Source organism: Centroberyx affinis, unplaced genomic scaffold, assembly GCF_046629955.1.
Source record: "Centroberyx affinis isolate AG114_WGS23_722 - 3 ecotype Tasmania unplaced genomic scaffold, CSIRO-AGI_Caff_v1 ptg003348l_1, whole genome shotgun sequence".
Lineage (NCBI taxonomy): Eukaryota > Metazoa > Chordata > Actinopteri > Beryciformes > Berycidae > Centroberyx > Centroberyx affinis.
This window is the reverse complement of record NW_027281344.1, coordinates 1-65,905: the sequence shown is the minus strand read 5'-3', so window position 1 is coordinate 65,905 and position 65,905 is coordinate 1. Positions and strand designations below refer to the sequence as shown.

The 65,905-nt window shown below is 43.1% G+C and overlaps 1 protein-coding gene across 1 annotated transcript; it reads left to right on the top strand.

Annotated features, from left to right (window-relative positions):
• The first annotated feature begins 18,241 nt into the window (after positions 1 to 18,241).
• On the top strand, positions 18,242 to 41,196 carry mrtfab (myocardin related transcription factor Ab). Its single transcript, XM_071538762.1, has 17 exons — positions 18,242 to 18,307; positions 25,876 to 25,931; positions 26,921 to 26,996; positions 27,799 to 27,960; positions 29,736 to 29,899; positions 30,877 to 31,014; positions 31,680 to 31,748; positions 32,776 to 32,960; positions 33,817 to 33,991; positions 34,392 to 34,790; positions 34,927 to 35,997; positions 36,312 to 36,518; positions 36,650 to 36,766; positions 38,031 to 38,171; positions 38,347 to 38,436; positions 39,474 to 39,534; positions 39,632 to 41,196. Exons 1-17 carry the CDS (start codon positions 18,301 to 18,303, stop codon positions 40,234 to 40,236), a joined length of 3,723 nt encoding a protein of 1,240 aa, XP_071394863.1. The 5' UTR covers positions 18,242 to 18,300; the 3' UTR covers positions 40,237 to 41,196.
• The last annotated feature ends 24,709 nt before the right edge of the window (positions 41,197 to 65,905 follow it).

The following is a 65,905-nucleotide window of genomic DNA, read 5'->3' as shown; positions in this document are numbered from 1 at the left end:
TTTACACTGGAAGAAATTCCTCTCTATTGACATTTTTCAAAATGTATAAAGGTCCATTGAGATACTAAACCGCATGTGCGCATACACACACACACACACACATAATGACACACTCCAGGACACCGTGCACAACCCACAAACAAGACATCACACACACAGTGTCCTGGCATTTCCTGTCATCTGATAGGTGGAGTTGACTTTCTGGCCAGCCAGTCATATCTGAGTCCCCACACTCTCACACCACGCACACACACACCCACGGCTACACATGACTCACCAGGACACGGACAACACACACACACACACACACGCATGCACACTGACAGTCTTCACAAGTCATGTCACTGTTGAGACTTCGACATGCACTCACAGGCATTGGTAACCTTCCAGTTCCACGGTGAGCCCTGACAGCACGGTATTTCACCATGCACGCACACCGCTTTGATTTGTTATCCAGTAAAGTCCCTTCGGATAATGAGAAGCGAGAGTGCAGCCAGGCTGTCTTGCTGAAATCTGTAGCCTAAAGCTAAAGAAAACGCTTTATCAGCTAAACGCACACATAGCGATTCGTAGGTCTGCTCGTAGCAACAGGAACGTACTGCAAGGACACCTACAAGCCCACTCTTGTAGGGGTATGATCTTTAAACACACACACACACACACACACACACACATTCACACACATTCACAAGTACACTGATCTTACACCATTCACGTGGGGGCATGCAAGCACGCACGTTCACAACAAATGCACGGCTCTTAAAACATGCAGCTCGGGGGCACAGGAGGACACACACACACGTTCACACACACGTGATCACGCCAAACACGCCAGGCTTATAACATGCATGTGGGGATCACAAGCATTCACGTGCACGTGCATTCACAAAAAAAACAGTGTTCTTATAACGTGCATTGTTGGGCACCCACACACTTGCATAGATAAGTTTTCATAAATGCATCAGTCATATATTGTGCACACACACTCTTGCAAACGCACATTCACAACCAGGGTTGGGGGTAACGCTTTACTTTGTACTCTTTGTACTTTTTTGTGGTAGCTAGTAACTTAGTTTTTCAATTCAAATTTAAATACAAAGTAGAAACAAGTGAAAATCAAGTGCAGATAACATGCTGCTGAATGGGAAGAAAAGCCTGGCTGATACAAATGAGATTGTCAGGCTTTTAAAATCAGATCAATAGCCTTGCATTGCATTTTAAAACGGTTATCGACAACACTTTGGCAGCACGAGCCACATTGCTATGGCGTGTTTTTGAAGTGGGCAACACAAAAGTACTCTAACGGGTTACTTAAGTAAACAGTGAGTAGTTACTTTTGAAGGAAGTGAAGTAAAGTAAGGGATTACTTTTCCCTAACACAACCCCACTAGTCGTACAACATGGAAGTAGGGCTTGACAAGCGCACACTCACCCATACACACATTCACAAACTACACCGCTCTCATAAGATGCACCTGGGAGCACACACACACACACACACACACACTCTGACACACAAACAGAGGATGTGGATCCTGTGGGAGGTTTAGTTCACCTCTCTCCCCAACTCACTTACTCTTGTGTTTCTGAATAATACAACAGCCATTAGCTTGTGACTCACCGGGCTAACGGAGCGAGTGCGCCGCGCTAAACGCTAGCTGATGAATGTAGCCGAGGTCGCCGCGAGCCGACCGGACTCTTGTTATTTTGTTACAGTGACTCAGACGCCGAGCCATGTGCCGAGGGAAATCAGTGTTGATAACAGCGAGGGGCGGAAACACACATACACAAACGCACAAAGATGCACACACTCACTACACACTCACACAGGGTTCCCACGGGCTTGGAAATCCTTTGAAAGTCTGCGGATTTGAGAAAAATTTAAATAAGGGCTTCGAGGTTTTTGGAAATGAATGGATGGTGTTGAAAGTACTTATTTTTTATTAAAATATAGCACCACAAATTCATCAGTATTCCTCAGCTCTCTGTCCTAAGATCAACACTTCACATCCTGAGGGAAAAACGCTGTGATGGAGATGTATGTTGATACAGAAGCAGTTTTAAAATTAATGAATTAAAATGAATTAAAACAAATGATTTCACCGGGGTTTATTGTCTTGACAAGATCAGGAGTAAAACATGAGGTGTCTGTCAGGTTTCATTCCGACCAATGTCATGTCTCACCCCAAAAACATGCCAATTTTGAGTAAATTTCACCAAACAATACCTTGAAAGTCATTGACAAATCCTTGAACTTGATGTCCAAGTGTGTGTGCGAACCCTGCTCTCTCTCTCTCACACACACACACACACAGGAAATCGTGTTGATAACAGCAGATGGCATCAACAGTGTTACCAGACTCCATTCCAGGAGAAGCTCAGTATGTTCGGCTCCTATCTTACCAGTTTATCGCTCGCTCGCTGGCAGCACATGGCCAACAATGTGCGCACTCTCTGACCAAACTAAAGAACACACCTGTTTGCGCTCGGATTGAAATACTCGCCTTCGTTCGTGACTTGTCAAAGTCACTCGATGCTGCTGCGTTTTCACGTGTCCGGGGCGTTTTTGAATGGCTTTGTTTTGTGTCTTTGTTTTGTCGTAAATCTGTACCAAACAAGCTAATCTTCAAGTTGGCTTGCGTCTTATCTTTTTATGTGGTTGCATCAGAGTGAGTCAAGGCAGCGCTGCAGCTGAGTGAGGTTATCGCTCGTGCATCAGAAAGTGAATGACGGATCTTTCTCTCTATCAGCATGCCAAATCTGCAAGTCCTGCACATGACAGACGAGTGACAGCAGCAGAGATGGTTTACCTTGAAAAACCCTCTGCAATTAAGGAGGAGATGCTACCATTTAAACGTACAAGAAACGATTTGCTAGTAGATTTTTGTGAATAAAGAAAGAAGTGAGTCTCCTAAAGGCAGGGACAGGAGAAAGGAGAAAGCAAGAATGATACTGTATTGTAACAGAAAATGCAAGTACTGAGAGGAAACTCATTTTCTCGTCTAGCGGTCACAGTGTCCGGTTTAATAGGACCAGAGATGATGACTGGTGACCTTCCACCTACCAACCACAACCTTAATATGTCTGGTGTTAGTTTCCCACCCTGTGTGTGGGAACTCTTCATATTTTAGCAAATAAATACCTGCCCAATAAGTTAGTAATGCAACACAGAGTCACACCAATTTTCATTGAATCCTGTGTTAAGTCTTGATAGGCCAGGGTATTAATTCAATATTATTGTTTATCATCTTTCAATAGAATCATGTTGCGATGAAATAATAATATTGACTTATTGTGATACACAATTCTGTTGTCTAAATTAATGATAAAAAGCAAATACTAATTAAGATCTAACAAAATGAGATTTTAAAAATCATACTTCATTTTACCATGGAGTTCAATGCTATGAGTTGCTAATCAGTTTTATTATATAACATTTGACTTTGCATATGGCAGCAGATATTGTTAAATATCATTATCAAAATGATTTTTTTATAGTTACTGTGACCCTAGGTCGGAATATTAAAATAAGTTGCCGCACAGATATAAATATCATATGTTACTCATGGTAGGAAGTTAACATCATCCAACAGCCAAATTCTGGTAAATGTAGGCTTGTGGTACCAACCTCTATTCTAAAAATGTAGTTGGCTGGTAAAATGGTGAAAGTGGCTGTTACACTTTAGGAAGAACCAGCCGCTGTGGCTGGTGGACAAGCCAGTTAGTTTCCCTTCCCAGATTTTATTTTCTATGAATTTGTGTCCCTAGTATACATTACTCAGTGTGTGCATCTCACTTTAACGCGCAGATAAAATCAAAACCTGTCCCCAATAATGGTGTGTCTCCAATAAAACGCCCTGCCATGGAGCAAATTAACAGCCAGGCTCCTATCAGACATTGTATACAGTAATAAAAGGAGGAGAGAAGAGGAGAGGAAGGCAGGAAGAGGAGGCCAGTGAAACCCCAAACAGCAACTTGAAGGAAAACACTGGCAAGAACACACACATGCACATAAATAGCTCTTGTGGTGAGGTAATGCGATCCAGTTTCTTAGAAGTTGCCCATTTAACATCGCTGCTGCCTTTGATGCTCGATAGGACTCTGTCTCTCTCTCTCTCTCTCTCTCTCTCTCTCGCTCTCTCTCTCTCTCTTTTAAAGGGAGTCCGTGTATTCCTCTGTCTGCAACACGTTGGGGAAACTTTGTCCCGTATCCCAGACACACAAACAACCTCTACTCTCCTCCTTCTTCACCTTCTCATATGCTGTACACATGCTCACACCATCGCTTCATTTATTCTCCTTTACTTCTATATTCTCTCCATCATGCTAATTGGCTCTGGCTTTCTTTCTCCCTTTCTGTCTTTCTTTCTTCTGCCAGCCTGCCTTGGGAGTCTGTTGTAGGACTGAATGGTAACCAGCCGTAAAGGGGAAGGGAAGGGAAGGGAAGGCTGTGTTTCTCTGTAAGTGGGGCAGGAGGTTAGGGGGTTCGTTCCAAATAAAATGATTTTCAGATGTTCGGTTATGTAACTTTGTCTGTGACAAAACCATCACCGCTGGACAGGGAACACCCCGCTCCGGCTCTGCTGCTCTGCTGGTTTTCCCTCTTTCACCGCTCCATGAAAATCTCAGTTGCTGAACTCTACGTCACCTCCCCTCCTCCTCCCTCCCTCCCTCCCTCCATCCTTTCCTCCCTCCCTACATCCATCCAGCTCTACAGTGTAGCTTCATATTACCAGATGCTGCCAGCTGCCCTGTAGCTCTACATTTCAACACTTGTGCTCTTATAGATGCTCTTCTCTCTCTCCCTCTCTCTCTCTCTCTCTCTCTCTCTCTCTCTCTCTCTCTCTCTCAACAGTTGACAATTAGACTGCAATTGGACTACTTTTTATTGACAGGCTGTGACATGATGAACATGCGGCTGCAGCCTAGTATATGGCCGCCCAACAAACAACCTTTGACCACATGTAACAAAAACCTCACTATGATTCAGATGACCAGGAGTCTCTCTATGCTGCTACATCAATATTACAACCGGGGGCTTTGTTAGTTGGAAGTACTGTAAGGGAAAATCCCTCTTCTCTGCAAGGACTCAAATCAGTTTTTTTGTCTTTTCCATCCAGCCACGTAAAAAAAATTAAAATTTTATCAGCAGGCTAGATTTTTAGAATAAAATAAATGTTTGGTATGATGTTTGGTAGTAGTGGAAATTTGACCACAGCCAAACTTTACCAACAATTGGTTGGCGGTAATTTCCCACAGTGGTGTGTGTCGGTGTTCACAGCACTGCTGATATTGTGAGAGTTTTCTAACATGCACACCTAAACCACTGCACCACTGCACTCTCCACACCCATCCTTCGCCTCAGAGAATGGGTCTGTTCACAGCTATTTTAAGCCTTTTAATGGTTAGGTCTACTTTCTTTTTCACATGAGGAAGTGAAGTGTGAAGTGAAAACCAAACACTTCTTATTATTGTGACATTATTTGCCTCAGCCTTTTTCCAGACCAGGGTGTCTGGCAGCTTTCTTTTACAGTGGTAGTCATTGTAGAACTCCCCCTGAATGTGTTTACCCTGCATCTGCCCTGCATGAGTACTATAGACCATTCTTTTTTGAATGTATTACAATAGGACTCAGTTGAAAAATCAGTATGATGCAAAACAAAACTCAACCAGCTAGTCACCAGACCATTCTTTGTAACTTATGACGGCCAAAAAGAGAAGAGAAAAAAGTTGATTCCTCTTGGGGATGGAGCAGAAGTGCAGCATTAGTTCAACAAGCAATTATGCAGCTAGTATGCCATAAGGAGTGGGACTTGTACAATGGCTTCATCTGTGAACAATGCTGAGTTGGATTACAAACTTCCTGCAGTGCGTTTACCTTCCAATACAAACACAGACGGAGTGAGTAAGTGATTTAGTGTTGGCCTGCTGTGGCACCGTTTACGTTTGAAGCCATATTTTGTACTACTTTCTTTGCTAGTGATTACACACATGGCTGCCATGTAATTATCGAGTTTCTCAGTGTGCGAGTCTCGGTCCAAATATCATTGACCGAACCCCCTCGGGCCGTGTCATTTTACTGTTCAAAACTGACGAAGGATCAACACGCCGAAATCCCATCCCTGATGCCAGTGTTGAGTCACAGCCAAAGGCAAACAGTGCTGGTAAATTCCACAGCCGACCCGGGTTGAGGGGGTGTGTGTGTGTGTGTGGGTGTGTGTGTGTGTGTGTGTGTTGGACCAGGAAGCAGAGGGAAAAAAACACCTTCTGTTTTCACTGCTGGAATGTTAATGGCTGGTCTGACCGGTGGCAGACCAGCGCTCGGCCTGGCTGGTTTGTTGTCAGGTCAGGTTGGGTTGAGTACACCGCGGTATTCGCTCTTTGTTCCACCGCCTTGTTGGTGATAAGGCGGATTTGTGACCGAAGGATCGCCGGTTCGAATCCCAGGATCAGCTGGGAAAATGTGGGTGGGGAAAGTGAATGAGAAACGCTCTCCCTTCCCTAAAAAAAAAAATACTGTCAAGCTGCTTTTGAGCAAGGCAGTGAACCCCACCAGTAGATGGCTGTGGTTGTACTGGGCAGCTTCCAGGTGTGAATGTGAACATTGAACTGTGTGAATGTGAAGCAGGACATTGTTGAAAAATAGACATTTGCCCAGTCGACCTTGCCTAGGGCTGAACAATTAATCGAAATTTTATCGAACTCGCAATATGGCCTACTGCAATTTTCAGATCGCAGGAGGCGCAATATTTGTTAAAGGTGAAATGTGTGTCAAAATACCATTTTACATTAAATATTGTGGTGCTGCAGAGATGTCCTGGCCTACACATCATATTCTACAGACTTAAGAAAACATCTTTGTTTGGTACAGATCCCCGCAAAAATCACACCATAATCATTTTAATACGTTTTTCAATGAAAATGAGAATAATGATGTAAAAATGATCATTCCCTCTAATATCGCGAATCATATCGCAATTGCAATATCAGTCAAAATAATCGCAATTAGATATTTTTTCAAAATCGTTCAGCCCTAACTTTCCCTAGATGTATATATCCTTGTTTTTGCCTCCTGTTTGTTGTGGGACAGAGTTCGTGAATCTCGATTGGGATGACAAACCGTTTTTTGTAGCGTTTTTTTTTACTTGAGGTCTTGCAGAGGTTTCTGGAATGTGCTCGTTGTTGTGGGGAGGTTTTTGGTGGAATTTGGTAGGCTAATTGTTTTGGGCAGGTTGTGTCTGAAGGACGTACGCTCTGTGCGGAGAGGGTCATGACGCCCCACAACCAGGGCAGGAAATGAACACGTCAGTTTTGACTGTGGCGGGTAGGTTTTCAGCCACTTTTGAAGGTAACCAAGCATCATTGGAGGTCCTGTTGTATTTGTACAGCTGTTTGACTGTTAAATAGTGGCATTGAAGTCACTGTGACCAGTGGACAAAAATGGGTCCTGCCCTGCACACAACGCAACCAGCCTCTTGTATTCCTTATCACCCCCCTGTTATAACCTAATCTCAGATTTCATCTCCCACTGTGTTTTGATAGGGAAGCAAGGACAATGCACAAGCAGCCAATACAGAAATCCATCTAGGGCTATCCATCTAGTATTGTTCAATTCTGGTACCTGATACTTCAAATTCAATACCAGTTCTAAAATTATACTTTCTTCAAGGCCTTTCTTTGTTGATTGAAAGCACATATTGCAGTATTTTCTGTTACATTGGCTCTTCTGAACAGAATCTGACCTTGCTGAATTGATTTCTTCAGTACAAATTCCCATAAACAAGAATAGCCTACATTTTGAGTTCTCATTTTAAGAATCAAAACGATGGAAAGATTTGTGCCGCATTTCAATACGTTTTGAAGTCTTAAGATCAAAAACCCAGTATTCGTAGGTATTATTTTTCAATAGCAAACCCTATTTCTACTCCAGGACATGGTGACCCACTGGAAGCTGTGGGGAGTTTCCCATTCATTTACACATCCACAGGAAGCCTTTGACTCACTATTTCAGCTGGACCTCCTTACAATTACTATATCCTGTCTGCTTGGACAAAATTGAGTGTTTTTTGTTTTTGATTCCCTGAAATGTTTTTCAGTGAAGGAAATAAAGGCCCAGATAAGGATTTGTCCAAGGCTAAATACCTGCACTGGAATGTGCCAGAAGCCAGAAGCTAATTTAATGGTTGTGACTAGTGATTGTGAGGTCTTTTAAAAAGATCAAATGAACAGATACCATTTAAACTTGTGATTTGGGGGACAGGTTTATCCAAAGCACCTCACAGTACAGATACCTGCATACATTTTGAGATTCAATGGCTCCAGTGTGGGAATCAAGCTGATAACACTGGCGGTTTTAGTACTACTAAAAACTATTGACTGATTGGTGCGGTAAAAGCCAAACAGTTAAATTAATAGTTGATCATTAGTCTACCAGTTCCTTAACTCGGCAGTCCATAGCTACTAATCCAGGTACACTCAATTCATGGGAAACTGCATAGCTGTACTTCCCACACACTATGGCCAGTAAGCCCTAAAACCATAAAAACTCCCCTTCACACTGCCTCTTTACCCCCTCGGTCACGGTAACGATGACAATTAGCAAACAGCACAGTCCCAGCCAGTAATCAAATGTTATTTATATGTTATTGTTGGGCTATAAATTGCTGGCCTCACATGGCCTTATTATTTCCCATGGGAATTAGGCCGCTATGTTTTCTGTTTTGCAGATGGAAGCATGAAATCTGAGTTGGGTGGGGAAAAAATAAACATAAACAGACATAAACACAGGATACTATGGAATCATAAGGTTTTGGGGAAACTGTTATGAAAATGGTAATGGATTTGTTATTTTGAAACGTATACAGGGAGCAGAGATGCGGTGTGTGTACAGTGTGTGTTTACATGTATGTGTGTGTGTGTCTGAGACTGGTTGAACACACACACACACACATACACAGCGACATCTTAATCCCAGTGTGTGTTTGTCAGCTCTGTGTCTCCGGCCCAGACTGTGAATCATAACAGCAGGTGGACTTTACCCATGCGCTCATAACACACGGTTATTGTAGAAACCAGCCGGTGTTTGTTCAGGGTGTTGTCTTGTTCTCTGCGGTGCGACGCTCGTGTGTGTGGGTGTCACCTGTACGGTAGCACCGACCGGTCGGTCACCAGTCAGGGTGCTGAGTCCACCGTCAATATTTGCACTCGGGCTTTTGTTTTATTATTAGGCCGCCTCCTTCCTGAACAGTGTGTGTATAGTGGAATGCATCATATGAGAGCGATGCATCGGCCCTTCATAAAACAATGATTTTAGCTGAAGGAAATGGGGTCTAAAGTGTGTGTGTGTGTGTGCGTGTGTGTGTGTGTGTGTGTGTGTGTGTGTGTGTGTGTGTGTGTGTGCACCTTGAGATGTGTGTCCCTCAAAGTAACCCTACCCAACGAGTGCACAGGTGATACCAAGCTGAATATAGCCCCCTTATGGCCAGCTGGCCTTACTATTTAAAACAGAGAGGAGAGAGGGGAGGGTGGGGGAGGTGAGGGCCGGGGCTCACCATCAGCATTCTGCAGGAGCCATAGAGAGGGATGGGGAGGAGGGGAGGAGGGGGGGGGGGCTGAGGCAAGCAGGTCTCGGGACAGGATTAGGATGCGTCTCACTAATGCTAACGGCTTTCACTCTCGAGTCGCACCGCTCTGATAGCAGCCCCATCTCCTCCTCCTGAGCTGCTGCCTTCTCAAAACACATTTTCTAACATCCCTGCGAATTTTTAATTATGTTTCTGAGCGGGCCGCCTCTCCTCAAGGGCAGCCGGTTAAAAAAATAAATAAATAAAAAATTTCAGATCTCCAGTAGCGATTGAGTATCAATCAATCCCTGCAAGTCAATGCGTGGGATTCATCACACTATCAGATGTACCACAGTATCTTTGACAAAGGTCGATTGTGTTGTGAGTGAGGTCATCGTTGATAGCAGTCACCGCTGTTTCCGATCATCCAATCAAAACTGGGCATGGATTCACTGAGTCATCATTTCTCAGAGCAGGAGTATGTGGTCAGCGGCGTCCAAAATGTTTTTGTAGTATATCAACAGTCTTGTCAGGGGTGCTGTGGGTCTGAAGCCGGTCTCAGAAGTGTAAGTGTGTGTGTGTGTGTGTGTGTGTTTGATGGGGGGTATGCATGTTGCAGCCCCCCTTAGATTGTAGCAGTGAATGAATGGCAACAGCTGAGCAGGAGAACTTTATCGCCAGCACTGCCTGCCTGCTTGCGTGTGTGTGTGTGTGTGTGTGTGTGTGTGTGTGTGTCAGTCAGGAGGAGCTGCAACCAGAGCAGACTCTCTCTCTCTCTCTCTCTCCCTCTCCCTCTCCCTCTCTCTCTGCTGAGCTCAGTGCTGTCCTCTCTTCTCTCTGCCACTGGCCTCTTTTTCAGTTGCCTCCCTCTTGCTCTCTTGTTCTTTTCATCCGCGATTCGCCCTGTGGATTTCTCTCCTCCGTCTCTCTCTGGGAAACCTTCGCAGAGCAGCGCTAGTCGTGACTCGCCGGCTGCCACTGCAAAGGGAAGGAGAGAACAGGAGGAAAGAGAGAGAGAGAGAGAGAAGCAGGAGACGGACCGATCGATCACTCTGAACCAGAGGAGAAAAGGAATCGGGAGAGGCAGCAGCGGCGTTCTTTCCTATACATTTTGATTCGGAAAGAGATTTTCTTTGACTTGTGTGAAGCACGGGAGTCTTCTGGAAAAGCAATCGATTCTCATCCTCTCCTTGGGAAGAGAGGACAGCTAATTGAAGGGACAGCTGGTGCAATTTTAACACATCGAAAACCTTTTTAAAGAGCTGCCGAAACATTTTCTTTCCTCTTCTCCTCGGCTGAAACCAACCGACATTCAGGACTCGAGGAGGAGGATCGCTTTCGAATGAAAAGTTCAATGTTTACAGGATAATTGATCTCCGTTCTGAATGATAATGCTGGACACCAACCACTGCCTGTCCTTTGACTCCTCCCCCCTGGGCTCTCCTCCACTGGGAGAAGACATGGAGAAGCCCGGCCTGAGGACAGAGCAGGACAGACAGGTCTATCACAGCCTGAAAGAAGGTGGGAGATCCAGAACCGCACACGCTCAGTAGAGACACAGGAAATCTGATATGATTTGTGTTTGTGGGCCTCGGGCTCCAGCTTCATATCTGTACTTTATAGATCCATATAAATAGTTTATAGGGCTTTACAAAAGATAAGTGATTAGTTTTATTGGTTTCTCAACAACGTCTCGTTCTTCAGACCGGGGGCCCCAAACCTTTTCAATACAACACACTGGACCACTATGTAAAATGTTCACTCCCAGAGGAGGGAGGGTGAGGGAGCTACAGGTGTTAATCATTCATCCTGTGATGGGCTAATGTCATATTCCATATTGCTTCAGTGTTTTGTTATGACCCAACTGGAGCCACTGAAGCAAATACTGACCTATAAAGGCTTAAAGTGAAACTGAGGAAAAATGGCTTTAATGTTTTTTACTGCCCAACCAAATGACTTGTGAGATCTTTGAAAAAGTGATTTGTTGACTTAGTAAGAGTTTATCCTTACTATTATCTTCCTCTGACCTAACGCTGATTAAAAAATAATTTAGAAAAAATCAAATTTTCAACCAAAATGGAAGGGTATTCGTAGTAGTCATGTATTTTGCATAAGTATTTTATAGCTCTATTAAATGTGATGTAAGTGTGGCGCTTTCTACCGCTTTACATTTTTAGGTTTGAGGTTTAGGTTTGATTTGCGCTACTGCTGGAAAAAGAGAGTGGAAAAGAAATACTATCTGTGCTGATGAGACAAAAAAACTGCGGGGCCTACAAAAACATATTATCCCATAGAAAGAGAGGAAAAATCAACCAACAATGACAAACTGTATTAAAACGCAAACAGAGGAGACTCGTGCAGTACAGTCTCATTCAGAGCGACTTACAGTAAGAATAAGCTTCAATTCCTAGATCACCAACATTACAAGCAAAAAGTAAGTAAGTAAGGATCACAGTCATAGTGCGGTGACACCAGACGCAACAAAATATTCCGGTGACTCTATAATCATAATGGAAGATGGAGAAGGACTTGAGAAGTGCGAGGGAACGAATGAGAAGCAAGAGCCAGGAGGAGAGGTAGAACGGATTAAAAACCAAATAGCTGACATGTTGCGCTGAACTGTGCATACATGAAGCTACAGCTGTCAGTCACACATTATAGGTCTATAAGTCTGTCTTTTGCTTCTAGAGATGGGACGATATGCTTATCTCATGGTACGATTCGATACGTGATATGGGGTTAAAGACGCGATACAACCACGATACGATGTAGTAAAAAGCTCAGTGACAACAAAGTCAGATCTGATTATTTCTGAGCCATAAATCTTTCTAGCAATGGCACTGGTTTGCTAGAATGTAAACAACACATTTAAAAAAAGTCATTACAAAGTGCAAATAATATAATTTAGGTAATGTAGCAAATACCGCAATTCATTTTTATACCCCATGGTAAGAATTGTCACATTTTCGTATTGCGATATATTGAATTTCGATATATCGTCCCATCATCCCATTCAGTACTAAGACAACGAAATGCAGTGTAGCATCTAACCAGAAGTGCAAAAGAAGCAGTAAAAGTGCAGTGCAATGTAATGTACATATATATAAAATATAAATGGAATAAGCTATAAGGGTAGTATGAATGTGCTAAGATAAGAAGTATGAACAGTATCAACAGTATGAACAGTGGACATGAGTATGCAAGATATGAATATGCAAGACGTATATAATAATATATATAGTATATGCAATATGGTGTATATACAGTATGAACAGAATGAACAGTATGAACAGAGTGGTATGAATACACTAAGTATATAAATAGAATAAACTGTAAGGGGTAGTATGAGTGTGCTAAGATATATAACTATGAATAACAGATAAATAGCAGTATGAACAGTATAGTATGAGTGTGCTAAGATAAATAACAGTATAAATAACAGGTAAATTACAGTATGAACAGTATAAACAGTATGAACAGTGGATATGAAATGCTAAAAGGATATAGATATGAAATATTAAAAGGAGACACTTCTCAGTTTCTGGGCAATGCGTGAGTTTAGGGTGGCAATAACCACCTGAATCCAGGAAAGCTTTGGGAAACCGACCCCACGGCCATTTAACTTTTAGATAATTAGTATTCCCTCCGACCCTTGTTGTTGTCACCGGGCTTCACCTCACTGTGAGAAGGCAGTGGGGTTGACTCCGAGGAGCGAGCGGCCGTAACCTTGCATTGTTCGTGCCCTCCAGCCTCTTTCCATTCCCACCGACGTGTGAAAACATTTGCCGCGGTCAGTCGCCGCTGCGTCCGTGTCTCCGCTCAACAGATGCGATCAGATCAAACCACTGTGCGAATGATGAGATCACACAAGACGCCGTTAACAGGCTTTGCAAATAGAACATTTCCAACGCGTTTGCCAAGTGTGCGGCGTCCAGTGTGTCTGCGGGTCTGGGGGATTCGTTAGCTGGGCGCGTCGCATTGTGATCGCATTAAGAGTGCTTGCGTGTGTTTTGTCGGCAGCGTTTCTGCCTTCCCTCGCCCGATGTGTGCATGAAGCGGTTTGGCTTTGTGTGTGTGTGTGTGTGTGTGTGTGTGTGTGTGTTTGGCTGTGTTTGGTGTGTGCAGGCTTAGCTGTGCCAGGCGCGGGGGTCTTTGGGGACGGTGACGGCACTCAGACATGTTTAATCAGACCTAATGACACATGAGCGCAGCGGGATTAGCCCAGTTGGCCACAGAGACCTTGGCTCTTCCTCCCTGCACTCCTCCTTCCTCCCTCTCTCTCTCTCTCTCTCTCTCTCTGCAGCTTCTTTCTCTCTCTCTCTCTCTCTCTCTCGCTCATGACACTTTTTCATGAGTCCTACACAGGTCTGGAGAGTCTGAAAATGCATAGAAAAAGAGTTTAGTAATTTCCAAGTCTTGATAAGTCTTGAAATTGCATAGAAAAGGTTTGAAAGGTATAGAAAAATATTGTTTTACTGTCTCGTTGTACATACAACTACACATTTTCTGTAGTTTTAGACTCCGGCCATCTCCTATTCTGATTTTTTTTGTGTGCTTTGAAGAATAACCATCTATAGAGTGATATGCCAGAGTTAGCAAGATGACTGTGTGTAAATCGTACTGAACGCCAAAATCTTCAAATCAAATCAAGAAATTAAGGTCTGGAAGAAGTACGGAAGTTAGAAATTGAAGCTGTGTACTGTATGTAGGAACGTTTTTTTTTAACTCTTTATCTCTCTCTGTCTCACACTGCGGCTTCCTCTGAGCAGCAGGGTGGCCTAGTGATTACGGAGGCCGTCCTGTAACCGAAAGGTCACAGGTTCGATCCCCGCAACGGTCACATTTACCTCGAGGGAAGTGTCCTTCAGTAAGCCAACAAACCCCTACCTGCTCACTCATTATGGATCACACTGCTTCAGCTAAAAGCCTAAAGTGTAACCGTCTCTCTGCTGCCTCTCTCTCTGCTGTCTCTCTCTCTCTCTCTGCTGTCTCTCTCTCTCTCTGCTGTCTCTCTCTCTCTCTGCTGCCTCTCTCTCTCCCTCTCTGTTCCTCTCTCTGTGACTTTGGAAGGCTGTGCGGAGGCCAGTTTTGGCTGTGGCCTAATATCCCAATAAAACTGTCCTGCCTTTCTATCCTTGCCCTAAATTAACCGAAATGGCCCTAAAAACCTGAATTAAGCCCACAGTTAGACCTTGGCTGTAAAAGAGCAAGACTTTGGTGTTTTTAATCCTCATACCGTCTTATGATTTTAACACCAATACAGCTTTTAACAGTTTTAACACATTTTAGCATTATCACTGTCAGTATGAGATGTGTCACTTTTATATTTATAACACCAATGCTAAGCTTAACCTATGGCCACAGTTCCAGTACTAGCTATGAATTTGTTTTTGCCCCCATACTCGATTTCTGTACTAGGCTGTTATTTGGTGATGGGTTTAACGAGCATTTTGTTTTTATCACTATATTATCATATGATTTCGTTTTAATCGCAGCACTAGCTTTTATATTTTAACACCAGTACAGCTTTTCACACTTGACCACATTTTAGCACCGTCACAGTCAGTATGAGAGGTGTGAGTGACAGTGAGAAGACAAAACAAGGGTTGGAAATTACCACCGGCCTGTTTAATTTGGGCTGTGAAATTTGTCTACTCTACCAGACACTTGAGCAGGTAATCAGCTATCATTTGGAGGTCCTATTCTATACTAAATTCTATACTGAGTAAGTATTATTAGGCTGGTAAAATGGTGATAGTGACTGTTGAATTTAGGGGTTTACCAGCTGCTGGATTTGTTTCTCCCAGAGACTAGGAATGAGGAAGAGAGCGATAGAGAGGGTGTGGGAGAGAAAAAGTTAGTTACTTGCAAAAACAGGGAGAGAAATAATTCAGTGTCCTCTCTGTGGGAGCGTGTGAAAGAAGAGGAGGGAGGGAGGGAGGGAGGGAGGGAGGGAGGGAGGAAGGAAGGAGATGAGAGGGTGGGATAGAGGGAAAGTGTAAGATTCTCTGTCCCAGAATAAACCGCTTCCCTGGAAGTGCCAAGTGGCGTGGCATCTTATCCTGCACTCTGCCTTGGCATGGTCAGTGTGTGTGAGTGTGTTTGTATATGAGTGTGTGTGTATTCAGGCTACACGTGAGTCTCCTAAGTGTGTGGCGCAGAGGGAGAAATTAATCTCTTCGCTCCTGCAGTTTTTGCCTGTGTGCCCGGCTGGAACGTATGTACGAACGCGCCCGTGTCTGTGTTTAGGCTTCAATGTTTACGTCGACGAGCGCGAACTGACATGTTATTATTGCTTCCAGCAGGGAGCCTCTAGTGCTAGTCTAATCCCCCAAGATGCATCGCACACAAAGGTCAGTATAGCTGAGGGGAAACCGGGATAGCCGGCGAGGATTTAGAGCCAAGGATTGGATGTTGAGGGCTCACTTTCAGTGTTAGTGTCCAGTCCTGGTTGTTTGCCCTAAGAAAGAGAGAGAGAGAGAGAAAAAGAGAGAGAGAGAGAGAGAAAGAGAGAGAGAGAGAGAGAGAACAGCAGCAGCTACGCAGGACAGCTAACTGCTTAGAGCCAGTGATGTCATATTGTTAGTGGGAAGGAACAGGTGCTGCTTGGCCTTAAAGTATCAGACTCGACCCCGGCCTTAGCCCAAGAGAAATGCTGGGGCAGGTTCAGTGTTCCACTTAACACACACACACACACACAAACACACACACACAGACACACACATGCCTTCAGCAGGGACAGCTGGCATACATAAACAAATAAGAGTCTCAGCACTGAGACAGCAAAAAGAAAAAAAAAAAGAAAAAAGTCATCACCTCCTCAGAAAAAAGGATTTGGTGTAACAGCATGCACTTCTCTTCCTTTTGAAGATTTCATCAAATTCCGTGAAACCCAGTTTGAACCTCTTAAGCGTGAGCGTGTGTGGCGTCCTCAGTTTTAAAATGGAAACAGAATATGTTGCCAAGAAGCACAGTGGAAGTATAGTGCAGTCTCAGTTACGTGTTGACCTTAAAAAAAGCATCATACCACAAGCGAGCGGCTGCATTGACACCTCCAGAGCGTGTCTGTAGATTTCTATCTGATCTGACACGGTGAGCTCAGTTCGTAGCTGGTCATGGTTAGTTGTTCTGTGTGGCTGGCTGGAGGGTCAACTCACTTCCCTAAACTGATTGTGTTGCAATGGAACTGATGCTGCAGCAAGCACCGTTGCACAATGATGAAATACAGTGTGCTCACTTGATCCTGCAGCTTCACATGTTTGTCTCCTTCCAATAAAAGTCTGCATCAGGCTTTGGTCTAATCAATTATTTAATTAACTCTTAACACATTCATTTGTTAATGTATTATTGGTTAATTTCTAATTAACATTCAATTATTGTGTCAATTGATAATTAACGTTTAATTAATTATGAGGCCAGATCAAGGGTTATTTTAAAACCCAAGGGTGGATGTAACATATTGCATTTGCTCACATTACTGTACTTGAGTAGCTTGTTTGTGTACTTGTACTTTTTTTGAGTATTTTTTAAAGTCAGTCATTTTACTTGAGTACATTTTTATTAAAGTATTGTACTTCACTACATTGTACATCACATCCATTACAGAGGACAGATTTTGCGTGGCTCTCCATCAGCAACAGAAACTAGACAATCGTAAATTGACAAATTGTGGAGCCGTTCACAGTGAGAAGAGGAATCTGGCTTTACCTTGTTTGTGCACTTTATTTTGTAATTTCTACTTTTCCAATGAAAAGAATCTGAACTCCGTCCTCGTCTTTTTAGAATTGGATGAAAAAGATCACAGCTAACAACGTTCTCGTTTCTAAGTAGTAACTCACTAGCTTTTACTCTTGAGTACATTTTATTTGAGCTACTTTTTACTTCAGTAGATTTTTATACCAGTACTTTTACTTCTACTTAAGTAAAATATCAGTACTTCTACTTGAGTAGGACATTCTTGTACTCTCTCCACAGCTGGTAAAACCTGGGTCCAGCACCTTGTGTCCTGCACTGTGTTCCTTAAAACTCTCTCCCAGTCCCCCTGTTATGTAACGAGAGCTTCCTGTTTTGAAATGGCAGCGCAAAACAGGCCCATGTGCAATAGATTTTTTTTTTTTTTTTTCTCATCTACTCTGAGCTGATCTTTTTGTCTCATTCTTTCCCTGTCTTCGTTCCCTTTATCTTCTTTTCTGTCTGTTTCTCCCACCTTCCTTTGCTGTGCCTGCTCTCTCACACACTCATTCTTTGATGAGTGTCTATGTTAACACACACACACACACACACACACAGACTTGGCACACACACCACTAATTTTTTAGAAACAGGAAGTCTGTCGTATGCCGCTCACGCCCTCCTTGTGCCCTCCTCCTCTGTAGCTTTTCAAAAAAAAAAAAGAACGAAAGAAGGAAGTGAGAGAATGAATTGAAAGAGAGAGAGAGAGAGCAGGTTCTCTTCATGTCGGTCCAGCTCCGACTCTGTGTTTATTGACATTGGATGGACTTTCTGACCCGTGGACAATAAGATACCAGGAGACAATAGAGAGGCTTCAGGAGCTCCATCGCTGCTGTTTTGTCCTTCACCGGCCGCCACTGACTCTCCTCCACTTTCTCTTCCCCCTCTCCGCTCCTCTCCTCTCCTCTCCTCTCTCCTCTCCTCCCCTCTCCTCTTTCTCCATGCAGTCCTCCAGCTCAAACTCCAGCAGAGACGTACGCGAGAGGAACTGGTCAGCCAAGGGATCATGCCACGTAAGTCTCCGCAAAGGGATGTGATGCTCAGGAGCTGGGGGAATGTATTCTGCGCAACACATTCTGCAAAATACCACAATGCACAGTTAATATCTTTACATCTGAACATATTTATTTTGTCGTTAAGTGTACATATGTGAATATACTGTACGTTGAATCTACAACCAGCAGTGCATATGAAATTCTCCTCACTCCTCACTCAAGTTGACAGTCAGTAGAACAACTTATAACTTAATACAATAAGTATTGTGGTGCTTTTGAGAAATGCGGATTAGATCTGTGCAGATAGATTAGACAGTGTGTTGCTGACTGTTCGTTCAAGCTGAGGTCAAAGTATTAACCCCTTCCTGGTGCTCCGCCAGAGATTGATTGGGGAGTTAACACTAACGCTGAACCATGTGTGTATCGTCTACATCTATCGCTTCACACACCGAGTATGCCAACTGCTATAACCGATTTGACTATCTGTATCTGCTACACAGGATATCAGGTCCAGTCTGTCTGTGTGTGTTGACTTGGTAAACATCCACAGGGAATATTATGAGGGTTAAGCCTCAGCTTTTGCATCACGTTTTTTTTGCAGAATGTGCCGGCACATTTCTGCATGTAATCTGCATGCATAAAGACTCCTTGTGTGTGTCTTTTCTGTGTGTATGTGTGTCATGTTCTCTTTGCACCACATTGTGTTATCAAACAGGGCAGCTTCCTCTTCTGCTGTATCCACTTCCTGTTTCGGAGTTCCGCTCATCTTAAGAGAAGAGGCGGCGTGTTTTTTTCTCTCTGTGAGTGTTGGGTTTTAGTTCAAGAAAGAAGTGCGGCTATTTCAGTGTGGGAGCTAAGGACAGAATGAGGAAGCTGTCCTTTTTAGAAGAAGAAGAAGAAGGTCTGTAGAAGGTCTGACCTTGAGCGTTCAGCTTCATGTACCATGGGTCTACAGTTTAATGGGGTTAAATATAGGAAAGGATGTTTTTTTTTTTGTCTACTGGCCACAGAAACTATTTCTCAAAATTCACCAGCTGATTTCACAGCCAAATGGATTGTAGAAGAGAATAGGATCTGCAGATGATGGCTGGGTATCTGGCAGCAGACAGACTTGCACAGCCAAAATTAGGCAGCGTTTGGCCGGTGGCTGGTGGTAATGTCCAACCCTGGATGAATCAGTTGGCTTATCACTCCACTATCCACAAACTGCGCTTGATCGCCATGACCTAGCTTGGGCATAAAAGAATGGGTTAGGCATGACAGAACTGGCCGGGCACTCAGACCGAGGCTGCAATTAATTGCTAAAGAGAGAGAGGCGTTCAAAATGGATTTCTGAACAAAGTGTTTTAGAGCTCCAGGCCATCTTTGGTCCATGAAACAAGTACAATGTTGGTGAAAACTTTTCATCATACTCAAACTCAGTAAATCCTACACACTTTTCTTTAAAATTTATGACAAGAAAAACTGATATGAGTCTGAATCACAATTGCAATACTCTGTCAAATAATCACAATTAGATTTCTTTCTCCTTATGCAACAGGCTCCATGCCGGCAGGTTAGCTAAACTAGGCTAGCATGAACTGGTGGCATATTGCACTGTTAACCTGCTTTTCTGTAGACTTACTGTAGTGATGGAGAGACAGAGACACAAAAAGAGAAAGAGAGAGAGAGAGAGAGACAGCAGGAGAGATTCATCAGAGACGGTGTTTGCTCCCAGGATGACGTCTTCCTCCAAACACAGGCTTTTACAAACAGCCCTTGTTTTGACTGTCGGCCAAAAGCGCAGCAAAGTACAGCAAAGCCCGTTCAGCCGTCAAGGCCCCCGATGAGTTATTGGACTGTAAAGATCATATGAGCTGCATTTATGGTTACAGTGCAAGGGGAGGAGGGAGGGCGAAACGAATAGTGTGGTATTTTAGCCTTGGAGGAGGGGGGGGGGGGAGTGTGGAGGAGGGGGGGGGGTGTAGTGACGCAGTCATGGGAAATGCCCTAGGTCAGAAGACTGTGAAGATGGCTGAGAGGAGGAAGAGAGGGAGAGAGAGCTGGGAACAGATGAAGGGTCAGTTCCTGCTATCTAATCCCCAGACCGGCTGGGAAAATAATAATAATAATAACTTTATATAGCACCTTTAAAAACAGAGTTTACAAAGTGCTTTGACAGACAGAATAAAAGCAGAATACTCATAAATAATACTAAATACTAATAAATTATGATTGAATCATTTATGAATGAATAAAATGATATGAATCACCATCATACGAATCCGGCCCGGTCATTTGCTGCCTATCCTCCCCTCTCTCTCCCATACCTTCCTGTCTCTCTCTCACACTGTCGCTATCAATAAAGCATAAAATGCCTGAAAATAAATCTAAAAAAAATAAAATAAAATAAATAAAACAATAATAAATCGTAGGATGAAAACCAAGATAAACGGTAAAATAGAATAAAAGTAAGATAGAATTAAGACAGAGTTAAGATAAAAGACATAAAAACACAATAGAAAGTAAGGCTGGGTATTGGCAAGGACTCTACATAATTTACTGAAAATTTTAAAATAGAGCTGAAAATACAACTTGCTGTGTACCACCTGGGTAGTCTAATATGTATATCACATTATTATATTTATAACTCAGCGGACAAATTGAGTCAAAACTATTTAATTCAAAGGGATATGAGGGAAATTTAAGGACATTTCAAATCCATTGAAAACATGAATAAAATTTCTTAATGTATCGATACGAGGGGCTGGAAAATCAATACGGTATCATGGAAAAAAATATTGCAATACTCAGCTGTATCGATTTTTTTGCACAGCCTAAATAGAAATAGAAAGATGATAAAAAGACGCTAAAAAGCCGACATCAGATAAAAGCAAGTCTACAAAAATGGGTTTTAAGAAGTGATTTAAAAGAAGTCACTGATTCTGCTAGCCTCATCTCCTCAGGCAGGTCGTTCCAGAGCCGAGGGGAAAACCCTGATGGAAAAAGCGCGGCCACTTTTAGTTTTAAGTCTAGACTTTGGAACAGCTAGAAGGGCCCGCCTGAGGATCTAAGGCTGCGCACCGGCTCATATGGGGTCAACATACAGTATCTGTTATGTAGCTTGGAGCCAGACCCAAACGTGCTTTAAAAGTGATCAGTAAAATCTTAAAATCAATTCTAAACCGAACAGGGAGTCAATGGAGAGAAGCCAGGATCGGGGTGATGTGATGTCGTCTGTTAGAACCAGTAAGAAGCCGAGCTGCTGCGTTCTGAACTAGTTCTGTGACCTTTTGGTTGATGTTGGTGTTATGGTGTTAGCTGGGATAAGATGAGTATCAGCAGTAACCATACTGAGCACCAAAATCTGAAAATCAAATCAAGAAGTTCTCGAAAAGTATTAACGGTGAGTAGTAAAGGTGCTACTGGGCAGCTCAGTGTTGAATATGTGGAACTGTGTAAATGTGAATCAGGCAGTTTCTGAGAAAGAGCATGCATTCTCACATGGCTTTTCCCTGGATAAATAAAGGTATAAAGTTATAGATAAACGGGTAATGATAATGGGTAGATAAATAGAAAACATATCCACCTGTTGCTGTTTCTACTGCTGTCAGCCTGGTCTAAAGGTGACTCATTTTTCACACAGACAGCCATGCAGCCTAATAACTCATTAGTCAGCATTAAGTGCCTAGGCTGCTGGCTGGTAAATCTGCCTCTAACCGCTTTAGTATTAGTTTAGTATTGACCACAATTTGCTAATCATCGTATCAGATCTTGGGTAAGAGTGTGTACAGTCTAATAGTAGCTGCAGTGTCAGGTAGTGGAGGTGTGGCAGAGGTGAGGAGAGGTCTGATCGGTATCAGCGTGGAGGTATTTGGTTCTGGGAGGCCACAGTTTGCCGGAGGCGTCAAAAGGCCGGATGCTGCCAGTCTCCTGTGATGGGAGAGGGAGAGGAATGAGCTTGGTAATCCCAGCGGCTCGGCTTCCTCTAACATCCCAGCCTGGCTTCTCTGTTGGTGCTCGCTCTTATTCGCACAGGGGGACAGCTGCATCTGATCCTCTGTGGTGGGAATAAAGAGTAATACATTTGTTTAACTTGCTTTTTTTGGTAGCTGTAGCCGTTCAGAGTAGGGCTGCAACTAACGATTATTTTCATTGTCGATTATTTTCTCGATTAATCGATTAGTTGTTTGGGCTGTAAAATCAGAAAATGGTAAAAAAAATGTGGATCAGTGTTTCCCAAAGCCCAAGATGACGTCCTCAAATGTCTTGTTTTGTCCACAACCCAAAGATATTCAGTTTACTGTCATAGAGGAGTAAAGAAACCAGAAAATATTCACATTTAAGAAGCAGGAATCAGAGAATTTTGACTTATTTTTCTTAGAAAATTACTCAAACCGATTAATTGATTATCAAAATAGTTGGTGATTAATTTAATAGTTGGCAACTAATCGATTAATCGTTGCAGCTCTATTTCAGAGCATGAAATTTCATTTAGGGTTGAAGCTAATATTTCATGCCAATATTCAATATCTTGACAAGTATTGAGTGTTTCCCCCAGAATTTTCTTCTTCTCAGGGTGGAAAACAGCATTTAGACCATCATGGGACACTAAAACTCCCCATTGAAACCCGACTGATTTGTTTTAGGGGTAAAGCAGGGTGAAACTACACTTGTCTAACCCAAATTTCATATGCAAGAATTCTTCTAATCAGCCAGCGCAAAATGGAAACAATTAATCTCAGTGGATCATGACAACAGCAGCTTTGTCTGTGTAATACCCCCTCAGGGTGTTTTTGTGCTCCATGTTGTTGTGATGCTGACCCTCTGGTGACATCATGGAGGCAGTATGTAGGTCTTGAGCGTCTCGGGTTGTGACCTGAGGTATGCGACCCCACCCACCCACCCACCCCACCCTCCAAGTCTTCTGTGGTCTTCTACACACATATAGACGACGGCCCGCTGTAACCAGAATGCCGCACTTAAACACCTCAGGCTGGGATTTCATCTCATCGGCTCTTAACCAATCAGAAGAGCGGCGTGTTGCATCACTGTAACGGTCGGCCACTTTGTCCTCCCAACATCCTTCCCCAAGTAGAGTGTGATCTAGGGATGTGAGAGTTTAACCCACTAGTTGATGTCAAAACACACTAGTCGTTTAAACTAAAATATGTGTCTATTCGACTCGTCATTTGCTACATGTAAAGATATAATTTCATATTTAAAAGTTATATTTATGTAACTTTTAATGCAAAGTTGTGGTTATATAGTCATCATAAACATGATAAAATACAAACAATATTTGTCTCCTGGGAGAGGAATATGGCGGAGCTACAGTGCAAGATGAACTGGAGTGCTTCATAAATGAGCAATGCAATGTTGGATTTCAACAAATTGGGGCATTTTAATGCACATTTTTCATCTTTAAATTGTGTAAATATTTTTGTAATGTTTTACTCCATTTAGCTTAGATTATCATTTATATTTATATCATTAGATATATGTTGTTATATACAGTTGTGTTTATACATAGCGTCTAACTCGGGGGGGGAAAGGCAGAGCAAACCCGGCGTCGGTTTGTGTGTAAATATGTCAAACTGGAGAAAATGTAGGTTGAAATAATGCGGTTCTGACTCATCCCACCACCAAGGAGGAAAGTCAGAGAAAAGCCCGACCTGACCCAGTATGTGTTCGGTGTAAATCATTTTTTTAGACTAGTCAAGTAGTCAGTTACATAACTTTTGTTTAAATGGCAATATTATTAAACGCAATTACCATTCCTAGAGTGAACATTTTTGTGTCTGTTCACCTTTCCTTAACTTCTCACCTAGGAGGCTTCTTAGCTTCTAGTGTTAAAGATTGAAGGTGCTCCGAAAGTGTGTGAAAAAGCCTTTATTCTCTCTGTCTAGTCCTAATTGTACCCTTTAAATCCTGATGAGGCCAAACTGTGTTGGCTGCAATTTTCAACTTAAAACTATGACTAGCCAAATAGAAAAAAGATGGTTAAACAGATTTTTTGGAGTGCCTTGGGTCTTTCTTTTTTCCACATGAAACAATCAAACAAATGAACAAAAAATCAGGATGACAAGCAAAGACACAAATGCATTTCGTCTGTCATGTCCATTCAGCTAAATTTGTTTTTTGTCTGTTTCTCCTCAACCGAGAGACACGCTGTCCTGCTTAGTGTTGGGTCAGGATGCAGCATCTAGGCTGCTCTTCGGTCTCGCTAAAAACGCACAGATAGTCGCCCATACACACACACACACACACACACACACACACACACACACATCCACGCCCACACCCACAGGTACATTAAGGCCAGTCATGGCTGAGTGCAGTGATAAAGTGATAAATGTAGATTTTCCTGCTGTCAGGCAGTCTATCCATCAGCCCGCCCTCTCCTCTTTCTCCTCGCTCCTTTTTAAAGATCCCAACCAGACTGCTGGTCATCAACAATTGATGTCCCTCAGCCTCCCAGCCACAGTCCATCTATCAGACTTACGCAGACGGACGGCCTGCAAGATAGTTTGGACCGCCTCCTATCTACAAATCTGGAAGAAACACACGACCGAATAGAAGACATTTAGCACTTTGTTTAAAAGTGCTGTACAGAAATAGCTTTTAACAGAGTTATTGCGCTGGTCTAGAAAGTCTGGAAAGTCAAAAAGTTCGGAAAAGTTTGAAGAACGTGTTGTTCAGTCCTCTTACATGTATGGCTACGCATTTTATATAGTTATAGACCCACTGTCCTGCCAGATATGGTGATATTTGTTGCTGTGAGGACTAATCTTGAGTTATAGAGTGATATGGCTTAGTAGACTGTAGAGCTGAACAATTAATCGCAAAAAAAAATCACAATATGAACTTGAGGCTGCAATTAATTGTTTAAGAGAGAGAAGTGTCCAACATTTTTTAATTTAATCACTTTTCTTTAAACAGTTTTAAAGGTCTAAAAAATGTATGACAAGAAGATATAAATCGCAGTTTAAATTGCAATTGCAATATTATAATCTGTCAAATAATCGCAAATTAGATATTTTTAGTCAATATCTCTCAGCACTAGTTGACTGTCAGATTACCCGACCATCAGCATACAATCACATGAGCGGCAACCAAAGCCTTCAAATAAAGCCTTCAAATTCTGGAAAGTGTGAACATTTTGAAACTGAAAATGTATTACTAGGAATTATGTTTTTGACTCTTTCTGTTTGTATGACACTCATATGACAAGCGACCAAGATCTGGGATCTGAAAGCCATAGAAAGGCGATCACATTGATCACATTGATCGTTTCCTCGGTGGGAACGGAGTCGTGTTCACTGCAGACAAACCCGGCCTCATTCCTGCACTCGCACCACGCTGTAAACCTCCTGCCGGCCGTCATCGGTGCGGTTCAGAATAGCTCCTCTGACCTTCTCATCCCTTGCAGCCACTTCTGCTTTGAGTCTGTGTTCCTCTATAGCTGTATCTGTTCTCACATTGTCACTCGCCCCAAAGGAGCGTCAAGACTTCCATTAGAGTGTGCGTGAGCTGAATTCATCTCTCTCTCTCATCTCCTTTTTTTTTTTTTCTTTTTCTCTCCCTGCATCCCTCGCTCGGCGCAGCACTGAAGAGCCCGGCGGCCTTTCACGAACAGAGGAGGAGTCTGGAACGAGCCCGGGTGAGTGTCTCTGAGTGCAGTGAGTGTGTCTGTTTCTTAATGGGTTTGCATTGTTAAAGCAAAGGTTTTATGTAAAAAAAAATAAATACACCCAGTCTACACAAAGTGAGGTTCTTCTCTCCCCACACAAAAGTGACAAATCAAAAGTTCAAAGCTAAATAGAAAACTGTCTCGTAAACAGCAGTGAAAGCAGGAAGTTAGATCTTTTCCTCTCTTGTCTCTTTGGTTTCCTTTGGTATAAAGCATCACAGACCGGCCGGTTGGTAAACATGAGCTGCTGAGTGACGTTTACTGACGTCACCTTACAGGATTTCTGGGTATTTAAGTTAGCATTTTTTCCAACAGTTTCTTCTCACTGCCATTTAAAGCTGCCAACATGCAAAGTTGCCTAGTGCAGCTTTAAAGAAATAATCCGCTTCTGTTCTGTTACTCTCTACCGGTGATTGAAGTAACACACCTCTGTTGCGTCTGATGCGTTTTACGTTTTCGGTTTGTTTGAATCAGTAGAAGAAGAACTGGGTAGTTAGCATGAGCAGCGATAGCCGCCATGGCTGAACAGACAAAGAGAAGAGCGCCACCTACAGAAACTCAGACCGCATCAACAGAAAAATCCAAGCTCCGCCCCCACACTTGTTTGATTGACAGGTGATCTCCGGGAAGTGCAGTGCAGAAACACCACAGCGATGAGCACATAGTGGCAAACATGTCGCAAAACTAAAAAAAAACAACAACACAGATCTCGCAGATTATAACTTGAATGCATTGGTTGAGGAAGTTTGGTGTCACTGAAATTTCTCAAATGTGAATAGCTGTTTTTTTGTTTCCTCTTCTACCTGTTGCCTCTCCTATTTCTCACTGTCCTCATTCTCCCTCTCTCCCCCTTTCTTGTTCCCGTTCTTTCTTTCTCTTTCCTGTCGTTCTCTTCTTCCATCTCCTGCCCCTTCCATCATCCATCCATCCATCCATCCATCCCTCCCGTCCCTCCCCAGACTGAGGATTATCTGAAGAGGAAGATCCGGAGTCGTCCGGAGCGTTCGGAGCTGGTCAGGATGCACATCCTGGAGGGTGAGTTTCCACACAGCGCCCACACCTGGACCATGAGGGGAATTACACCGATAGACTGAGAAATCACTTCCTCAATTAAATTGTGTAGAACAAAAGCTCTCTGTTAGCTGAAATGGACAAAACTTTGATTTTATACTATGATGTTGGAGGATAAAGGCAACCACTTCCATGTGAGTGGGTTTCTGAACAAATTTAAGTATGCTTCCTTCTGTTATTGTCTGTTATTCTGTTATCATTCTGTTATATTTACTGATATTTTCATGTGTGTTGTGTAATTGTTTTTAACTGCACAGCATTGCTCACATCCGTGTAAAGGCAAATTCTAGTTTGACCTGGTTAGGGCTGCAACTAACGATTATTTTCATTGTCGATTAATCTGTCGATTATTTTCTCGAATATTCGATTAGTTGTTTTGTCTATAAAATGTCAGAAAATGGTGAAAAATGTCGATCAGTGTTTCCCAAAGCCCAAGATGACGTCCTCAAATGTCTTGTTTTGTCCACAACCCAAAGATATTCAGTTTACTGTCATAGAGGAGTAAAGAAACCAGAAAATATTCACATTTAAGAAGCTGGAATCAGAGAATTTTGACTTATTTTTCTTAAAAAATTACGCAGACCGATTAATCGATTATCAAAATAGGTGGCGATTAATTTAATAGTTGACAACTAATCGAACAATCGTTGCAACTCTAGACCTGGTTGTATCTTCTTCTCACTGTGGATCTAAATAAAGCATCCTGTGTGTGTGTGTGTGTGTGTGTGTGTTTGCTTCATGCGTGTTGCTCTGCTGTCCTCCACAGAGACGTCTGCAGAGCCGTCCCTGCAGGCCAAGCAGCTGCAGCTGAAGCGCGCCCGGCTGGCCGACGACCTCAACGACAAAATCTCCCACCGGCCCGGTCCCATCGAGCTGGTGCACAAGAACATCCTGCCTGTCGACTGCACTCTGGAGCACTCTCTGCTGGGTAGGGACGGGGAGGGACACACACACACACACACACACACACACACACACACACACATCCCTACTCACAGCATTCACAGCAACGACCAAACACTTCTTGGTACACGGACGGACACACAAAACAGCCAAACACACACCCAGAGATAATCGTTAAGGATTTAAGTCCACCGCCTCTAGAGCTATGTGTGTGTCATTTTTTATTTACACACAAAATTACTAACAGTTAGCAGACTGCCCACTGTTATTTAAAACAAACACACACACACACACATACACACACATTCAACAGGACATTCAAATATGCATACACTTGTTGGAGCAAAGATGAACAAAGATGAAGAACAAAGAAGAAGAAGAACAAAGACGGACAAACACAAAACAGTCAAACACAGTCAAATTTATACTTATAAACACATTTTTGTTATAGTCAAACACACACATACACACACAGACACTTGTTGGTACAGGATAAAAGTCAGATAAAACAGTCAAACATATTCACACGCTCACACACACACACACACACACACACACACACACGTGCGCACGCATCCAGGCTTGCAACATTCAAACAAGCGTACACTTGGTACGAAAAAGTCCAAAGCCAACACAAGCAGACACACTTCACATTCAAACATGCAGTGCACTTGTTGGCAAAGGGATGGACACACACACACACACACATACACACACACACACACACACACACACACACACAGCATTCAACAATACACACGTCCAAACTTGCAGCATTCATAAATGTTTGTCCACTCAAAATGAGTTGTGCAAACATCCACACTGAAAACTAAACAGCCAGGAATCTACACTTGTAATATGCTGTTGCTAAACTACCACACCATATGGTACTGCTATGGATTGCGTAACCATACACACGCACACACACACACACACACACACACACACACACACACACACACATTCAAGATGCTCACCAGCAGGTTGCATCACATCCTACCTTAGGCTTCAGACCGCAGAACTTTTTACCAGTCATTCTCTTCCAGCAGTGTCACAATATCTATGTTTGGACATAGTCCTGTTTTGAAATGCTGTGTGACATTCTGTGTTGTATAACGTCTCGAGGATTAGTCACTGCCATTTACCAATCTGCTGTTTGACTGTGTTGCACATTGTGAGAAGGGCAGGAAGCTGGCTGCAGTGGCTAGGAAAATTCCCAAATTTACAAGACAGTTTCACTGTTTTACCAGGCACTCAGATTTTTAGAATAGGGTAGGACAGTGGTTCTCAACGTGGGGTCCGGGGACCACCAGGGGTCCTTGAGGGGGGTCCCCAGCAAACTGATGAATTGTTAAACTTCTGCATTATTTCATTTACAAGAAGTTAACAAAGTTAGAGAATGCAGAAGAAAAGACTGTTTTGATCATAGTTTCTCTGTTATCTCTCTACCTACAATACAGACAGTCATGGAATTCTGAACAAAATCAAATCTGACAATAAATATATTCTCAGATTTGGGTCAGAGAGACAGAATCTCATCAAATGGGGATCTGTGGCTCTAATGTGGACTACATTAGGGTCCTTGATATGAAAAAGGTTGAAAATCACTGGAGTAGGACACCAAATGATGCCTGGTTACCTGCCACAGCGGCTAATAGAGGTCACAAACTTACCAGCTGCAACCGAAATGTATTATTTGGTTGGTGTTGATTTCCCATCCTGATTGTGAATGTGATTGTATTGATAAATCAAGTTTTTCTCCTACTGACCACACTGAACTTTAATCCTATCCTCTCACAGATTCTCCAAAGGGAGCTGGAGGAGAGAGCTCCTCATTGGACGAGGACAGCAGCGATGCCCTGTCACCGGACCAGCTCACCAATCACGACTCTCCGCTGGGCGCCGTCCCTCAGCTGTCGCCCTCCGACATGCTCACCCACAACGGGAACATTTCCCCCACACAGGTACCAGCACAGGAAACCAGTGACTAACATTTAAAGAAAACTGAGTCAAGTTTTTACCTCAAATCAAACTTAATATCAGAGGCCGTCACTTGAAGTTGAAAAGTTGGGTTAGGGAGGAAAGCTTGTAACCGGAGGGTCGCTGGTTTGAATCCCAGCCTGGATGATTTGGGCAGGGGAAGTGAACAAGCTACAACTACTATTGGTGCTGAAACCATTGGTTGATTAATTGATTAGTCGATCAACAGAAAATTAATCGATTATAATTTTAATAACTGAGTAAATACTTTGGGTTTTTTGGCTGCTCCATTTAAAATGTCACTTTGGGCTCTGGGAACTTGTGATGGGTATCCCACTACTATAATTGGAGAGCGGTTTGTGTGTCCCACCATGGAGGAGAGGAGAGGTTAGGAGAGGTGAGGAGAGGAGGAGACAAGGACAGGACAGGACAGGAGAGGAGAGGAGAGGAGAGGAGAGGAGAGGACAGGAGAGGACAGGAGAGGAGAGGAGAGGAGAGGAGAGGAGAGGAGGACAGGAGAGGAGAGGAGAGGAGACAAGTACAGGAGAGGATAGGACAAGTACAGGAGAGGAGAGAAGGAGAGGAGGTTATAAATTCTAGTTTGTCATTATTTGTTACATTTTATCAACTAAATGATTAATAGTTAATCTACAAAATAAACAACAGATTAATCGCTAATGAAAATAATCGTTGCAGCCCTAAGTACTATTGAAGTGCCCTTGAGCAAGACACTTCACTCCTCAGCTGCTCAGCGGCCAGTCGCTCCGAGCTGACTAACTGAATGACTACAGTGAGGTTTTGCTGACAAAGACTACATAAGCTCAGTAAAGCTTTCCTGGGTAAATAAAGGTTAAGTCGGAAATGACGTAAATTTCTGAAGAGTGCATATTAGTCATGCATGATGTAATAGCTGGTCAATATAAACATGATCTCATAACTAACTAGTGTAATGTTTTCTCAGTTCCTCACCCAGCCCCCTCCCCCACCTCCCCCTCCTCCTCCCCCTCAGATCAATGGTTTAGACTCCTCCCCTCCTCAGAAACTGACCAATGGGATGACGGCCTCGGTGAACTCCCGCCCCTCTACTGGACACGCTAAGGTGAGAAGCGCTGGTCGGTTTGCTCTGTGTTACCCAAACTGGCTACCATAGAACATTTGTAAACATCCAGTAGACTGAATGAGTAAATTTGATCTTAGGCGCCGGCCACACTGATCCGTTCTGTTTGTCCGTCTCAGTGAGCGCCGTCTGTTGTTCGGACCTCCGTCTGACAGATTTACATCCATTTTGACGGACAGAAAGTTGAACCCAATTGAACTTTTTTTCTGGACTGATGGATTCCTCACCATCCGTTTAGCCAATCAGAGGCATTCCTACATTAGTTTTGGAAAAAATAGCGGCGATCACAGAAACAACGGTCTGACCGAAACAGAGATAAAACAGAGAAAGCCTGGTATAACGTTGAGGTGACTATAGGTTTTCCAGGTCAGTTTCTTTTTTAATTTATACTGTATAGTCTGTTTCTTCTTGTTTCTATGAAGAAACCCTGTTATGAGCAAAACCTTTTTTGTCTGTTTGCTCCTTCCAGCCCAACGGACAGAAATCTATCTGTCAGTAATTCTGTCCGTTTTCTGATGGATCAGTGTGGCGGCTGCCTTAATCTCTATTTGTGGACAAGCTGTAACGGGCCGACTTTCTCCTCTTTCCCCCACCTCCATCCATTTTAATTTGCTTCCTTCCTTCCTCCTCTCCCTCTCTGTCAGCAGTCTCACACTAAGCTGAGCTCAGATCGTCCTCCCCAGAGGCCGAAGAAACCCAAGGACAACAAACCCAAGGTCGGCAAGCTATTTTCTTCTCTTTTTCATTTTAACCGGCAGTGACACGGTATTTACGGCTCTGACTGGGCGCGACGAATATATTCTGCCACACAAATGGAGTATAGAGAGATGGCGGATCTGGAGTGTCGTCAGCACATTGTCAGCTTTGATGGCAGTTAGGCTTTTAAGAATGATAGAGATGGAAGGTCATGACTCATCTGTCAAGTTTCTCCCAAAACTAGCTGAGAAATACTAAAAGGGTGACTCCTCTTATTTTTGCAAGAGCCATGTACAGTGCTCTTATTAAAGGAAAAAATCCACCATTAAACATTTTAACACTGTTAAATAAAACAGCTGTTAGTGATGTACTTTGCACTTCTGGGTCCATTTTGTTGTTTGGTGTGTTTATTTGTTAACTGGCCAAACACAGACAACAAGAGAGATATTTCCAGCAGCTACAATGGAGTTTGATATCAGAAAATGTTTCAGGATCTAAAACATCAGCGGTAAACGTCAGGTTTTGGTGTCAGTCCCTCAGAATCAAAGAGCGAGGGCTTCTTTCTAGAGCCGCCATTTTGAATTAACGTTCAACAGTCATACAGGGCGAAATCCATCGTAGAAGAGGAGAGAGACCAGTTTCTCCACCCACAGGAGCAGGAGAGAGACCAGAATGCAATGCAGCCACAAGACGTGTAGTGTTTTGAGTAAGGGGTTTCACTTCTTCTCAACTGGAAAGACTCGCTCTCTTGCTGTTACTATGCTGTCACTATCGCTATTGTTCTCTCCACCTACATGTACTGAATGAAACCAGTTAACACCTGATCTCTGGGGTTAAAAGGCATTCTGGGAAACAGGAAAATCACTAAGTGAAGTAGAAGTAGACGAGGCAGATTGAGGGAAAAGTGGGTTCACCTAAAAAAAGAGAATTACAACACTTCATCGTAAAATAACTCCTGGAATTGAGATCGATTGATGATATCTAACAGTGTAAGAGGATTTGAGGGAGGATTTGTCCTTTAACTCTTTAACTGTTGTGACCCTGAAGGTGAAGAAGCTGAAGTACCACCAGTACATCCCTCCAGACCAGAAGGCAGACAAGGAGCCTCCTCCCCAGCTGGACTCCTCGTACGCCAAGATCCTCCAGCAGCAGCAGCTCTTCCTGCAGCTGCAGATCCTCAACCAGCAGCAGCAGCACTACAACTACCACACCATCCTGCCGGCCCCGCCCAAGTGAGTGTCAACCATGCGTGTGTGTGTGTGTGTGTGTGTGTGTGTGAATGACTGATTGTGTGAACAGTTGCATCATCATCTATCTGTATGCCTTCTTCCTCCATTTATAAACCAAATAGCCTCTGATGTTCATTTCTGAAGCGCCGCCTGCAGGCAGTTCTCATTACGACGACTTCCCCTGTTCTTCCAGCCTTTCTGTCACTTGTTCTTTCCACACTGGGGGTATTTTGGATGTGTGAGATGAAAAAAATCCTGTAGTCAGCTGCTCCAATCAGAAGTAATGTGTAAAATCGCGAGAGTCAGTCCCAGCTCAACTGGTTTGGTTCAGCAGCAAAGATACAATGAAACATAAAACCTCAAATCTGATTAAATATATGTATTACAGCCGAGGTGATTAACACTAGAAAGGTCAGTGGATTTTAGAAGTGGAAGAAAGGACCAAAAAGCCGTCAAATCAAGGGAATAAATATAATTATAACTACTAACTTTCCTTGTGTGATTGTGAAAATCTCAATCAATCTATACAACTGTTTTGTACAGAAAGTGGGTCTAGGAAATGGAGAGATATTTTGAAAACTGAGATAATTCAATTCTAAAATTCAGGAGAGCTGTCAGTTGACGGTGCTTGGTCTTTCCATTGTTCAAGTTGTTAACCCACTAATTCACACTTTTACTGTCAGTAAATTTTGTTTTGTTGGTCAGTGTGGTTTTAAAGCCACGCCCCCCTTTCCTGACCCTCTGGTTTGATTTTTTTGTATCTGACATCTAAGAGTGTGTGAGTGAATGTTAGAGTGCATGTTTCACTTTGATTCAAGAAGGAATATTCATACTGTTCTGTTTTTCTGTCTCTCCTCAGACCACCAGCTGAGCAGCCTCCCTCCGCCACCAACTCCGGCCCCTCCCCCTCCCGCAGCGTTCCCACGACGACCGCCCCGGTCCCCTCCAATCAGAGCGGGACGGGGCGTCAGAGCCAAACCGCAGTGGGAGGAGCCAAGCCTGCCACTCTGCCAGCCAACCTGGATGAGTTCAAAGTCAGTCCAAACACAGATGCTTTTTGCCCCAGTGTCCGAATTTAACTTTTTGGCTCACGTGTTAAGGGCTGGTAAAGTAAAACAATTACCTGCCAAGAATGATTTTTACCGGCCAAAATAATTTATTGAAATATGTCATCCTACCTGTTTTCAGTGCCATTTCATGTACAGAGTAGTTTCAAAGTTTGAGGAATTAAAATGTTATCATCTCAAAAAGTTAGAGTTAAACACAAATTTTACTTTGCATTTGCTGCTTGGTGGGTGGTAATTTTGGACCTTCTTTCCCCTCACTACACTTACTACTTCTCTTTTTCTGTCTCTTTCCTATCAATCATTTTTCACTTTCACTGTCATCTATTGCCTGCTGCTGGAGTCACTGATCCGGTTTCTCTCCCTGCAGGTCGCCGAGTTGAAACAGGAGCTGAAGCTGCGCGGTCTGACCGTCTCCGGCACCAAGAACGACCTCATCGAGAGGCTCCGCAACTACCAGGAGCAAAACGGCATCGCCACGGCAACTTCCAAAAACGGCATATCACATCCGAGCCAGCAGGGCGCGACCCCGGCCGCTAACGCCAACGCATCCACTCCGACCGCGACGACCGCTCCTAACCTCCAATCAGGAGAGAGCGGAGCTAAGGTGCCTTCGTTCTCATTGGCTCAGACTGCTGTCCCGGGGCGGGTCATGCGTTTCGGCAGCACCAGCTCCAGCCCTCCAGTGTCGCCCACTCCGTCTGAGCGCTCACTGGCCGGGATGAGTCCAGATGAGACCAGCTGTAATGGAGACATGTTTGGAGAGATGGTGAGTCGTACTTGGAAGTAATGTTTATGTTTCTTTGTTGTTGGATAGAATTGGAGGAAAGAGGCAAATAATTCCCTCCAAAGCATCTTCCCTCAAAGTTTCCCTAACACCCTCTCCCTGTTGTGTCTCCCTTCAGGTGAGCTCTCCCCTGACCCAGCTCACCCTCCACCCCTCTCCCCAGCACCCGTCCAACATGGCTCCTCTCTCCCAGGTCAAAGAGGAGAACCAGGGGCAGCTACTGAGCTCCTGCAGCCTCTCCAGGCTTTCGCCCTCCGCCGGCCAGCTTCCCAGCCTGCCTCCGGAGTCCCTGACCGGGGCAGCCATGGACACTTCCTCCTTGGACAAGGACCAGATGCTCCAGGAGAAGGACAAGCAGATTGAGGAGTTGACCAGGATGCTGAAGCAGAAGCAGAGGCTGGTGGAGACGCTCAGGTCCCAGCTGGAGCAGGGGAAGATGGCAGGGGGAGTAGCGGTGGAGAAGGAAGGAGGAGAGAGGAGCAGAACGACGGCCCCGGAGGTCAAACAGACTCTGATCAAAGCCTCTGCCATCCAGCCCCCGACGCTCCCTAACGGAATGCTAGTGAAGGTGAAGAAGGAGGTGGAGTGTGAGGAGGGGATGGAGGGAGTGACGGAGGAGGCCCAGACAAAGAAAGCCGGCCAGCCGATGCAGTGCTCTCAGGAGACTCTGTTCAAACTGCAGCAGATCCACCGGCTGCAAGTCCAACAGGCCGAACAGCAGAAACAGCAGCAGCAGCTCAAACAACAGCAGATTCAGATACAACAGCAGAAAATGGCGGAGGCCAAGCCGAGCCCTCAGAAACCACCACAGCAGCAGAGCCAACAGAAGACAGAAGCCCAGATCCTACTCCAGCAGCAGCAGCAGCTGCAGCAGCTCATCATCCAGCAAACCCAACAGAAACAGCTCCAGGCCCAGCAGAAGATAGCGCAGCAGAAACTGGCCCAACAGAAACTCGCTCAGCAGAAGCTGAACCAGCTGAAACAAACCCAAAGCCAGGTCCAGGTCCAGGCTCAGCAGAACCAGCAGAAGAACCAGGTTCAGCTGAAGCAGGTCCAGGTGCAGGTGCAGGTCCAGAGCCAGACGGTGGCCCAGAAGCCTGCGATGAACCAAACCCAGCAGAGGAAGCAGCTGAGGGCGCAGCAGAGGCTGCAGCAGAAGCAGCAGCAGACGACGGTCACCACACAACAGGTACTGACTGGATGGAGAGACTGCAACATATTACAAAGTCATGGGTCCAACACTGCCATCATCAGCTATGTGTCCTCTTGAAGTGTCTGTAAGCTTATTAAGAGCTTCATCTAAATGCTTAAAATGCAAACTGTAAATGAAAGAACTGCTACATACTCTACTACTACTACTACTACTCCTCTACTCTATAGTCAGCAAATCCTGTGTGCAAATAATGATGCTGATAAGTTGAAGTTTCATTGTGTAAAGTATGAAAATCTTCTCTTAATGACAGTCAAATAAACAATCTTACTCTGTTTGTTTTCCCTCTCCAGGTGACTCCGGTCTTCATCAACCAACAGAACGGCACACAGCTCCCCACTCAGACCATTTCATTAGACCTGCTGAAGGCCAATGGCACGCCCACCCTGGTCACCGACGGCAACGGCAACCACTACCTGATCGCTCTCACCAATCACACCACAGACGGACAGAACGGAGTGTCCTCACTGGGCAAAACCAATGGACGAATCACACTGCAGGTATAGCCAAAGTCACATTGTTTTGATTTGACTGCACTGGGTTTTTCTCAAGCATTAATAATACTGTAATGGTATAGTTAACTTCCCCAGGATGAAAATATAAACTCATTCTGCTTGTTGTCGTCTTTCAGAGATTGCAGTCGACTCCAGGTAAACTCCCCAGCCAATCAGCAGGCGACACTCGCAGCACTGACACCCAATCAAAAGAGCCGTTACAGCCAGAACCTGTGAGCCAGCCCATCAAAAAGGTAGGACAAACACTCAGTCAGTACACTCTAATACATGTGACTGTGGGAAATACCATTTAGCTATTGTACATGCATGTATTATATTGTTTTTGTACATGCATGCAAGATATACCATGTAATATATATGCAAAGGATGATGTACAGCAAGCTGCTCATTATCACAAAATAAGACGCGAAGCAGAGGGGTCTTGATCCCACTTCACCCCGCTTATTACATGACTACTTACCAAAGATATTAATCATGTGATGCAAAATATTGATAGTAGATTAAAAACATTAGGCAATAGCCTCTGTATCATGTTTTAAATAACTTCTGAGAACTCATTTTATAGCCTTAGCTTTATGTAAAGACATTTTGTTATTGTTTGTGACCTTTTGTGACTCTTGCCTTGCTTTTTTATTTCTTAGCTTGTTTTTATCGCTTTTGCTGTTGATTTCGTTTTTGTTTTTTATCCTCTATAAAGCGCTTTGTAACTGTGGCAAGGCAAGTTTATTTATATATATAACCTTTATTTAACTAGGAAGTCACATTGAGATTAAAACCTCTTTTACAAGTGAGACCTAGCCAAGACAGGGTCAAATAGCAGCATCAAACACATAACAGGACAACAACATCAAATCACAACAGCAACAGTAGGTACGACAAGACAACATTACATAATACAGTGCATAAACAAGGCAGCAATTTAGTACATTTAGTCATGTGTTTGTTAGTTGAAGCAACTGCAGCTAACAGTGACCACTTCCATTTTTCTAAGTTTAAAATCATTTAAAGAGATAATGGTCTCAAGTTTGAGATTGGCAAATCGTTCCAGGACCAAGGACCGTAGTAGAACAGGCTTTTTTTTTTTTTTGCCAACGTTTATTCTGTATTCTGTATATAGCACATTTCATACACAGAGGCAATTCAAAGGTATATAAGACATTAGATAAGATAAATAAAAAACAAATAAAAAGAGATAATTAAGTGTATAAGTAGTAGTATCATTTAAAATAGTTTTATTACAAGCTGAAGTAATTTGCAAGCGTCTGCCCAAAAAAATACAAGGAGTAACATCTTTTTGCCACAAGGTGTCACCAGTTAATTAGATTAGAAATCAACAAAATGGAGCGGACTTCTATGATCAGATGTGAAACAGACCTCAGAACGCCTTCATTGGCCAATCAGAATTGAGTATCCAACAAAGTCGTGTAATAACAGGTTACAGTTTCCTTGCAGGTGTTGTTGTTGTGTGTCAGTCTGTAAATATTTGTGGTGTCTCAGGGACAGAAGGCGGGTCTACACCTGGACACCAATGGCGTGCCTCAGTCCAGCCTGTCCGTCTCCGCTCCTCCCAGCCTGCAGCCGTTCTTCGACGACGCGTCGGACTGTGAAAGCCAAAGCACCATCATCTCCTCTCTCAAGGTAAACGCCGCCCCCTCCGCCCCCTCCGCTCCTGTTGAGTTTCACATCATCATTTCATCTTCAGCTGTTCAGTCAAGAAAAAAAACTCCTCCGTTAAACTTCATTGACTTTCTGTGCTTTCTCTCCTTGTTCCTGCTTTCTCTTTTCCTTCCATTTCATCCCTCCATCCCGGCAGAGAGAGGAGGTGTGTCCGCCTTATGACCGGCACACACTCTTCACCCCTCCCTCTCCCAAACCCAACTCTCTTTCCGCTCAGCGCCCCAAAGTACGTCCTCAAACGCCTCATTTTTTGCCCCATGCTTCTCTCCTGCAGTATTGTTCTTTTCTCTGTCTGTCCATCCATTTCCTCGTCTTAGTTCCTCTCACTGAGCCGTGCATGGTGGCTCTTAAGTGTTTGAACAAGTTTGACTTAGGACACAACATGAAGTCAGAAGGCGGTTTGATCATTTTGTGTGGTTGGTTGCACGGACGTTGGGTTGGACTACTTGTTTGGTGCTGGAATGTAAAACTGTACTTCATTGTTTTTCATTTGGGTTTGAGTTAAAGGAAAAATCCATCCTCAAATACTCTCACACTGTTATATATCATCAATCTGATGTTCAGTGTATTCCAGGAGTTATTTTGTGATGTTTTAATTAACTTTTTTTGGTGAACCCACTTCAACCTGCCTCGTCTACATTTACTTCAGTTAGTGATTTCCTACATTTCCCAGAATGCCTTTTGACAACCCCCAGAGAAGGGGCATTAACTTGTTGCATTCAGCTGTGGGTTATTAAGTGTAGGTGGAGAGAGCATTAACAATAGCTGAGGGTTTCCAGTTAAGAAGAAGTGAGTCATGCCACTTACCCTGTCTCTCTGCTGCTTTGCATTCTGGTCTCTCTCCTGCTCCTGTGGGTGGAGAAATTGGTCTCTCTTCTTCTCCTACGATGGATTTCTCCCTGTATGATTGTTGAGCGTCTCTTGGTGCAAAATGGCAGCTCTAGAAAGAAGCCCTTGCTCTTTGATTCTGAGGGACTGACACCAAAACCTGACGTTTACCTCTGATGTTTTAGATCCTGAAACATTTTCTCATATCAAACTCTGCTAGAAATATCTTCTAACATCATCTGTGTTTGGCCAGTTATCCTTGGGAATAAGAGAAACACACCAAACAAAATGTGCCCAGTAATGCATAGTACATCACCATTAGCTGTTAACAGTATTGTAACAGTAAAGTGTTTTAGGGTGGATTTTTCCTTTAGCTGTGTGTGTGTGTGTGTGTGTTTGACGGCTGCTAGATAACATTTTCCTCTCTGTCACCAGGAGAACGGCCTGAGCAGCCAGCAGATGGACGACCTGTTCGACATCCTGCTGAAGAGCGGAGGTAAGAAACGGTTTGAGCCACATTCATGACAGTCAGAAGTTAGTCTGTTGTCTCCTGTGCTGACCGTACTGATGTTTCTCTCCGTTTCCTCCGTCAGAAATCTCCGGCTTCAAGTCCAACCCGGACCCTTCCCTCGCCCACCTCCACTCCGACCCGCCCTCCCCGTCTTCCCCCCCCTCCCCGCTCCACCTGTCCCCTCCCTCCCCTCCGGACCCCGCCTCCCTCGCCTCGCCCCCCCGGCCGGACCCCTGTGGCGGCGGCAGTAGCGGCGGGCGGCTGGAGGACTTCCTGGAGAGCACCACGGGGGCGCCGCTGCTGGGCGTGGAGGCGGACGGCGGCCTGACGCTGATCGACGACCTGCACAGCCAGATGCTGAGCACGCCCAGCATCCTGGACCACCCCCCCTCCCCCATGGACACGTCCGACCTGGGCTTCTCCCCGCACCCGGCAGGGCTGGACTTCGGCGACCCCACGCTGGACAGCATGGACTGGCTCGATATCTCCATGGCGGGGAGTGGCGGTGGCGGTGGCGGGGGTGGAGCGGGAGGAAGAGGAGGAGGAGGAGGAGGTGGAGGAGGAGGAGGAGTGGCGGACGGCGGGACGAGCCTCGCCCCGCTGGCGCCTCACACTCCGCCCAGCGTCTTCTCCGCCGACTTTCTGGACAGCACAGACCTGCAGCTGCACTGGGAGTCCTGTTTGTAGCCCGGGCCTGCACACACACACACACACACACACACACACACACAGACGGACATGCGCTCGCTCACACTGTGTACAGGCTCCATCTTCATTTCACGCACACACACACACACATACCTTCTCTATGCTGTCTCTACCACTGCGGGGTCACTGGCACACACACACACACACACACACACACACACACACACACACAGTTTGCCCTGACTCTCACTGACCGTTACTGTCTGCAGGACGAGGAAAACTAAGCAAGAAACGTAGAAATGTAATTCTTAGAATGGGCATTACTGGACTCAGTGGAACTCAAACGGACATCTTTGAATTTGAATTCCATGTGGATCGATTCTATGGACTGCTCTTAGCCAAGTTGATCAAACCTCCACCTCCTCTGTCCTGATAACCAGGATAAAGTGAACCAGTAACCAGCTGTAGGTCAGTGGAAAAAATTTGAACAAAACAAAACAGGCGGCACAGTGTGTGTGTGTCAGTGCCTCCAACTTTGCACTTATGCTGAATCTGATTGGTTTTAAACGGGGGGGGGGGGGGGCTTTCCGGGTGAAGCTCGGGTCAGCGGCCGGATCTCACGCCATGTGGATGAGTGGCTTCATGAGAGCCAAACCCATCCTGCGGGACGCGGATCGGCCGAGACCCGAAACCTTCAAAAACTCGAGCGTTTGAAGTTGCTGTTGAACTGAATCAGTGGCAACAGTTTGATGAATTGAAGCCTCGTTGGAGGTTGGGTATTATTGGAGACTTTATGGTAGACCACTATGCATTGCTGTATATGGGGTGTATATTATCGATTGTCCATATGACTATTTTTCTTTGCTGGTTGCTTAGAGTGGAGCTAGCCGGCCGGGGGACAGCGGGAGCGGGCTTGGCTTCCAGACAACTTGGACCTTGTCGTTTTTTTAAGAAAAAAATGTAAAAAAAAATAAAAATAAACATGCAATAAAAATCAAAGATGCGTCTGTTGTTCCTTCATTTCACACAGAATAGACTATCTCATATGAGTCAATAATTCGTTTATTTATTAGTCTGCTATATGCAATATCTCAGCTTGCTTTATTAGTCTGGCTAAATTATTAACCTGCTCCTCATCTGACTGTCCTCCTGATGGGATTTTACCCAAACCTGGTGATGCAGAGAAAGATCACAAGAGGGCGCCATTGCAAAGAAATTCCCTGCTTCTGTCCATCTCCTGTGGGCCGTCTGGAGACCTGCAGAGGTGGATGTTGTGGAAGTGTCATTTTGGTCGGAAAAATAAAGTTTTTCTTTCTTTGCAGCGACTAGAAGCTACAAGGAATGGCTAATTAGTTGGTTGAAAGAAACTACTCAAGAAAGTTGTCTGCTTCAGTTCTAAGGCAGGTAAAAGTGGAAAGTTGTTTATTTAAAAAGTACTCAGACATACTGAGTTACTTTTATATACAAGAGAACATTGTAATGCAAAGCAAAAACAATAAGAGGATGTAGATACTTTACAAAATAAAGTGCATAAGTAAAGTAAAGCCATATTACTCTTCTCTATTGCTTCACTTCCTCTCTTCTTTGTTGACTGATTGTTCACTGTTAATGGCTTCACAATTATCCAGTATATCAGTGGTTCTCAACGTGGGGTCCGGGGACCACCAGGGGTCCTTGAGGGGGTTCCAGGTGGTCCCCAGCAAACTGATGAATTGTTAAACTTCAGCATTATTTCATTTACAAGAATTGAACACAATTAGACAATGCAGAAGAATGACTATTTTGATCATAGTTTCACTGTTATCTCTCTACCTACAATACAGATAGTCATGGGATTCTGGACAAAATCATATCGAACAATAAAAATATTCTCAGATTTGGGTCTGAGAGACAAAATCTCATCAAATGGGGGTCCGTGGCCCTACTGTGGACTAAATGAGGGTCCTTGATATGAAAAAGGTTGAGAATCACTGCAGTATATAATGCAATGTGTATGGAAATCCTGCAAATTCTGTACACTGTAATGCAATTTATAATGTAGTGAAGAACAATACTTCAGTCAAAACAAAAGCTTAAGCAAAAGAAAAAACACCAACTTCACCGGTAATGTCAGCAACCATACACAAGACAGAATAATCTCTCTCTCACACACACACACACACACACACACACACACACACACACACACATACACACACAGACATACATGCACTTATATGGTTTCCTCATCCATTGCTTTTGAATTGCATCAGCCCTCTTTTTTTTTTTTTTACACCTGTATTCTTCAGATCAGCAGAAATGCAGAATATCATCTGGGTTTGGTTACTAGTAAGTCTTTCACACTATTTTACATTCTCTGAAATTTCTGATGCATCTGAAAAAGAATATGTATTCCAAAATGCAGCAGCCATCCATTTGGAAGAAAAATCCTTGAGTGAAGTTCATCATTCAGTTCATTAGCCCTAAACGAACAGACAGTGACTGACCTACTCTGTTTTAAAATGCACCAACATTTGATTTGGCTTGATTTGATTTACAAAGATAAAAGCACAGAAATACACACATACACACACACACACACACACACAAACATGTAGAGCAAATGCAGCCCTCTTACCCACACACACAAGCCTAAATCATGCATATATACACACACTAAGTCACACACACACATATCGTCCCTCTTAGTGGGATAAGTGGCTGTAATTAGAGAGATGTTGCTTTGTGCAGAGAGTTTAACAGTGAGCTCTTCTTCTTCATCATCATCATCTGCCTTTGTCTCTCTAGTCCGCCCCACACACACACACACACACACACACACACACACACACACCACCAGACTGAATGGAGCTCTAATGCCCTCTTTGCCTCGCTCGCTCCCTCCTCCCACTCTCCCCTCCCTCGCTCGGCCGGCCAGCCGCTCGTCATCTCTCAAAGACCCTGATGAGCCCTCAGCGGCTCTGTGTCGCTACACACACACACACACACACACACACACACACACACATTCAATCCACAGCATGCAAACACACATCCAGCTCTGCACACACTTACACATTCCATTCATACACACACACACACACACACACTGGTCACAAAAGTTCCCCAGTGCAGCATCAGTGCCATCTCTTTCTTTCTCTCTCTCTCTCTCTCTCTCTCTCTCTCTTTCTCTCTCTCTCTCTCTCTCCCTCTCTCTCTCTCTCTCTCTCTCATACAAAGGCAGCAGAGAGGCAGATAAAGTCCTGGGGCGATGTCACTAATTAGCCACAGTGCGCTCCACAGGGCTAAAGATCTCTGGCTTCATCTGACAGGATCTGGCCACCATGCAGCCAGCAGTCACGCATGGTTCTCCCCCGCACATGCTCAGAAGAGCTTTCGTCTCCGAAATGTAAACAGCGTTTTGTTCAGACTGACCGCCGTGTTCGTTTTTAAATCGTGTCATGAGCGTTAAAGGGGCAATAAGTCCGATTTTTTCTGCCCCTGTATCTATCTACAAGGGGTTGATAGGTTTGTTGATCAATATCAATAACTCAATGATTACTTCACCAGCTGCTGAGATTTCTGGCTTTTAAAACTCACTTTCCATTGTAATTAGAGGTGGGGAGGCTGTGTTAGAGACTTGTAGGAGGAGAAAAGTCCTGTTGCTGTTATTGTAATTCCTACTGGTCACCAATAGAGGTCAATAAGTTCAAGTCCAAGTTTAAGTTTATTGTCACATACATTTAAAAAGTACAATGTACATTCAAATGCAATGAAATGCATCTGCCCTGGCTCTATCTCAGCCCCCAAAACAATAAATAAGAGATCCCACAAATAATAATCACAATGAGTTATGTAAAGTGCTACTGTTCAGTAATCTAACCAATCAATTCAGTAGTCTAATCAATAAAGATCATAGATTACTTAATGCCTCTTTAAACACTTCATGACAAAAAAGAAAATACCTTGTTTCTACACAGCGCTGTACATTCTATCATAAAATCCTATTTCATAAAATGTAATTCTTTTCCCTTTTACAACATTACTGGAACAACATCTTTGATTCTCTTTCCCTCATTTTCAACAGCAATAATATATAATAATAATAATAATAATAATGATAATAGCGAGTACTGATTTCTAATGATTTTCTTCTCCTCTTCCCTAAAAAGAGACATGATGTCTGACATGCTGGAGCTGCCAGTCGCTGATACAGGCTGCTATAGCTGACTAACTCCGCTCTGATCTGGCAAACAACAACGCAGAACTTTGAAGCAGTTGTAACGTTTCTATGGTAACAGCAACCTCTTCTAATTGGTGGGAGCTCACTAAAGCTTGTGGGTAGTGTAGTATTTCACGAGGAACTCAGGAATGAATCCTGATTTGTTAACGAAGAAGTTTAAATCAGATTGACTGATGGCTTCCAGCACACAGAAATGTTTCCTTGTCCCATGGCTGTTCTTACTGGCTTAGACCTCCTAAATGTTGGCAGACAGAGGAGGAAGACCATCATGATTTGTTGATTATGATTTCATGATATTGATGACGATGATTTGTCTTATGCTGCATGCCTGAAACTCCTCATCAACATCTTGCATTGACGAGCGACTGGTTTTATTTTTGTTTGTTGGGCCTGTAATGTTTTTTTTAATACTTACTGCGAAGCCACGTTCCCACTTTGGACACATAAACCTCAGCTTGAACTCTTCCAACATGGCGGCACGTCCCGACAGCTCGTAAACCCTCAAAGCTTGTATCTGAAAACACAGGATATGGCCTTGTAACAACGCATTATGTAATAACATCACAAAATGTAATAAATTTTCACTTCATTGTGTAATAACACCCACATTTTGTAATAATCTGCCGCATTTTGTAATACACAGCTTGAACGCAAGTTAAAACTGAACTGTTTGTATATTAGAAATCCACTGCAAATCAGTGTGTTGTTAGGCTATATGCTGTGGATTTTCTTGGTCAAAGCAACTTCAAGTGTTTGTAGTTTAGATGTAGTTTAGTAGTTTCCAGATAGTGTATTGTTAGGCTATATGTGTGTCTAACATGTAAGCTATGGCCTGTTTTAAGTGAAGGACATGTTGGACACTCAGTGTTGTGCAGTTTCTCTGTCTCTATGAACCCTCAAGTACAGTTTCTATTAAGCTAAGGAACACAGTGACACTTAATGTAGTTTTGACCAATGAAAGATACTAATCTACTGAACTAATAGTATCTTTTTAAAATGAATGAATTTTGAGTCAGTATGATTCATGCTAGAATGCATAAAATAAACATTGTTGTTATAATGTTATAACGATGTTTATGAACGAAGACATCCATTTTGGTTGGTTATTACATAATGCACCATATTATTACATTTTCATCAAAAAACAAGTGCAACTCCCGTATTTTGTAATAACCACCGCAATATGTAATATGTAATTTATTACAAAATGCGGGGAAATTTATTACAAAATGTGGGTGTTATTACATAATGAAGTGAAAATTTATTACATTTTGTCGAGTTATTACATAATGCGGTGTTATTACATAATGCGTTGTTGCAGGCCTTAATGTGTGACAAAAAGTGCAGCGAATGAAAGGTTTAATGTTTAATGAGTCTGTTGTGTTTTTATGTGGTGTGTGTGTGTGGGTTCATTCCGATCTCAATACCAGCCAAGACGAGAAGAGTAGCTCATGGTTGGAGAAGTTGCACCAGACCAGCTGTACACCTACATGTGGCTGCTGAACACATGCTTATGTTCCTGTTTGTTCAAGTGAAGCTTTCGTTCTCTTCCTCTTCCCTCCTCCGCCACCTCTCTGTTTGAAGTTGCACGATGTGTGAGGAGTCGTCGGGTTTGGGGCGGATCCCGCTGTGACTGCACGGCCTTTGATAGCAGGAGGATGTGAAGGCTGACATTTGCATGGGCAGGGGAGATGGAGGGGTGGGGGGTGGGGTGGGGGTGTAAGAGGATAGTGGGATGAGAGATGCGGTGCGTTTTGTTCTACACCTGTTTGTTTGAAAGAAGAGAGAGCGGCAGAGAGAGACAGACGCGGAGGAGGAGAGCTGTGCTTGTAAAATGCAAAAAAATATAGACGAATCAGATTCAGCACGCAACGAAATGTAACTGCAAAGTCCTGAGATTCACACTGAATTAGGGGGAAATGCAGAAATCTATGAAGGTATTATTGGAGCAAAACAACTGAGCACTTGTGACAGTGGAATTTGTACTTAGAAAATAGTCACACGTGTGTATCAGTAAATTTGAAGTCGCAGAGAAAAATGCTTTAGGAGTTGCAAACTTGTAGAAAGTTTTTCTCTCCCACAAACACAACACAACAGTTACGAACGAAGAACTTCTGACGGATGTGAACAAGGCATCAGAGCGAGTGCTGGTACGTTGTTTTGGAGGCAGGAGATTTAGTTGATAATTTAAATCAACAGAGAAAGACGTGAACACAGCGCTGGAAACAATAGAAAAGCAACAGTAAAGGAAGTCCATGTGGGCTGCTCAGTTTTCAGACTCAACAACACAAAAGAGCTGGCGCCGGATTCACCAATGTGTTCTTAAGATAGAACTTAAGAAATGACATAAGAGGAAAATTTAGGAAGTTCTTTAGAAGGCTCTTAAGTGCAATTCCTCAATATTTTCTTAGTAACATCTCATTTCTTACGAATATCTTTAATTTTCCTACTTAAGAACTTCTCAAAATTGGGCCTGAATTAATTCTGGTTAATAAACTTTAGGCTTACTACCACTGAGGCTAGGAGACAAGGCTAGGAGGCTAGGAGACAAGGCTAGGAGGCAACCCAAAGTGCTTCCATCTACAAAACAATTGGGTAAAAACCTATTTAGGGCAACTACAACTGATGAAATATATGAAAAGATTTAAACATTGGTTGCTGTTGGTAACTGTAAAATTTGCTAGCTTATTTTCAATAAACATGAGACAGAGGCCTACCTAGCCCTACACCAAATAAAGCTTTACAATAAATGTTCATCTTAATGTTAGGGGTAGGGGAACCTATGAAGACTTTGAACTATAACCTACTTGTCTAAAATGTGTTTAAATATATGATATTAGAGGCTTACCTTTTCACTGTAGGAGTTTTAAGACAGGTGAAGGGCCATCTTAAAGTTAAGAAAAAAATCAAGAACAAATTTGAAAACTTTCATTTCAAGAATACCATTTATTCCTAAGTTTTTTCTTAGGAAGAAACATAAGAAGAAAGTTAAGAAAATATATAAGAACTGTTTCTGAGAATAGCATTTTTTCCTATTTTTTTTCTTAAGACTAAAGTTAAGAAGTGGAACCTGAGAAGAAAGTGGCACCTGAGAAGATTTTTTTTCTTAAGAGGGTTTTGTGAATCCGGCCCCTGGATCTGATGCTGTACCACATATGAAGTCAGCACAGTGCGGCCTGCTGGGTGGGACCGGGCAGCAGGACGGGCCGCTGCACCCACAATTGACCAGTCGTTACGTAATGGTGGCTCATGTCTTTTAATGTAACCTTGGGACAGCTAAACTGTGTGAGGGAGTTACACAACGCGCCGATGTCGGCCTGGTTTAGAGGGTTTTGTCCCGGTCTCAGTAGAGGTTGATGAGGAAGAGGGAGGGAAGCAGAGAGATGTAGAAAAATTTAAAAAAGCAGAATATTCTGGATAAAGAGGGGTAGATTAGAGTAGATTAGTTCAGATGAATCCCAAATGCTGCAGGAAAGGTTTGTGTGTTGGAAAAGCATGTATTGTAGTTTGACCAGTGGTGGAAGAAGTACTCAGATCTTTTACTTAAGTAAAAGTAGAAATACCACAGTATAAAAATACTCTGTTACAAGTAAAAGTCCTGCATTCAAAATGTTACTTAAGTAAAAGTACAAAAGTATTAGCATCAAAATGTACTTAAAGCAACAAAAGTAAAAGTACTCATTATGCAGAATGGCCCATTTCAGAATAATACAGTATATATTATTGAATTATAAATATTGATGCATTAATGTGTAAGCATCACTTTAATGTTGCAGCTGGAAAAGGTGGGGCTGATTTCCACTACTTTATATACTGCTGGGTAGCTTACAGTAATCTATAATAATACATCACAGTTTATTAGTTGATTATATTTTGTATTAATAATCTGAATCTGCAAAGTAACTGGTAATTTAAGTTATCAAATAAAGGTAGTGGAGTAAAAAGTACAATATTTCCCTCTGAAATGTAGTGGACTAGAAGTATAAAGTAGCATAAAATGGTAATACTCAAGTAAAGTACAAATACCTCAAAATGTACTTAAGTACAGTATTAGAGTAAATACTTAGTTACTTTCCACCTCTGAGTTTGACTATGGGATGGAGGTGGAGTTAGACACGGAGCGGATCGCCTGCTGTGTCATCTCCATTCAAGATCAATCGATGCTCATTAGCATACAGCAGCCGTACACGGCGGTGAGCAGAGCTAGCATGGCTGGATGACAGCTTGACATGCAGCATGGGCCCATTGGAGCTAACTAGCGTCAAACAGCTGATGTGAGACAAGATGTTTCCACTCTGGGGTTTGTTCAGTTTCTCCAGAAAGAACATAAACAAAGACATACACACATGCGCTTGTGCAAGTATTCATTCTAATGGAGGTTTTGAAGAAAACTTACTTCTTGGTTATACAACTATGAACGATTTGTATGAATCCCTTTATCTAAACCTGGAAAACAGCACTGTAGTTGTTTGATATTGTTTCTGATATTGTTTAGGATTATGTAGGTTGCACACACACACATTGCAAATTGGTTTACGGATGTGTCTTGGAAGCCCATGTGTGTCTGGCTCCATGAAAACATGATGCTGAAATCAAAATCCATCACTCAATACACCAGTTAGACGTTAGTTCAAGTCATAGTTCAAGAGCAACAATAGATCAAGATCTCATGTTCTTTCACACAGGAAGAAACAGGTGTCCATTTATAACCAATCAACAATGATCAATGACATCACTTCCTCACATAGAGTTGTCTCAATGATCTGATACAAAGAAACAGATTACAGTTTACACAATACAATCCCAGAATATATCAACATTATCCAGTGTGGTGGAGAAATTACAGCAAATCTTATGCAGTATAAATCAAAATCAACTTTCCACCTATTGAAAATATCATTCATTGGTTATTGAACAAGATAAGACAAACCACAAAAACTTATTGCTATTGGATATATCGTAAAAACGAATTTCCTACTTGGAAATTTCACATGAACGCCCTTCAAAGTCGGGTGATGAAGTCAGAAACTCCGAAAACTTTGCTACCTGTGTTTCTGAGTTATGACACAACGGTGACCTTTAACCTTCTCAACAAGTTGTTGAGATTGTTATTAGCCAGACTAGCCTAACATTTGTTTGAATTAAGTTTGTCAAATTAGCTTGTTAAGCTGCAGGACGTCCATATTTGTTCATTTTTTGTCTTCTGGGTTCGATTTTGCGACACATGAATTCAACACCGTTTTGCAGCCGACTTGGAAGTCCCAGATGTCGGACCTTCCTACCAGCACATGAATGCACCATTAGAATATAAAATCAGTAAAAATGGCAAACACATCTCTACAAAATAGGGCGCCAAATCCAATCTAAGCCTGCAGTGTCACAGGACAGAGAAGCATTGTGTTTTCTAATGTGGATTGGACATGATGAGAGGACAATATGAAAGTAGGTTCATCACAAAGCGTCAATTAATTGAGCGGTACAGTCCAAACGCCCCGAGCGCTCGCTTTAATTGGAGCAAAGCTGCAGTTCAGAGGTTTGATGAGGCCGAGGGAACAGAGATCTGATCAAACCGATTGTACTGTAAGTCAGTTATGTTAATTAGAACAGCGTTAACACCGGAGAGGCCGCTCTGTGGTGGGAGTGAGGGAGCGACTGAAGCTGCAGCACACACAGTGAAGGACGTGTGTTTGTGTGTGTCGTGTTTTCTAACTCTGTCTCCATCTTTGTCCCTCAGCCTCATCACTGTGGGGTTTCTGCACCGCACTTCCCACAGATCACCTGTCAATCAAACAGTGTGGGCGGAGCTTGGATTTTCTGTTGATGCGGTTTGAGTTTCTCTTTTCTTTGTCTGTTCAGCCATGGTGGCTATCGCTGCTCATGCTAACTACCCAGTTCTTCCTCTTCTTTTGTTTATTCCAAACAAACCGGAAACGTAAAACGCATCACTTCCTGTGCGGCAGAGGATTTTTACCAGGAAAGAGACACCGGCTGTTTAGAACAGACAGTGGAAAAGGTTTCATGAACTGGATAAAGGTTGAATCACTGTTGTGTTAGATCAATCAGCGATAGACAGCAGCAAAAAGGGCATTTATTTATGAAAATGTCAGCAATAAGCTGTCAGCTGGGGCTGGTTTGCAGGTTTTGTGGCTGGTGATCCCATGATTTTCTCTCAGCTCATAGAACTCTGACACATTGCAGTGACAGGAGGACATCCCACTGGCAAATGTCACCCCCCGCCCCCCTAACACACACACACACACACACACACACGTGCAAACAAGCTGCATTTTCATCCTTTTGCAACTGTTGTGAAGCTAATTCCAAGGATTATTATTAGTGAGGTACTTCATATATTGCAGTTGCATCCCAGAGATTTTAATGATGTCACTCCTGAAGACAAAATAAGCTGCAAAAGGTGAACACTGTCCTACAGCAGGTGGTGAATTTGGCTTTAAATTGGCATTGAAAACAAGTTTGGAGAGCAGCCAGTAACCTCACACACATCAGCACAAACACACACAGCTGTCACTGCAACCCTTTGTCCCATCCAATGAAACACAATTCAGTTAATTTCAATCCAATTCGATTCATATCAAGTCTGTATTGTAAGGGAAATGTAGCCTAATACGCAGACTGGGTTTAAAAGACACTTCTCTATGAAAGTGGAAGGCGGTGCTTCATTTCTGTCCAGCTTGCTGTGTATCCATGCTGTGTCCTCAACTCACATGGTTTCTCATGTTAGTTGCGTTGCCTTTGTATTTGATTTCCAATTTACAGATTTTACATATGATAACTGTTTTATCAAGCAAACCTTTCTTCTCTCTAAACCTGAAATGTTTCCAGACTCCAGATTTTCTGTTCAGAACTTTGTCAATATATAAAACTGGCATTACTTCAACACATAAGTGAGGACTTCAGATATATTTATCAGTTATCAAATTACCTAGCAATCCACAATGACTGCTTGAACACGGGTTGCACTTGAGTATCTGCTCCTATTTATATTGTTCTTTTTATATTGTTTTTATTTATTATCAGGGAGTGCCATCGTAATTTCGTTGTGTTGTTGTCTTGCACGGCAGTACAATGACAATAAAGTTTTCTTGACTTCTTGACTTGAATTTAGCAGGGAAGTTAGTAAGGCTACTGGTTAGCAGGGGTGGAAAAAGTACCAAAATATCCTGCTCTAGTATAAGTATCGTTACTTAGCTGAAATTTTACTAGAGGTAAAATTACTTGTGAGCATTTTAGTAAAAATTATGATTTTGAAAAAGTAAAATTGCACAGAAAAGCTAACGAGTACTTAGTTACTTACTGCTAGCTAGCTAACTAGGCTAGACTCTGCTAGCTACCAGTGATGAGTCAAATATATTAAAATGTGAACCTATCCCTCCAGATTCTTGAGATCCAGTCATTTCTAATGTTTTTCAGTGAGAAAAAAGTGCTTCTCTTCCAGCTAGCGTTTCCCACCCCGACTGATCAAAATGGCCGCCGTACAGCACCGATGAAACGATACAGAACGAGAAAGAGACTCAATGGCTGCTGGTGCTGAGCGTGACTCATCACTGTGTGGGACCTGGCTGCTGTAATTGATTTGTACAGGGTTAGGAGAGGAAGAGTGACTCCTGATAAAGACACAAAGACCGGATTGGTGGTCTGGGAGTGTGGGACTATGGGTAATGGGAATTACCGTGCAGCAACTACAGTATAATGACATTCAACACCAGCATCCCTATGAGACTCCGGATGATTAACTGGGAAAAGAAGGACAGAAAGAAAGGAGATTAGAGGAGGAGCGAGAGATATAAGAGACGAGAGAAAGAGAGATAGGCGATACAGATATAGATATAAATATAAAGAGAGGAGAGGCGGAGGGAGGGAGGGAGGGAGACGGAGAGAGAGGGGAGAGCCGGTGGAGACCCCAGAGAGGAGGAGGGGGCTGCGGTGTGTTCTTCAGCGTGATTAGCTCCAGAGAAACAGCCTGCTGGAGGACTTACCGAAATAGCTGCTCCCTATTAAAATCAACTACTCCGACTGCCACTCACCTGGCTGCTGCTGCTGCTTAGCATTGCAAATTCACACGACAAGACGGTACACAACACCTTACAGAGGGAGCCTGATACACCGCCAGCAACTGTTGTAAAGAATTTGTCCTTGTTTCGGTGAGATGTCGAATGTTAAAGTTACATGTTGCTCTTTGATTTAAAGGTGCTGTGTGTGGCATTTTAACATGAATAAAACATTACATTAATTTTGAGACATTAGTGTAATTGCCATGAACAAATCAGGCCATCAGCAAGAAGATTAACAGTCTCTACTGGCCTCTGCTCTGCATCCTCCATTGTTTCTCCTTCACCTGGTGGATCTGGAGGGAAATCTGCCGGATCGCTTTACGGCACAAAACAGGAAGAGGTTCTGTTCTTCCAGAGCAAACGGAGCTAAAGAGTTTCAGAGTTTCTGGCAGCAGATGGTGGAAGGAGGGGAAAGGAAGAAATGGAGAAATCACCTCCAACATGTTGATCCTCTTCAGGAAAGTGACAAAGAGAAAACCTTTGACTGTGGGGCATGAAGCAACGGGGCTCATGGGAAATATAGTCTTAAATTAGAGAAACACTAACACTAACAATACCACTGGTGTGAGATGAAGAGGCTATGAATCGTCTCAACAATGGTCTCAGTTGTTTACAGTAATTGGACCAAGGTATCACAACTAATTTGACGTATATATCACATCAACCCGGTCTCTTCAATCTGCGTACAAATAACACGACTTTACACTTTCAAATTGCGTGCAGTGCATACGCCAAAGTCCAATTTTGCGTGCAGGTGATACACCAATCCTTCCCATTAGCTTATGTGGAGAGCAGATGCATCCAAATACCACGCATCACCTTGAACGTTCATGAAATCAAACGACTTTGGGTAAATTTAGGCAAGTAAAACAAGTTTGGTTAAGGTTATGGTAAAGTTTAAGCAAGTAAACCAACTTGGTTAAGGTTTGGGTTGCGGTTATGGTTAGGCAACTAAAACAACTTGGTTAAGGTTAGAGAAATGGTTTGGTCATGGTTAAATAAGGAAAACGTTCGTTAAAAATTTAAATGTGACTTACAGTTGAAATGTACTTTGAACACGCTGGGATTGAACCCCAGTCATTTGCATCAAAAGCAAACGTTTACGCCCATCCATCACCCTGACCACATCACACTTACTGGCCACCGTTTTATTTCAATGTCACACTACTTCCTGTTTATAGTCATGTCTCCTTCATGTAATCGTTTCATGCTGGGAACACATACATTTAACACTTTACGTTCCATCAACACGTAATTTGCTGTTAACATGTCATGTTCATTTCACATTTTTCCGTGAGATCAGTCTGATCACATATACTGTATATCGATGTGTAAAAATGCTGCACAAAGCACCTTCAAACTGTTTGAGTGACAGTGGAGGCCTGTCACAGACTGTGTTGGGTGGTAACACATCAATCAGTAACATGTTACAGTGATGTCATTAATTTTCCCAGTAACAAGTAGTGTAACAAATTACATGTTCAATTTTGGTAAAAGATAAAAATAAAAATAAGTTATTACTTTTGACGTTACACTCTTTAAATGTCAGACTGAAGTTGAATAATTTGATTATTTCACATACTGTATGACAAAGTGTAACGGGTTACACACATCTATATTTACTCGTGCACACACACACATACACACACTCACACATACTGTACAAGCAAACACACACACTACACTCTCTCTCTCACATACACACATACACTTTCTCAAGACACAAACTCACCCAACACCCTCACACACAAAGACACACGTACACACTGGCTCTCTCATTCACACACACACACACACACATACGTATATACACACACACACACAGCCGGTATTGGAGGCCTAGTGGGTAATTTGCTCTGTGACTTTTGCCACAAACCGACATGAACAACAACCCACATATATCACGCAAAGCCGGTCACAGCATAAGACAAATTGACCTTTCCAAACACACACACACACACACACACACACACACACACACATACACATACACATATCCACACAGCTATGCATGAGCAAAAACTCACACAGATGAACACAAGCATGCAGGCATAAACACAAACACACAAGAAGACACAAGCATATACGTCACACACACACACACACACACACATGCTAACAGGTCCTCAGGTGTACACTCATATTTTTGCACAGGTTGTGTTGTGAAGGTTTTAAGGTGTTTCACCCCTTCATAGATATCAAAGCTTTGCACTCGTCCACTAAGTCATCCCTCTTTTCTCTGCTTTACTCTCATCTTCCAGACACGTGTGTGTGTATGTGTGTGTGTGTGTGTGTGTGTGTGTTTTGTACTTACTGTATATCTTTGTGAGAATCAGTTGTAGCTATACACCTTCAGAATTAAGGCATTTTTGCAAGGTGATGTGATTTTTTAGAATTAGAATTAGAATTAGAATTAAAATTAAGATTAGGATTAGGTTAGGGTTAAAATTTAGGCATGTAGTGGAGAGATTTAAAGGAAAAATCCCCCCTTGGATCCTCTTCTCCTGTTAGATATCATCAATCTGTGATGTTCAATGCATTCTAGGAAAGTTTGTCTATTATCTGTCTGTCTTGTCTATCTATCTATCTATCTATCTATCTATCTATCTATCTACACACACACACACACACTCTCTGTCTGCTTGTGCTGTCTGGAAGGAAAACAACATTTTCCCAGGATGCTCCGACACAGAAGAAGCGCTGTGATTGGCTGCTGCAACGGGAACGTTTGACACCTCGACCTTTTACTCAAAAAACAGCTTCAGGTTGGAAAAAGTCCCGAGCTGAGCAGAAATCGATGGCTTGACTTCATCAATGGATTTTACGTCTGGTGCTGTAAGGTTGAATTGTTTGGGTTCTTTTCCCCCTGACAATTAAGATCAGATGAAACTTTTCTGACCCGTGTGGGAAACTGGGTCACTGCAGCGGCAAAAGTAATAGGATTCAGTCGTGGAAACAAAGAAGGATAGAACACAAGAGCAAAACAGAATAGAACATAAGTAATAAAGAGAATAAAAAGCAATACAAATAGAATAGAATCATGAAAATACACAATTTCAACACGTTTAGACAAAGATTGTGAAGTATGGAGAAGAGTTTGGATTACTTATATCTCTGTTGTAACTTCAATTTTGGTGATTTTTAGTGTTTTAACTTCAGGATTTCATGCTACTTTATGGATTGAAAAGATTCTCCAACCTCTTGGTCTTTTTAAAACCCATTGGACAAACTGTAAAATAAATGGTAAATGGTGGTCAAGCTAAAAAAAATCAAGCTTTTTATCTCAGTTCCTGAAAAGCTGACAGTTTGGAGATAAGATGTTTTCACCCAACAGTGACAAAATGTTGATTTAGTGACAGTTACAGAAGTTACAATGTATCAACTCCTTACTTATAAATGAATTACTAAATATGAAATATGTGCAAGTATGAATAAACATAACGTTCTAAAATATAAAAATATCAATATGTATAGCATCTAACACTGATAGAAAGTCTTGTTTTCCCTTTTCATGCTTTTTTCATATTCTCTCAGTCTTAACATTATGTCTGCTCTTCTGTCCATCCATCCTTTGATCTATCCATCCATCAATCAATGACCTGATATTGGGTCATTCTGTACACGTCTATTTCTGTCTGGCTGCATTTTGTCTTCCAATTTGTTCATCTATCCATCAATTATCTGTCAATCCATCCTCTCCATCCGTCCAAGCACTCATTCATCTTTCAGTTCGTCCATATGGCCATACCATGTGTCCATATGATTCATCTATCCATCCATTCATCCATGCATCCATTTATTTATCTATATGTCCATCCATCTAGCCTCATCACCATCCCATTTACATCTCTCTCTCTTTCTCTCTCTCTCTCTCACACACACACACACACACTGAACCCGAGACAGAACAGTAACTCATCAGTGAATGTGTGTGTGTGTGTGTGTGTGTGTGTGTGTGCGTGTGTGTGTGTTGTTGCCTCTGTGCCTATAGCCAGCAGGCCTACAGAGCCATGCAGCAGATCAATGCTGTCCGCCAGCTTTCACGACCCCTCCCCTCCGGAGAGGTCAGGGGTCACCAGACGATCTGGGGGGTGAAGTGAGAAAAAAAGAAAAACATATATCTAACACAGAATGACATCATCATGTCTAGTCATTTTGTGATGAATGCTCTCTCCTACTGGGATAATTAATCAAGTGAAATAGCCTAAAAAGTGAGTTTAAAGGTGTTAAATGTAGCATTTTTAACTTCAATAAACCATTACTGCTTTAATTTTGAGATTTAATTAATTTGAGATTAATTTGAGATTAGTATAATTACCGTAAACAAACCACACAGCGATAGAGGCCGCCAATCGTCTCTTTTGTCATCTCATTTGTTTACGGTAATTAGACAAAGGTAGCACAGTTACAATGAACACCTGTTTCACCTTCTTCTTTAAGTTTTCTTTTACCATTGAGTCTTGTTTAAGCTCCCAGAAGAAGACAAGGCGCCGAAACACGTCAGAGTTATTTTTTAATCATGTTCTGTATGTAGAACTTGCCAATGCGATAATGGCATTTGAATTATTTTCACTTTAAGCTGAGAGTCTTGGCTTCCCTCATCCTCCTATGGAACGATATATCAATGTTCAAAAACACATAAAATCCCAGGTTTACAGTTCACCGTGTGTGTGTACGCCCTCACCAGGTGGTCCAGACTACGAGGGACTTGGTTTTTAGGGTTTCACGGGCCAAAAACGTTGAGAACAGCCGCGGTGAAGGAGTCCAGCGGAGGGACGGAGAGAGGAAGAGGTGAGGAGGGAGGAGAGAGAAACAGAGACTGCGGGGAAATGAGATTCATTACTCTGTGTCTCCAGAAATGATGGCGGTAATGGACGAGGCGGCGTCGGGCCTGATCTGTGTCTGTCGAGAGGCGTCGGGGCCCCGGCCCGGGCCCTTCAAATTGCTAATCAAAGCGGGCGGAGAAGACTGACAGCTCGTCTCCCCGGGTGACGCGGCGCCGCCCGCTCGCCGCTGTAAGCCGCTGTGTGCGGAGCTGTAATGGGCCCAAATGAAGCTGGATATTTGCATCTCCTTTCATTTGGTAAAGGTCACGGCTGACAGGGGGTCCGGGGAGGACTGAGCGGGAAGACACACACACACACACCACACACACACACACACACACACACACCACACACACACACACACACACAGGGAAGAGTATGTGCACCTCGGCTGGAGATAATGCTGTTTACAGGTCCTTGTTTTCCTGCCTTGTGTCTCCGTCATCTAAACACTTCATTTCTTTCTATATTTGCTTCTTATGTCCTTTTTGTGTTTGTCAGTCTCCATTTTGCATGAAGTCTTTCAGACACTTTTTCTTATTTTATTGTCTATTTTTACTCTGTTTGGTCTTGAATGCACCTTTTGACCTTTTGTGAATGTCTTAACCTCTATTCTCCTCCTACAGTCTCTCCTCCCTTGACAACTCTCCCTCTCTCTCTGTATCACTCCATATATCTCTCTCTCTTTCTTTCTGTATCACTCCTTTTATCTCTCTCACTCTCTATATATATGTACGTATATATATATCACTCTTTATATCGCTCTCTTTCTCTCTTTCTGTATCACTCCTTTTATCTCTCTCTCTCTCTGTATCACTCCTTATATCTCTCTTTCTCTCTCTCTATCTTTCTGTATCACTCCTTTTATCTCTCTCTCCGTATCACTCCTTCTATCTTTCTCTTTCTCTCTTTCTGTATCACTCCTTCTATCTTTCTCTTTCGCTCCCTCCGTATCACTCCTTTTATCTCTCTCTCTCTCTCCGTATCACTCCTTATATCGCTCTCTTTCTCTCTTTCTGTATCACTCCTTTTCTCTCTCTCTACGTATCACTCCTTATATCTCTCTCTTTCTCTCTCTCTATCTTTCTTTATCACTCCTTTTATCTCGCTTTCTCTCTCCCACTCCCTCTTTCCATCTCTTTCTTTCTCTCTCTCTCTGTCTAGCTGCCTTTCTCTTGTGTCCGATAACAAAACATAATCCACAATAAACAAAACTTGATTGTCAAAGTCCCGATCCACACAAAGGACATTTATACTTAAGTCCATTCTAATTAGAAGGAGAAGAATGTAAATCCTCCACAAAAACAAGTTATCCACAGAGAACCACTTAATATTTCATTTGCATTTTTTTTTTTTTCTGCTTGCCACATCTCCCAAACACGAGACTCGGAAATTAAAAGGCTTAATTGTTTCCCCGCAAACGCAAACCACTTAACGATGTGATGAATGCACGTGACCCACACAAAGCTTCAACTTAAAAGACGGCAAAAAAATATTCCCTCTGAAAACAAAACCCCCCCGAGCTAAATGTTCTCCCTGCTTGTCTTCTTTAAATAATAAAAAAAAAATTAAGATAAAACATGCTGTCTCTATAATGTTACTGTGTCTTTTGGAGGGGGAAGTCGCAAAGAGATGAAAGAATTAGCGTAGGTTTACTTTGTCTGAGTCAGATGAATTATATGAAGAGTGTGTGTGTGTGTGTGTGTGTGTGTGTGTGTGTCAGGGGATGTTATGGGTGGTAGCTCTGCTCTGCTTCAGGCCCTCTGGGCTCTGCTGCCCTCTTTGTCCTTTTTCCTTTTCTAATTGTCCGGCAGAGTGCAGCCAAACGGTCAGAGCCGGTTCACTGATCAGTCGCCTCAGCAACTTTCTCTGTCTGTCACTTCTGTCTCACTCCACCAACCTGATCTCACACAAAGACGTGAAATGAAAATTACTTGAAAACGACCAAATTATGTGTTGGTGGTAAAGTGTTCAAATCCAGTTTTCCCAGCATGAAACAGTTAAGGCTATAAGAAGGAAGTAGAGTCACATTGAAGCAGCTCAGTGGACAGTCAGGGTGCTGGATGGGCGGATGAGTTTGACCCTGACCAAAGCCTTTCCCAAACCTTAACCAAGTTGTTTTAGTTGCCTAAACTGTTAGCCAACCTTTAGCTGAAAATGCCGTGTCCAATTCGTGTTCTTGTCACAGAATCCAATTTGAGGTGGAGGAACGTAATTTTCACATAATTCACGTAAATCTGCATTTCATAGTTTGTGCTCATTTCGCAACTTTTTATGAGATCACATTGCATTCTAGCCCTTTTCCTGTCTTTCTCGATGGAAGGCGCTCAGGTGATGTAACACATCCTCCGGCGGCCATGTTGGAGGCCCTCAGCTCTTGGGCTACGGTGGCTGTGAAATGTACAAATGCCAGAAAAGCCGTTCAAGTATTGTTCCTTGGAAGAAAGCCTGTCAGCCAGCACAACATAACCACATGTTGATTTATTTATCATTCTTTCACTTTACCTCAGTCACTATTGGACTGTATGACTGCACTTGTCTAAAGAGGGCTTTCAGTTGGTGTAAAAAACACTCTCTGGCGGCCATATTGGAGGACCTCAGCTCTGTGAACAGCTGATTGCGATTCTAAATGGCCGCCTCAACAGAACTGAACAGACATGGTTCATTTCTCTGCTGTTTTTGACTGGGAACTGATAATTTCATCACTGATCCATCTCATCTCATTTTGAGTTTAGATAATGTCAGCTTGTATTATAATTGTTCAGTGAGTGTGTTTACATGCCTATGTATTCTGGATACTACTTATGTCCCAGATATATTCCAAATATTTCCATGGACAGAGAATGTGCGTAGCCCCAACAGTAGATGTGATAAGGTGTTTGCCTGCCTCTGCATCCTGGCTTATATTGGGATATTCCAGCTATCACAGTCGGGTTTCTAAAAATAAAGGATATGAGCTCCTCTATGCCGTTGTGAACAGGATATTGTGTTTACATGCACCAACTTTTTATTTCACTATCGGGGTAAATGCACTCGACAAAAACAATCAACGTCAGAGTTATTTTATAGATTGCTTGGGATCCTCATCTGCTTGTTCTGCCTGGTATTAACTAACATGTCAGCTGGTTAAGTGTCAGACACACAGACGAGACAGTTATCAATACAGGGTTTGGTAACGCTCTGGGGAAATGAATATTCTGTAGGTGTTATAATCACATTGTCCTACTTTTTGATGCATGATGCTGAGCTACTGCTGCACTTTGGCTCCATGACCAAGAGGAACTGTTCTGAAGAATCAAGTCTTGCTGGAAGTTACAAGGAATTATCTGGTAATCACTTAGTTAAAGCTGCACTAGGCAACTTTGCATGTTGGCGGCTCCGAGAGGCAACTGTTTGAAAAATGTGAACTTCATTACCCAGAAATCCTCTGATGTGAGGTCAGTAAACGTCACACAGCTCGCTCAGGTTTACCAACCCGGCTGGTCTGTGATGCTTTAAACCAAAGGAAACCAAAGAGACGAGAGAGGAGAAGATCTAACGCTGGTGAGTCTGGAGTTTGGATTTCACTCTTAAGTTTCGATTCGTCACTTTCTGTGGGAGGAGAAGTGTCCGTACCTGACACCAGAATTGCTTTTGGGCAAATGCCCAGTGTCTCAATCAGTGGGGATGGGACACTTTTCTCTATTGCAGCCCCACTTTGAGAGTTAGGTTGATAAGACGGGTGGATTTTTACATAAAAATCTCGCCATGTGCAGCTTTAGTGAAGGAACAATAGAACCAATCACAATGTTTGTTTACAATAACTTCCGGGTAGAAAACTCCAGCGTAAACGGGGGCGAGGAACAACTGAGATAAAGAGAAAATGGTTAAGTCTTGCTGTGTATGGGGGTGCCGAGTAACGATAAAGAGCGGAGAAGGGTTTCGGGTTTTTCAGATTTCCATCTGCGAAGAGCAAACATGCTCAAAGACAGCTCTGGATTCTGGAATTTACCTGTTGGGCCACAGACTAAAGAAAATGACAGCTTGAGTTTACCCAAAACTAGCAGGTGAGATGTCGCTGTTGGGTAGATTTGGTTTATCAAAGACGCTAACACAGCACATAAAATAAGCACAGCAGAAACGTCAGATAGGTCGGACCACCGTGTTTAACTACGGTATATATCTCTAAACGTTACAGTTACGGCTGAAAATGACAACAGAAATAAACAAGTTTGCTGATATCTCCGCGATTCAAATCAATCGCCAGTTGTCTACCCGGAAGTGACTGTTGTTGTTAGCGTGACTTCACGGTGATTCGGTCTATATAAGTTTGTGTTCCAATATCCTAAACTGGTTTTACTGCATATAACATTAAGGACAATTAAAGGATTGTCTGTAGTTCTGTTGCAGGATAGATGCATGAGAGGGGACTCCTACTGTACGTTGCTTTATAATGCGTTACACCCAAAACGTCAAGCAAAGTGAGCCGACACATGACCTCACCCGCTCTCTGCTGCCTTACTGCATGAGGGAACACAGAGCGACGGAGGGACAGATTGAAATTATTCTCCAGGCAAACAAAATGGAGTCGAAGCAAACAGTTAGCGACGTCACATCTCATATCAACAACCCGGGAAGTCAGCGGCGTTCTCTCCGGTCACAACATGTTGAACTCCATGTGACATTTCCCTGGCGGTGAGCAGCGTCAGTCTGTCGGTCTGTCACGGCCTCAGTGCGGCTCTGGCACCAAACGGATTTAGTCCCGCAGCATTAGGGAGCATCAGACTCGCTCATTAAGCGTGTCTGCTATAGTGTGCTGTGAACTTACAGCGTGGGCACACACACACACACACACACACACACACACACAGACAGATACACACACACACTTCAGCACTAATATGCATGTAGAAAACTTACGAAAACGAATACACACCTACTCATATGTGCACAAACTCTCTCTCTCTCTCTCTCTCTCTCACACACACACACACTTCAGCACTAATATACATGTAGAAAACATACAAAAACGAATTCACATCTACTCATGTGCACAAACTCTCTCTCTCTCTCTCTCTCTCTCTCTCACACGCACACACACACACACATACATACACAAACATGCATGCAAACAAGCCTGTATGCACACATACTGTAGGCATGTGCATAGAAGCAGACACACACAGACTCAAGCATGCATAAACCTGCATCAACACACACACACACAGACAAACACACACACACACGCACACACACGCACACACACACACACACACACATTGTATAAGCAGATAAAAGACAAAGGATTGACTGTCAGACAAGCTGACACATCAAAAACAAGCATTTTACGCCTTTCCAACAGAGAAGAGAGAATAAACCTCCCACACACTCTGTTCTGCCTCACACAAACACAAACAGCAGCATCAGACACACACACTGCACCACAACACTGCAATTCATGCTATTACATTCACTGCCAGGGTTCTTTATGTATGTGTGTGTGTGTGTGTGTGTGTGTTTGTGTGTGTGTATGTAAACACACACACACACACACACAACCCCCCACCACCACCACCTCCGAAGGTGACTCGCATCAGGATTTAATTTGTAATTACCTTTTCCAGCTCTCTGGAGTATAAACCGTTTATATTAGATTGTGGTCCAATGAGAGCCGCACATGCAAGAGCTCAACTGAGGGCCATGACTGGAAACAATCTCACACACACACACACACACACACACACACACGCACACGCACACGCGCACACACTCGGCAAGCCAAGGAACACACACACACACACAGACTCCACTGCACACTCATGACCATATAAATGCAGATAAAGCACTGCCTGAATTAACATATGTAATTGGTATTCATTAAAAGGCCTTTGCATGGCTTTATCAGACTGAGTGCGTTGGAATACTAATATTGGAATTCCAGTTTTTAATGAGCGGGTGAGCTGAACCCTCTGAAGTCTGGTTTCAGCTCCTGTTGCTCATAGGACACAATGTCCAAAGATATGGTAGAGACTGAAACTGGTGCTACGTGTTGCATTTTATCATCAATAAATCATCATCAAATCAAATCAAATCAAATCAAACGGAGATAAAGCTTTCAGAGTTTCTGGCAGCAGATGGTGGAAGGAGGGAAAGGAAGATGGAGAAATCTATTCCAACATGTTGATCCTCTTCAGGGAGGGGGGAGGGGGGTGCAGGAAGCAACGGGGCTTATGGGAAATGTAGTCTTAATGTGGAGAAACCCAATACATGAGTCCACACACACACACACACACACAGACACACAGAGTCCCCCTCATGATGTGGTTCTGTGAAATGACGCTCTGTAAGCAGTGATCAATGGGCTGATGTTTGTGATCGATCAGCTTCCTGTTAGAAGTGTGAGGTCAGTTTGTCCCGGAGGAGCTGACCTTATAATCCTCTGACCCGCACCCCCTGCCCCCCCCCAGACCAGCTGGGTCTACATCTATTAGGACGCACTGATATGTGTTTGTGTGTGTGTATATACATATAAGAGTCATCTTAAAGGAATAGTTCACCCAAAAATTAAAATTCAGTCATTATCTCCTCACCCCCATGCCAGCTGAAACTCGGGTGAAGTTTGTTAGTCCGTACATCAGGTCCTGAGCTCCACAGCGGAATGGCGTAGAAGCCTTCTCCAAAACAAGTGAAGTTGCTGGGGACCTGACTTGACTTGACTTCACGGTGAAAAAAATAACGGAAAATAACCATAAAATGGCTCCATGCAGCTCTCACAGCATAATGCAAGTCTCTGGAAGCAAAACGATCCCAAAGTGACTTGAAAAGACATTTACACCGTTATTTAGCTGAACAACAACCTGAACGGCTCTTCTAGCCTCAGGAAGCTCGGTCAGGGCTGCAAACTAGACTGGACACATAATGTTTTTTTTCAAGAGAGACTCCTTTGTTTGAAATGGTTACACATGCTAGCGTGGGCAAATATATTTTCCAAGAGACAGTGAGAGTGGGCTCAAAGTCAAATTTTTTTCAGATTCAGATTTTTCAGAAAGCTCTCCAGGCTAAGAGAAGAGTGCCTTGGATCTGTTTGCATGAGGTAATGTCTTGACTTCTTGGAGTGTACCCCCGACGCTGTGAGAAAGTCCCGCATTGTGAGTTTATCTGCTGATTGTAGAAGTTTAAAGGTCATATCCCCCCCCCCACACACACACACACACACACACACACCCCTTTATTTCCCAGGACCCCCTGAGCAGAGCAGCATCAAAGCCTCGCCTGGATCCCCTCATTAAGGGGCTTCCCTCTGATCACAGCACTCCAGCTTTAGCTCTTTCTCTTTCTCTCTCACACACACACACACACACACACTCATATACATAAACATACGCCTAAACACACACACACACACACACACACACACAGAGAGAGCATGCAACAGTGCCAATTTAGGATTGTCAATTTTTAGCAGAAGTAATGTTCGGCACCCGTCTTCTCAAACTGCCTTTTAATAGAAACCAGATGTCTTCTTCTTCTGCCATTCCTCCGTTCATTATCTGCTCCGCTACTGCTCATATCCCAACTAATAAGATGTGTAGGTATGTAAATTACTGTAGTTATATGTGGACACACACACACACACACACACACACACACCCCTCTGGATGAACAATGTTTAATGCAAGACACGCCCTGGGAACGTTTCACAACAGTTTCGTCCCTAACAGATCGAGCGCTTAATTGTGTTTGAGGGAGGCAACAGATAGGAGGGAATTGGGTGATAAAAGTGGAAAGGAATGAATGATTACAAAGGAAGTGGAGGGGAAGAGGGACAGGAATGTAAAGAAGGGAGGAGGGGGCGTGAAACATAAGAGGAAAGACAAAGAGAAATGAATGCAATCTTTAATTCATAAAGGAGAATTCCCCCTTCGGATAAACGCTCACGATTTATATTAGATTTCATCATCTGTGATGTTCAGTGCATCCCAGGAGTTATTTTTGTGGTGAACCCACTTTTCCCTCAACCTGCATTGTTAGTGATTTCCTACGTTTCCCAGAATGCCTTTGGACAGCCCCCAGAGAACAGGTGTGAACTTGTTGCATTCAGCTGTGGGTTATACATATATAGGTGGATAGAGTGATAGTGATAGTAAAAAAAACACAAGAATGACACAAAAAAGTGAAAGTCACACCCTTTACTCAGAACCCAACCTGTCTCTCTGGCTGCTGCTTTGCATTCTGGTCTCTCTCCTGCTCCTGTGGGTGGAGAAATTGGTCTCTCTCCTCTTCTACGATGGATTTCTCCCTGTATGATTGTTGAACGTCTCTTGGTGCAAAATGGCGGCTCTAGAAAGAAGCCCTCGCTCTTTGATTCTGAGGGACTGACACCAAAACCTGACGTTTACCGCTGAGGTTTTACATCCTGAAATATTTTCTGATATCAAACTCCATTGTAGCTGCTGGAAAATATTTCGGTATGACATCACATTGTCTATGTCTGGTCAGTTATTCACAGGAAAAATAAAAATACACCAAACAACAAAACAGACCCAGAAATGCAAAGCACATCACCAGTAGCTGTATTTTTTCTAACAGTGTTTAAGTGTTTTAGGGTG

Coding starts and splice junctions, on each gene's coding strand:
- mrtfab (XM_071538762.1), top strand. Junction 25,932..26,920: donor GGAGTCTGGAACGAGCCCGG/GTGAGTGTCTCT, acceptor GTCCCTCCCCAG/ACTGAGGATTATCTGAAGAG. Junction 27,961..29,735: donor TCTGGAGCACTCTCTGCTGG/GTAGGGACGGGG, acceptor ATCCTCTCACAG/ATTCTCCAAAGGGAGCTGGA.